Here is a 66585-nt window from a genome sequence, read left to right on the forward strand (position 1 = left end):
AGTCGTTGTGAAGTGATGAGGTAAAATGATAAGGCCTCTTGGTGGGTCCTGTCACGGATAGATCCTAAGCTTAAGAGATAAGAAAGAAGATAATGAAATGCATGAGTAGTATTAACTAAAAGACTCCATAACTAGTGTTGTTCACCTTGAATTCCTTCAAGGTGAACTCAACTATTTATACTACACGGCATGCATACTTGTTGCATGCATGTGAATCTATAATAGAGCATGTAGGTACGCATGCATGTGCCAAGTGTAAATACTACAGGGGAGCAACTATGCACATGATGCTAGCCAAAAACTACAAGGATATACATAATTGTATACTAGATATGTTGGTTAACTCATGACACTTGATTATAACATGGTCATGTTGAGAGTTTGAATCTTGACATTATTCCCCCTCCAACGTCGTCTTCCCAAATTGGCCGCCGTTTTGTGGGGATATCGGTGTTGAGAATCAAGCTCAACATAGAGCAACGTGTGAACACACCTTTTGAGTGATCATAGATTCTCAAAGGTCAAAAGTCACACCAGTGCTCTCTACACATTAACTATGTGTCATAGAATCATATTCTATGACACATAACTAATGAGTTCCATACCCTAAGCTCATCAACGATATTGAGGATGATCAACTACAACACTAGAGTTAGAAGGTTATGACAAAGAGCGACGGTGGAAGGAAGCGGAGAAAAACGTAGAGCAAATAAAGATTGGTGATGAAGAGTAGTAGTCGAAGCCAGGGGCATCCACATAATAGAAGTCGGATTAACAATCAGTGAATGAGACAGAGATAGCGCCGAAGACACAAAGGACGAAGCAAACAGAAACAGAGGTAACGGAACTTGAGCCGGAGCCACATAGGAGTAGTTGAATCCACAAGAAACGCAATCAGAGCCAGAAAACAGCAGCAAACACAACCGGAAGAGGAGCCACTCGAACCCCTAGGCCAAAGCATCTTGAACGAACTTGATTAAGATTGAAGGAGCTAGATTGTGGGTTCGACGTGCAAGGCATTGTCCCACGGGCATGTCATGCGTTGGCCTATGAGTATGATCCAGAAGAGGAAGTGTGAACAGGGAAGAGTTAAGGTTGGAGGAATATTATTAATATAGTTAAGGAAATGACGGATCCGGATAGTTGTATCGATCTAGATCCGCACTGTTTAGTAGCCGGTAGCGGGTAAGGCACCGTTTTGTAACTCTTACCATATTCCTATAAAAGGATCTAGATTCTATCTGTGCCATCATTCATAATCTGAAGTGGATATGTTATAAGTATTCGGAATGCAATCCGGAAAGTAACCGGATAGTGTTAAGGGAATAAGATCCGAATTATCATCCATATCTCCCACCACCCCTTAAATGGAGATGTGTTCTGGAAGGACACTCTGTGTTGTGGGTAGTCCGGCCCAAGATAATGACTTAAGGACACTACAAACCAACCATCTAACAAATGATACGTTAAATTGAGTTGTTATATATTTTCTTAGAGAACATATCGAGAATCGGTCTCCATATTGTAAAAAGAATGATTGAACATAGAAAACTACGATAGGGTGCGATTAACATAATTAGCACTTTATAATTGTAATGAGATGTAGATAAATAAAAATTGTTAGGTTGCACACAATGATATATATATATATATATATATATATATATATATATATATATATATATATATATATCATCTTGTCTGCATTTCATTGCAATAAAAAGTATTGTTTCTACTATATATATTTTCACTGCAATAAGAAGTATTGTTTCTTCTATATATATAATATAGTAGCAACAATACTTTTTATTGCAATGAAATGCAGACAAGATGAAAAATATTTATAGATTGCAATGTAGTGCAAATCATCAAAACTTTTGTCACAAACGGTGCACTACATGTTTTGAGACAAGTGTCGAGGCTCTATTTCTAGGTAGTGACGACAAGGGCTTCAAAGAGAGAACAAGAATATTAGAAAGAATTTGTTTATTAAGTCATACACACACACAAATGAGCCCAACCTTGCCATTGTATGAATCAAATTGTAAATACAATTCATGAGGTCTTTTTCTTCTTCACTCTCTTGACCCCCTTCGGTCGACATAAATGAGTCAACCCATCTTTTTTATTATATGATGGAAGAGTTACTATTTTTAGTTTGAGGCATATCGAATAAAAGTTATTATTACAAAAAATATTTCTACCCTATGTATGACTTAACTACCATACACTTTAGCCCACAAAGCATGGCATATTTTGTTTATATTTTCTTCACGTGTTCCTTACGAGCAAGCCACTACTTACAAATGAGGTGCCCTTTCTAGACAACCTTATACGACATTAGAGGCTATATGTATGTTTTCCTTTATCTCAAAAATAATAATAAACCAATTACAACAACAACCTTATTTGTGTGAGGTTTTAAACATGTTCTTCACTTTTATTTATATATAATGATTCGTATATAAAAAAATAGTAATGATATATAAGGGGATAATGTATTTGGTTTGGATATGGTTTCACACCTTGTGTCAAGAAACGTGACAATATTGTTAAAACTGCAATGACGTGTAAAATGATGTAAACAAAGTTTTATTAGTACACAAATAGGTAGAAATAAAAAGATAACATTGTAGAGATAATAGTTGAGAAGCTTATATTGATGAGAAAAAAGGTTATATAACTTGATGAAATGCATAGCAATATCTTCGTACGCTCTTCGAAATATGTTTAGCTAGTGTTTTATGGTCATTTTCAAATATATAAAAGGGAAAAGTACCAGGATTCTGGTAAATAGGGCTTGTAGATTTGAGTGTATAATTACTTTATAAAGTGTATTTTTTTGGACATAGGGGTAGTTTGGTAAATTTGGAACTTCCAAGGGCTTTCTGGTAAATAGATGAACATTCAGGGGTATCCTGGTACTTTTCCCTATATAAAACACCTCCTTATATAAGCACATACATGAATAAAAGACAAAATTAAATCTTCACAAACATTCTTCCTCCAATTCCTAATCCTTAACGGCTTTTACATATGAAAAGTGTCGAGGAATCTTTCGATCTAATCACAACAAGGAACTGTGTTGAAATACGAATCACACTAGTATGCCAAAGAGAGATAAGATAAACAATAGTGCATAGAGATTTACGTGGAAACCCTAAAACGAGAGAAAACCACGAAGAACAGAACTTCACTATACATTGGATATACAACAGAAGGTATGTTACAGAACTCTTTCAAGTGTATCAACCACGTAGGGCTCTTCACATATGTTGTTACGCACACAGCTATGGCGCCGCACTCTCTCTGTTACGGACATGACCATTTAATATCCCGTGGTGAGAATTTACCGTAGTATTCTATACACGTGGATAAGTGTGAGGGTTAAACGAGAGTGTAAAGAAGGGGAGGATTACTTTAGGACGCATCTTAGGCCAATAAAATTGAGTGGAGATGAGAACGAGTGTATCAAATTATTGAGGACATGCTTCGAGCATACGTTGGTGCAAAACCAACAAAATGGGAACGTTATCTCCCAATTTTGGAGTTTGCTTATAACAGCTCCAAGCATACGTCGATGGGATATAGTCCTTTTATGTTGATGTATGGTTTTCAGCCACGAGCCCCGATTGATGTTAATATACATCATGATGAGTTGCGAAGTACGCAAAACTTTCTTCGGGATATGCAAGATATGTTGCATATTGCACGAGATAATATAAAAACAGCTCAAGATAGAGCGTGTTTTTATGCCGATCATCATAGGCAACCTCGTGTATTCAACCCTGGACAGAAGGTATTTTTACGTGTACCTCACAATTCTAAGACATTGTCTACGGGTAAGTGCGCTAAGTTAGCCCCACGGTTTTGTGGACCTTTTACAGTCCTCAAACGCATTGGGTCATCAGCCTATCGTCTCGCTCTTCCCGATGGTGTCGGAATTCATCCAGTCTTTCATGTGAGTCGTCTAAAAGAACTTCTAGGTTCTGGCGACAATACAGTTATGACTGAAACTCTGGTTACTTCTGAAGAATTATCTTCTAAACCACATGTACCAGAAAGAATTCTCGATGTTAAAACAAAAAAACTACGTACTAAAGAAATCCGAGAATTTAAAATAAAATGGATGGATAAATCAATAAAAGATGCCACATAGGAATGCGAAAATACTCTCAGAACTAATTTCCCTAACTTTCCATTGCAAGAGTGCAATGTTTTAAAGAGGGGGAGTATGTTACGGGCATGACCATTTAATATCCCGTGGTGAGAATTTACCGTAGTATTCTATACACGTGAATAAGTATGAGGGTTAAACGAGAGTGTAAAGAAGGGGAGGATTACTTTTAATCCTCGGGATTGAGACAACCCATTAGGTCAAGTGTGAACTTGCCTGGGGGCCTTGGGTATCGCTATAAATAAGAGGCCTAGCTACCCTTCTTTGATCATCTTTTGACTACATCGAGACTCTGCTCGTGTGGTGGGTCAACTCTTGTAGCGAGCGCGCCAGCACCAGGTACGACTCGACGCCACGGCGGTGGTATGGGACGCTGATCGAGGCTCGAGTCCGTCTCGATCCCTTCGCTCGGGGGTGGTCGGGTGGATCGGCACCCTTCTTTCTCTTTCTCCTTTCTATCTATCATTACTTTATCCTTATCTTAAGCTTACTTTAGTACTTAGATCTCTAATACTCTCTCTCTATCTCTCTACTCACTCTTCACGCTCTTCTTCTAGCGCTACCTCACTCAGTCTCTTCTATTCTAACTCTCACGTTTTGCCCTAAGTGTATTTATGCTTATACACTGTATGTTGGGATTTCGGTCCCTTCGGATGGGATGGTCAGATGTCGGAAATGAATCCCGGTTTCGGTTTCGGATCCGGATGACGAAGACCCCAGCTTCGGTGCCGGATGACGAATGTACCCGGAGAGCGATCCGGATGCAGAGACATATCCGTGAATATGTTCGCTATGGGCCCCTGAGGCTATAGTTGTAAATAGCCCAAAGTCATATAAGTATAAATATGACTTAGGGCAAACTGTTTTGTGGTTGCTACTCATTTTTCTGTTTTTCCACTCAAGAGGAGTGAAGAGAGAGCAGCCGTGAGAGAGAGAGAGAGATAGAGCGCGAGAGACGAAGAGGTAGACGCCTCTGTGTATTTCCGCCGCCTGTGGCGAGGACAGCGAGCTCAAGGTCGTCGCCTTGCAGCTCGCCATTGTATACTTCTCTGTATAGTGTTGGTTTGGAGTCTTGTACTCCCGTGGTTTTTCCCGTCTAGGGTTTTCCACGTTAATCCCTGTGTGCTCGCGTTTTTTATTGTTTCTCCGTGTGGTTCCTATTTTCTGCTACATTGATCCGCGATTAATCGGTTGTGGCCGAGTGGTGAAGGTGAATCCAGAAGCGTCGATTCCCAACAATCTGGTATCAGAGCGAGCTGTTGCAGAAAATGGAAGGCGGCGACAGCGGGCAGCCGGGGATGATGGTGCTGAATGCGCAGAATTACGCCGACTGGAAGATCAAGATGGAGGATCTTCTGATTGTTCGGGACCTGTACGAACCGATTGACAGGTCGGAAATACCGAAGGGGGTACTTGAGTCGGAGTGGAAGCTCCTGAACCGGAAAGCCGTAGCGACGATCCGACAATATGTCGATGTAAGCGTCCTACAACATGTGGCGAACGACACCAACGCATATGAGATGTGGAAGAAGCTGTCGGGCCTCTACGAGAGGAAGAATGCGTTGAACCGGACCTCCCTGATGAGGAAGATAGTGAACCTCAAGTACCGGGACGGCGAGAGTATGGTTGAACACGTAAGCACGTTCATGGGATTCGTGAACCAGCTTGCGGCGATTAAGTTCCCGTTGGAGGATGCAATGCAAGCCATCATTCTGATGTGCACATTACCGGAAAGCTGGGAGAACTTGGTGGTGACTCTCAGCACCTCCTGCACCGAAGATAACCTGTCCTTACAAACGGTAAAGACAAGTATTTTGAACGAAGAAGCGTGTCGGAGAGATAAAGAACCGGCCTCCGACTCGAAGGCGCTGCTTACCGAATCGGATCGGGGAAGACAATGGAACCGGAGTCCGCAAAGACGGGAGAAGTCGGGGACCCGGTCGCAGTCAAGAGGAAGGCCTACATGCTTCCACTGTGGGAAGCCGAGGCACTTCCGAAAGAATTGTCGGCATTATCGAAAAGACAACGGAGCCGACGACACCGATTCGAAGAAGTCACCGGAGAGAAACGGTGCATACCGGGGAGCCACGGACCGGAGAGGTTCGGATCGGCGAGGGCAGAACCGGAAAGGAACAACGGCACTCGCGGCAAGTGAGGAAGAAATCATGCTCATCACCGAAGAAGGTGAACTAAACATTGCCGGTGATGAGACGACCTGGGTGGTCGATTCCGGAGCATCGTTCCACCTGACCCCGGAGAGAAGATACTTCTCATCCTACACAGCCGGTGAGCATGGCTGTGTTCGGATGGGAAATGAAGGTACGTGCCGGATTGCCGGCATCGGAGACGTGTGGCTGACAACCCCGACCGGATGCAAAATGCTGTTGAAGGATGTCCGACACGTTCCGGAGGTTCGATTGAACCTGATTTCAGCCGGGAGGCTAGACGATGAAGGCTACACAGGTAGCATCCGGAACGGCGTAATGAAGTTCAGCAAGGGGAGCCTGATAGTGGCTCGGGCCCGGAAAGACAACACACTGTACCTGATGAATGCCCGGTTATGTCCGGAAGAGCTGAATGTGGCAGCCGACACTGCCGGTGAGCTGTGGCACAAAAGACTGTGCCACATGAGCGAGAAGGGGATGAAGAGGCTTGCAGAAGACAACCTTATTCCAGTGAAGCATGTGCACCTGGAGAAGTGCACCGATTGCCTGGCCGGTAAGCAGAACCGAACCTCCTTCCACTCAAGGCCACCGACGAGATGTAGCGCACCATTGGAGTTGGTGCACACTGATGTGTGTCAGGTAGAAACGAAGTCACATGGCGGAGCCCAGTACTTCGTAACTTTCATAGATAATCATAGCCGAAAACTGTGGACGGCACCGATGAAGACAAAGGACCAAGTGTTGTCAGTCTTCAAAGAACTCCACGCGAGAGTGGAAAGAGAATCCGGCAAGAAACTGAAAGCGATACGAGCGGATAACGGAGGGGAATACCGGGGGCAGTTCCAGGAGTACTGTCGCTCGAAGGGAATCCGGCTCGAGTTTACTGTGCCGAAGACGCCGGAACTCAACGGGCTGGCCGAGAGGATGAACCGGACCATAATGGAGAGGGTCCGGAGTATGCTGGCGCATGCGAAATTACCCAAGGGATTTTGGGCTGAGGCAATGTCGACGGCGACATATGTGATAAATAGATCACCCTCAGTACCTTTGGACGGAGACACGCCGCAAAGAGTGTGGACCGGTAGGGAAGTATCCTACCGGCATCTGAAGGTGTTCGGGTGTCTCGCATACGTGCATGTGGCAAAGGACCGGAGAGGAAAGCTAGATCCAAAGACCCGGCCATGCATATTCCTCGGTTATGGCGACGACGAGTTCGGCTACCGAGTATGGGACCCGGTCGACAAGAAGATATTCAGGAGTCGAGACATCATCTTCATGGAGGACAAGACACTCGCCGACTGGGAGTCGGAGAAGAAGATGAAGAGCTCCAAGTCGACCGGTGAGGATCAACTCTACGAGGAGCAGTCCCGACCGGAAAGGGACCGGTTAGCACTCGAGGATTCGGCCGAAGACGGTGAAGAAACAGAACCGGCTGAAGAAGATGAAAATGATACCGGAACCGGCCCCGATCCCGAAATGGATTTGGATGAAGAAGAATCGGAAGAACCGGCTACCGAAGCTCCGGAACGGAGATACCCTCTAAGAGAGAGAAGGGCCCCCCGGAGATTTCCGGAACCAGAGCACGTGTTGCTAACCGACGAGGGGGAGCCGGAGAGCGTTGAAGAAGCAAAGCATGACACCCAGAGCCGCAGGTGGCTGAGTGCCATGCAGGACGAGATGGATTCCCTGCATGAGAACCACACATATGAACTTGTGGAGTTGCCGAAAGGAAAGCGGGCACTTCGAAACAAGTGGGTGTACAAGCTGAAACCGGGAGATGCCGAAAACCCCCCGAGATACAAAGCCAGGATCGTGGTGAAGGGGTTTCAGCAGAAGAAGGGCGTCGACTTCGACGAGATATTTGCCCCGGTAGTGAAGATGACCTCCATCCGGACGGTGCTGAGCATAGCGGCAAGCATGGACCTCGAGGTAGAACAGATGGACGTGAAGACGGCATTCCTTCACGGTGACCTCGATGAAGAGATCTACATGCAGCAACCGGAAGGATTCGAGAAGAAAGGGAAGGAGCACCTGGTATGCCGATTGAAGAAGAGCCTTTACGGACTGAAGCAGGCTCCCCGGCAATGGTACCGGAAGTTCGACTCCTTCATGACCGATGAAGGGTACCTCAAAACGCAGTCCGACCACTGCGTATTTGTGAAGAAGTTCGAAGGAGGAGACTTTCTAATACTCCTCCTGTACGTGGACGACATGTTGATCGTCGGACGGGACCAGGTCAAGATACGGATGCTGAAGAAGGCTCTTCACCGAACCTTCTCAATGAAGGACCTGGGTCCGGCGAGACAAATACTAGGGATGCACATCATCCAGGACCGGAAGAAGAAGCAGTTGTGGCTGTCACAGGAGAAGTACGTGACGAAGGTGCTTCACCGGTTCAACATGTCGGAAGCAAGACCAGTCGGATCGACCCTCCCGGCAAACTGCAAGCTGTCCAGCAAGCAAAGTCCCAAGACAAAGGCTGAAAAGGAGGATATGATGAAAGTGTCGTATGCCTCAGCCGTCGGGAGCTTGATGTACGCCATGGTGTGTACGAGACCGGACATAGGATATGCAGTCGGAGTGGTGAGCCGGTACATGAGCAATCCCGGCAAAGAGCATTGGAACGCGGCCAAGTGGATACTCCGATACCTGAAGGGCACAGGAAACGTGTGCCTCCGATTCGGCTCCGGTAAGCCCGAACTCGACGGCTTCACCGATTCGGATATGTCGGCTGATGCAGATACCAGCCGGTCCACATCAGGGTATGTGATGACGTATGCAGGGGGAGCTGTTTCGTGGCAGTCGAGGCTGCAGAAGACGGTTGCGTTGTCAACCACGGAGGCGGAGTACATGGCAGCTGTTGAAGCCGGTAAGGAAATAATATGGATGAAGGACTTCATTAGAGAGCTCGGTATCCGGCAGGAGGAGTACCGACTCTACTGCGACAGTCAGAGTGCAATCCACCTTGCGAAGAACGCGGCCTATCACTCCCGGACGAAGCACATCCAGCGAAGATATCACTGGATCCGGGAAAGGATAGAAGACAAGGAGTTCGTGCTGACAAAGATCCACACGGACGAGAATGGGTCGGATATGCTGACCAAGGTGCTCACACCCGACAAGCTGGAAGCATGCCGGAAGAGGATCGGATTGGAAAGACATCCCATGCCGAAGTGAAGGGGGAGTTTGTTGGGATTTCGGTCCCTTCGGATGGGATGGTCGGATGTCGGAAATGAATCCCGGTTTTGGTTTCGGATCCGGATGACGAATGTACCCGGAGAGCGATCCGGATGCAGGGACATATCCGTGAATATGTTCGCTATGGGCCCCTGAGGCTATAGTTGTAAATAGCCCAAAGTCATATAAGTATAAATATGACTTAGGGCAAACTGTTTTGTGGTTGCTACTCATTTTTCTGTTTTTCCACTCAAGAGGAGTGAAGAGAGAGCAGCCGTGAGAGAGAGAGAGAGATAGAGCGCGAGAGACGAAGAGGTAGACGCCTCTGTGTATTTCCGCCGCCTGTGGCGAGGACAGCGAGCTCAAGGTCGTCGCCTTGCAGCTCGCCATTGTATACTTCTCTGTATAGTGTTGGTTTGGAGTCTTGTACTCCCGTGGTTTTTCCCGTCTAGGGTTTTCCACGTTAATCCCTGTGTGCTCGCGTTTTTTATTGTTTCTCCGTGTGGTTCCTATTTTCTGCTGCATTGATCCGCGATTAATCGGTTGTGGCCGAGTGGTGAAGGTGAATCCAGAAGCGTCGATTCCCAACACTGTATGGGCTATTTACAAATGTAGCCTCTGTTATGTATCATTATTATTATTGCTATAATAATAATAATCAAACTATCAAACAGTTGACTCACTGTTTTCAACTCTGCGATTGTCGGCTCTCCGAACAATCGGATCTTCCCTGTCTTCGATTGTCGGCACTCCTTGGTCTGATCAGTCGACTCCTCGTAGTCATCGATTGTCAGCAACTTCTGGACAATCGGTTCCTCCTCCCACTGAAGGGACATATTCCCAACAAAAAGTGCACCCAACCCAATTGGTAAGCCTACATCATTCAATGTTATTCATGTAAGTTCGAAGATAAATCAAGCACCTACATCATCACGTTATTTATTTGTCTCGGCATTACAATGTGATTGTCCATTCGTTAAAACCCTTTTCATCTCTATGACCTTTTTCAAATCTTGCGTAACGCTTGTAATCTCCTGACACTCTCGATAACCCTTTTATATATAGAGAGTCACTCACCCCTTTCTTTTCCTCTCAAACTCTCGCTCTCTTAAAATCTCCATTCATTTTTACTTTCCCCATTTTTGGTGACAATAATTCCCATTATCTCTTTTCCTTCTTATTTAATCTCTTTTTAATTTCAAAATGAAGCTACTTTCCCATTAGCTAGGAAGGATTATCACAAAGAGACTGTACAAGGACGCTTATACACAAATCGAGGAATCTCCCTCCGATCAAGTTCAAGAAAAAGAGACCACTTACATAGACTTTCAGACAGACTACTTAATGTAAGTAGATACCTATAGCTAAAAACGGTGTCTTTCAATGTTGGCTAGTACGAGCCAACTCTTAGGGCCTAGTACCTACAATGAAGGGAGGTTGGCAGGTGAGTCAGAAACAGCCAGCGTGGGGGCTAGTAGTTCCACCTCGGGCCACTTCCTCCTTGTGTCACCATAGGCGTGTTCCGCCATTTCTGTCAAAAGTGCAAACAGGCATTGACCATGTCGTTGGAATTCCCCTTCATATCAATGTGTACATGGAATTATATTAATCTCCTTCATTCCTCCCTTTTTCCATTATGTTCCACATTTTTAAATGTATTTTGTTTGACGGTTGCGAATGTCTTCGTAGCTATTGTTTGATGATTCATGCATGATCTTGGTTGGTGTTGCTAAACATATGGTTCGAGCTAGTATGTTGGTTGCATGCACGATACGACTTGGATTCAAGGGGACTTAGATGAAGTTGAAAGGGCTCGATCAAAGTTTCAGCTAAAATGGGGTGCTTCTCCTATGATGGTCAAATCATCGTCGAGGCCTAAATGGAACTACTGAGAACCCAGATGGTTGTTTCCGCCAATGGTTTCCATTAGTGGGCATGAGATGTATATATGTATAGCTGCGGTACAAGCAAGTTACCATGTAAAAAGAGTCGGTGGGAAACTTTTGTTGTAAATGAGGGGGTGGGGTTTATGATTAATTTTATGGGGAGAAGTGTTAGTTTTGCTGAATATGGTTGAACTTTGATGTACTTTGTTCGCTAACTAATGTGAAGTAGTGTTTTTTTGGTGAAAAAATAAAAATTCATGCATGATCTTTTTAACGTAATATTTATGTTAGGATATCTTAACTAAAGGTTTAGGTCCTTTTTAAGCCCTTCTTTATAAAAAGGGGGGGAAAGTTAAATAGTTTAAGAACCCTTAAGGGATATGTGTACAATTGTGTTTAAAAGTACATTATTGTAGATAAACAAACTATGTACATATCATAGAACTAATCTTATGTGTTGATACGTCGGTTTCTTTGTTACTTCTAATCTCTAACACATGTTTGAAAATAATAATTGAAATACCCTTAAGCTTTCATTATTTCCCCAAAATAACATGGTTGAACCCATTTTTGAGCTACATCTTTGCTATACATATGGTAAATTCATCTCTACTATGTGAGCAAATATAATAAGTTCATCCCCATCTCTTTTTTTGAGATGTTGAGCAATAATATATGTTGGTACCTAATACAATGACATCTCAAGGTCATTGAGGAAATAAATATAAACTTAGGGATATTTTAGACGTTGTAATTTCCGTAAAATTTTCAAAGCACAAGGTAGGAAATTTCAACCAAAAAGTTGGCATTTTCCCTTGTGCGGGAGTCCCAAACCTTGGGTTACAAACTTCCTGTAGGTGACGGACAGAACGGGGGATGCATCTAACTAATGGCACAGAATCAAATACATGACAAAGTGGCCAATGTCCATGTGAGCTCCACACACTTGAAAATGGATGGAATGTGGGCTTAACGTTTAACGGGCGGTGATTCTATTTGCTTTACCCCATCCATTATCAATCAATGCCACAAACATAAGTTGAAAGTCTATTAATGTCACATGGGTGTGTTTGTCGGACAAGTAATGAATGAGAAACGACGTGTTTTCTCATTTTTCAACAAACATGTACGGGACCGCTTTATTGGCAATTCGACCAAAAAAATAATATCGCAACCGAAGAGAAGATATGTTATGTTGTGTGTGACAAGCTGTGAGATCCATGATGATGTTGTGCCCGGCCCGACCAAAGAGATACATACATACATACATACATACGTTTCTAGAGCTCTTTGTCGGGTTACAAGGAAGACAAAAAAAACAAGTGAATGGAAATATTTTGAAGAAAACGATTGAGGGGTAGTACAAATAATAAAGCAAAACGTATTATATTTATCAAAATTTATTTATTTACTTATTTTTATTAACGCTTTGATAATAAAAAAAATCCGATCTCTTCTTAAATTTGATTTGGCAGGACGAGATTGCTGACGTGGCAGGGCCGTACTTCTCTCGAGGGGCGTGCGATCTCGCTGACGTCACCCGGGGGTGCCAGCGGTGATGTCAGGCCGTCACGTGGGATCCACGTGGGCGGCACCCCGCGCCACGTGATAGGCCTCGCTGACGTGGCGCCAGAGATGACGTGGCACTCAGCCCCCGCCCGCATATTTTTACATATAATATGTATGCATGCACATATCTATGTACATACATACATATATGAAGGAAAAGAATAAAGGAAAAAAAAAACATTTATTAACGAAGCGCTCTCTCTTTGTAAATTGTGGATGTGGATGTTTTATTTTGGGAGGATGTTATGTAATATGGATGTATGTATGCATGCATTGCTTTGGAATTGAATATGTATTCTTCTCTTCTTAAATGGAAGAGTGAGTAAAAGGAAGAGGGAGGGGCCCACACATCATCCCATGGTGATAGTCATGACTCATGAGTGCCCCCCCCCATACATAGTACAAACCTCTCGGCTCTCGCTATGGCCTCTCCATTAGACCCACAACACGAGGCCCATGCCCGATTTCCGGACTACCCTCCTGTTCAGACTCGTAAATGCACCGCTCGGACAATGCCTCCTAATACTTGGCACACATCCTAGTTTCAAAGCGGGTTCTAAAGGAAAATTTGCGCCGATTTGAATTTGGTGTGCTATCTCTGTTTGTTGCGTCCCCACGCATGCTTGCACACAAAAAATGTTGTTGCAACTTTATCGACATATGTTTATGGTACTAATGCACATGGACATTTCCAACATTCCAATGTAATCTTACATAATCTCCTGTTGTCTATGTCACCCATCAGTGTGACACCATGATCCGGAATTTATACGAAACACGTGACAATGACGCGCACTAGTAGGTACAAACATCTTAGGGGCCCTTCAAAATCCTAGATGAAGAGTTCGCACTAAAATCACATTGACAAACTACTGCATGATAAGACAAAATTATTGTATATGGATGGGGATACCAAATCACAATAGAACAATATATCATGTTAAAGTCCTGGGGTCTTTTCATTAATCATTAATCTTGGAAATCTCGTCAATGTCCCCATGTTAGCTCCTTGTAATGCATCCAAGAGAAAAGTAGCAACTTTGTTTTTTTCATTGGATATGTTATGCAACTTTCCTAAAATTTGTTACAAGTTTTGACAAACACTCACTAGGTGCATACGATATGTTTTTATGTGTGTATGCGAGTGTGCAACCTATGCACGTTTATGTTGACTAATCCTTTGATATATGTGCGAGTTACCACTAGGCACTAGCACACTTTCTTATCGTCTTGGATACAAACGAAACATGTTAATATATTAAATATCATGTGGGATGATTGAAATAGATTTAACAAGCATTGGTAAACCAAAGGACACTATTTGCCAGCTAGCGAGCACAATGTGTGTGCCACGAATATTAGGGGGTGACCATTGATTTCAAGGTTACATTCTTAGCCGGCAATATTGAAATCAATGGTTCATAGCGAGTAGGATGTAATGTTCTCCATGTTATTGTTGCCCACGAGGAGTGCTACTAACTTTGTGGACACGAAACACTAAAAATCGAAAATGGCTCGAGACGATGTGAATCAATTTATTGACCCGAGACTATGTGATCATCGATAGATTCAACCTAACATATGATCAAGTTAATGCGTTCAAAGTGTCAAAGTGTATATCTGTTGAAATTATTGTGGTACTATTTATTGTTTTATTATGTTGTCATGATTTGTGAATAGTAAGTATATGTGCTTGGATGTGAATGCCTAGGCTTCTTAGTTGCATTCATATGCTCTAATTGCATGATTGCATATATAGGGCATTGAGTGGTGGATGACATCATTGAAGCGTGATAGAAAGTTTACTTATCAGTTGTACCATAATTGCTAAGAAGTTCAATAATGCATCTAAAATAATACAACAAAACAAGTGATCCTTTGATTTTTAGATGTGTTGCTTTTTAGGAGACTATGGATTTATTATTAGCCTCCTATCCATCCTAACTAATGGTTTTTAACAGCTCTTGAAATTTTCACTTGAATCTTGCATAGAAGAAAAAGAAATCACGTAAGCTTTCAAATAAACAAGTTAAATCTATTGGAATTGGTCATTTTGACATATGACACTATACTTTCCTCGAGAGTTGTTGGTGACTCTCCAAGGTATTGTCATTATGGTTACTCAACAAGCCTTAAGTCGTGAATCCAATTCCAAGTAGTAGCCACCAAACAAATATGATAAGTCTCACTAGAAAAGAGTGTGCTCATGTATTCACATATTAGAAGAAAATGGATATTTTTGTCATGGAGTATGGATGCTACGACGAGGCACTATTGGTGGTTTTCAAATATCCGTAATCATGCTTTTTGCATCATCCATGAACGCATCAAGAGTATGGTATTATTGGGGCATGTAGGTCATGCGAGGATTGTAATGGAGTGCAACTGTTTTCTAATAGGAATCATGTTGCGAATATCGATAACATTATGATCCACACTATAAAATATGTTGAAATTCTTATTATTATCATGGTCCATGACCCAATGCCATCTGGTGCAATATGCTAACACACGTTGATGAGGATTCAGAACACAAAGATGTACGCGCATTCCAACCTCCACATGTCAGTATTTGGATGGCACTTATCAACTAGAAGTTTATATCACTTTGTTGGGGCAACTATTAAATATTAAAGAATGAGAGTGCTATTCAAAAGATTCAAAGCAAAAAGGAAAGATGGACAAGCTGATTTGTGGTTTGGATTTATCGTGTAGGTGGTATCCGAGCATCATATACAATGCAAGGAGGAAAGCCTTCAACGAGGCATGCTCAACGATTCGAGCTACCATGGAACATGTGGGATGGATGATCATGCACACATAGTTCACCTACAAAGTTGGGACGGGGGTGGGGATTTGTTACATTTTCCTTGAAACATGATATAGTTTATCTAGACCTAGACCAGGTGATTGGTTTTAAGTTTTTATTGTGGATAAAATTGGGGGGGGGGGGGGGGGGACCTTTTCGTTCATGGAGTAAAACATAAACATCCTCAATATGTACGAGATAGAACAAGAGGAATATGTATTAATGAGAAAAATACACTAGAGAAAGATTACAAAAGACAAAAGAGCGCAAATTGCATTTGAGCAGATAAGTCGTCGAGTGTGTCTGCGTATGCGTGCACAAACGACAACAATAACAATACGGCCCACAAATGACAACAATAAGAGTAAGGTCCACAAACGACAACAATAACAATAAGGCAGAAGAGGAAGAAGAAATGAATCTCGAATCTCGAATAAACTTAGGTAGGAGTGTAGGATTCGGTGAAACCATTAAGATAGTAAATATAAGATACTAGAAATGGTGTAATGGGATGGATCGTGCCAACAATAACAGTAAGGCCGAAGAGGAAGACGAAGAAGAAGAAATGAATCTTGAATCTCGAATCTCGAATCTTGAATAAACTTAGGTAGGAGTGAAGGCTTCGGTTTCGAGCGAAGGGCTTCGGCGAAACCATTAAGATAGTCAATATAAGTAAGATACTAGAAATGGTGTAATGGGATGGATCGTGCGAGAATCATGCACATTGGTAATACAACCAACGAGACTCTACACACACACACACACACACACACATATATGCGTGCGTGTATGTGTGTATGTTTATATGTATACAGTATACATATATATCGTCGGAGTAGTAATAAACCATAATCGAAAACAAAAAAAATAAAATAACTGAAAGAAACTAGAACAGCGGGAACAAACAAACACAAACGCAAAACGATCAAAAACCAACCAACCAACAAAAAATCCAAACCAAAACCAAAATGAAAGACACAAGACAGAGAGTGAAAGGAAGCAAAAAAAACAGTACATAAATATGTAGGGATATATATATAATAAATAAACAGCGCCAAAAAGACATACATACATACATACATACATATATTTGCATAACATACATACATATACACATACACATACATATATGCATAACATACATACATATACACATACACATACATATACACATACATATACATATACACATACATATACATATACATATACATATACATATACATATACATATACATATACATATACATATACATATACATATACATATACATATACATATACATATACATATACATATACATATACATATACATATACATATACATATACATATATGATATACATATATGATATACATATATGATATACATATACACATACACATACACATACATATACATATACATATACACATACACATACATATACATATACATATACATATACATATACATATACATATACATATACATATACATATACATATACATATACATATACATATACATATGCATATTTTTTATATATTAAGCTTCTGCGTCTTCTGTGCTTCTGCTGTTTCTTCTTGCTTCCTTTCCTTCCATCAAAAAAGATTTATGGTCAGAGCCGCCATAGCCTACCGTCTTCAAAGCCTGCACTTATTTATTATTCCCCCTTCCCAATCTCTCTCCTCCTCTCCTATCTTTTGAAGCTTCACCTTCGCCATCGCCACGATTGTCTTTCCTTTACTTCGCCTTCTTCTTCTTCTTCTTCTCTCTGTCTCTCTCTCTCTGTATCCCCCCTTCCACACACACACGCACTTCTTATAAGCTTCAACATCGCCATAGCCAAGCTTCTCATTCCTTCAATTTCCTCTTCTCGGCCATTCATTCTCCTTTCCTTCTTTCTTTTAATCTCTCTATCCTACTTTTATTATTATTATTATCATTATACTGCTGTTTGCCTTGTCCCGCCCTCCCTTTTAATCTTCGCCACCATAGCCAATCACACATTCGTATACATACATACATACATATATATCTTTATCTATCTGAAACTTCCATCTCCCATCCCTGCATTTCTCCTGTGTTTGTATGCACAAGAGCTTCAACTCTCGCTATCAAACATAGGAGTGATCCTTCTTCTGAGTTTGAAATCCATCAGCCAGTGATGGAGAAGAAGATTTGATTGTGTCATGAGGAAAGGGATACGTATGGTTTGATCCGTTCACGTATTGTAGAAACAGAGAAGGAAAGAAGAAAGAGACGGTGACTGAGAAAGGCACAGAAAAAATGAAAGAATAATCGACTTTCTTCTTCTTCTTCTTCTAAAGGTGCAAAACTACTTCTTTTCTTCTTCTGAAGATTCTGCTGCTGCTGCTGCAGATGCCATGGAAAATTAGGATAATAATAGCAAGCGTAAATGCTAATTGTTTCTTGGTGTATTTGTATTGAAGAAATGAGAGCAAGAGATAGAAAGGAACTGAATGCAAATAGAAATGCGATAGATCCTTCTTCTTTTTCCATTCCAGTGAATGAATGCTAACAATGAATGGCCTAATTTCCTGATAGTGCTGCTTTTTCTGTAACTTGCCATAGAAATAATATATTATGATTCTCGCAGACTAGTTCAGCAGAATCGATGTCCTTTAGTTTGAGTGAAGGAGCAGAAATTTTAATCGATTCAAGAAGTATCGAAGATGAAGAGGAAAGAATAAGAAGAACGAGAAACGAATCTGATAGAATAAGAAGAAAGCTGGCGCTCATTATGCCTAAATATTGATGATTTATTTGATTTGCAACGAATTTCTATCTTCTGATATCAAACAATTCTGCTTCGTCTTTAGTTAATTCCTTCCTCCTCCTTTTTCTCCTGCTTCTTCACTTGGATATCTCCTTTTTGTATTTCCTTTTAGAAATCCTTCTAATTTGATATCGTCTTCGCAACATCCTTTTCGTCGCTGTTTCTTCTTCTTCCTTTACCTTGATAATTATCGTCTCCGTTAATTCGTATTCACTACAATATAAGAACAAACAGGTTGTTATATAGTCTTGAATCATATACTGCTCTCCCCATCTTACTCAGTAGATCGCAGTGCTCAGTAACTGTCGTTTCGTAGAATATGGAAAATGAAGAACATTCAAATGATCGCTTAAAGAATTGGCATTTCTATCAAGTTTACTCCTGAAATGAATGTTTTGTAACCTATTCACCGTGGTTATACCTAGAAACCGTTAACGGAATTTCCTCTTTCCTGTAGACGCAACTTCCTTGTCTGTCTCTATTTAACAATACTCCTCATTATAGATCCTAACTTTATTACTCTGACGTTCCCCGCAAAAACTTCAAATTGGTTTGCATTCGTATAATCTAAAAGGAAATCTTGGTTTGCTTCCTTAGATAATCTGCGGTGTGGAAGCATCCAATTGATTATTGAGCATCTGTTCGAATTCAATCATTTGATATATGATTTATTAATCATCAGCACATTTAACAGCATGAATTTTTTAATTTTTATCCACTGAACTCGTATTGAATAGTCGACACATCTGTTTTTATTCTATTGTGATATGCATATCAATGACATTACTGCGTCTGTTCTTTCAGGGACCTAATTCTAAGCCTTCACTCAATAACCACATTCTTTAAAGAAAAAGAGACATTCGATATATAGAGACACCTTTAATCACGCAAAATCTTACCAAAATGGCAATTCGATCGAAGCACATCAATGGTGGGAATATGAAAGACATCTCATCTGTTACTCCTTCTATGTACAATCAAAATAATATGCCTTCTAGTCTATCGCCCGTATCAAACTATTCATCGAGAAGAAGGTTATCTTCTAGGAAAGTGGAGAAAAATGATTTCGTTTTTGGATTACTTGAAGCAATGAAAGATTCGTCACCACCTCGTGTTAGATGTAATGTAGAGTCGGAATCGGTATTTGATTATAACACCCTGTGCACTAATACCACAGTTGATCAGATGGAATATTGCAGATCATGGAAGGTAATCATGCTCTTACTCTCTCTCTCTCTATCTCATATGCTAACAGTGATTCGATAATGAGTAGTTGATTCTAATCTTACAGCGATTTTGATAATCTATGCAATGCTTGAAACAACCTCATCAATTACTTTTTGTCTTGCTTAATATTTAAGAATCTGCATGACTAAGGTACTTGTTTTCTTATTTCTGTCTTTTCTTCTGTATGTACCAGGCAAACCATCCTTCAGCGTTAGAAAATTTTGATAAAATCTTCGAACTTGCGAAAGGGAAACACATTTTTGTCTTTCTAGATTATGATGGAACGCTTTCACCGATTGTAGAAGACCCTGATTGCGCATTCATGTCCGAAGAGGTAATCTATGTTTTATTTGACAACATTTTCTTGTTTCTTCTTAATTAATTTGGTTACGTGGCAGAAATGCGTTTCTAAGTCTCTCCTTGCGTGACAACCGATGATGTTATGATATGGTTATGTGACAACTTATCTTTGCTATGACGGAATTTGTTTACAGATGCGTTCTACTGTAAAAGAGATTTCATCTCTGTTCCCAACGGCGATCATTACAGGACGAAGTAGAGAAAAGGTACCAGATAGGTTTGCTTTACTTTCTCAAATTTCTTTTAGCTAGATGAATCAATACTGTCATTTTCCTTAGTTTTGGGACATAGATGGTTTTTTCGTAATTCCTTCTCGTGCTAGGTAAATTATCTCTGTGCATCTTTCAAACGATTAAGGGCATGCCATGTTTGGCTTTCTTTAATTTCGTCAATAGCTTTTCTTCCTTGAACGAGTTGGGCTCTGCTACCATCTCCCAAAAGATGATTTTTGTGGTTAAGAGTGGTCAGATTAGCCCGATTCCTTGACTACCAATATTCTCTTATTTTGGAGGAATTTGTGCTGTTTCTCTACCAAATGGTTCTTTGAGTTAAGTGCAGTCCATGTCAATGCACTTTCTTTTCTCTCAGTAGCTTCTTATGTTTGAAGAATATTCAAAGGATGATGATTAGGGTTAACTCTGGTGAAGATAGATACACCAAATGGTTCTTTGAGTTAAGTGCAGTCCATGTCAATGCACTTTCTTTTCTCTCAGTAGCTTCTTATGTTTGAAGAATATTCAAAGGATGATGATTAGGGTTAACTCTGGTGAAGATAGATACTTGCCTTTTTCAATCTACATATTAATTTTTGTATCAGAAGAATTATGTTTTTTTATCTTCCATTGAAGCATAAATATTATTTAGGTTGATGGTTATGAAGATCATTTACACTATTTGTTCTTTACTATCAGGTCTATGAATTTGTTCAAGTACGCGAATTATACTATGCAGGAAGTCATGGTATGGACATTATGGGTCCTGCTGTGTGCCGTAATGGATCTAAAGCTAAAAGCAACAATGTATTAGATCAAGAGGTAGATAAATAGTTTTCATATGCATGCATGCATACATACATACATACGTACGTACATACGTACATACATATATGTTTACACACATATAGATGTAAATGTAGACGTGTCCACACATACACAGATATGTCTTTTATATATGTCCATACATTCACAGACATGCATATATTCATGTACAGGTGTGTAGGAATCGTTCATTTTTCCTGCATATCTGCTGCTGATTCAACTTGATTGTATGAGTGACAGCCTTGTTCTTTCTTGTGCAGGACAATGATGTGGCCTTATTCCAGCCAGCTAGTGAGTTCACCATTATGATGGACGAGGTAATTACTATCTCATTTTACAAGAAGTAGTTGTAAGATGATAGCACATTGAGGTGTGCTTAAGTGATTGGTTGCACTATTTCGATGGTTGGGTTTTTGTACCTCCAAATAATGACTTTTGCTTGTGAATTAGATCTTCAAATTGTTGGATGAAAAAGCGAGTAAAGTACCCGGAGCAAAAGTTGAACACAATAAGTTCTGTGTTAGTGTTCATTTTAGGCGTGTGAAGGAGGAGGTAAGAATAGTGATGTATTTTTTTTCCCTTTACTGGCATTGTTTCTCTTATATTCTTTGGGCATTTCAAAGATGATTTGATGGATTGAAACGCTCTTTTCTAGGATTGCTAATACTAATATATTGTTTGTTTCACGATGCATTCTGATGAGGTTCATAATGTTTTATCAGAATTGGAAGGCACTAGCGGAGCAGGTGCAAAATGTGTTAAAGTCATACCCGAATGTTTGTCTCACTCAAGGCCGTAAGGTATACAATTAGTGTATTATCGATAATATATGGACAAAAGACTATTATCGATAATATCTATAAACTTCCCAAAACTTGCTGTGATACCTCTAAAATTTTTAAACTTATCTGAATAACCCTGTATATACAATATACATACAACATGTACAAATAGCCTGGTGTATTCTGGTAATTTTTAAAAAAATCTGGTAAATAACAAATACGTTTCTAGGAGTATTTTTGGATTAATGCTCCTCCTCAATGCTTCCAAACTCAATTCTCTTGTCTATGTATAATTTAGGTCTTAGAAGTTCGGCCTTGTATCTCATGGAATAAAGGAAAAGCATTAGACTACTTGCTGCGAACTCTTGGTACGTTGGTGGATTTGAAATCTATGGTGAATTATGATGCATTGTTTCAATATGTAAGTTATTTTATTCTATATATGTAGGTTATGGGAATAGAAGTGATGTTTTCCCAATATATATTGGAGATGATCAAACTGATGAGGATGCATTTAAAGTAAGATGATGTTCTTGGAATCGTATGATATGATGGAATTAGTTTTACCTGTGTTTGTTATGTTTATATTAATCTGCTTACTAATATATTTGCTCTCTCTGTCTTATTTCAGGCAGTAGTGAGAAAGAAGCACGGGCTTGCAATACTTGTATCAAATGTAGTCAAGGAGACAAATGCTATATGCTCTCTGAAAGATCCAGATGAGGTATTTCCAAATGTTGTTAATACTTCGTGATAATAAACACAATTTTAGGTCATTTGGGGCCAGATTCATAACGCCATTTCTTTGATCAACAGTTTCGTTTCTTTCGTCTATATATTTCAGAACAGAATCTCAAACTTTGTCTTAAGGAGATATATTCTGAATCTACTAATCAAGACCTTCCTAATGATATGCCATCATACAATGCTATTCTAAATAAGTTTATTTCTCAAGTGCTAATTGGGATTTTCCCCAAACGATTGAGATGGTATTTTTGTCTTTCTAACGAATCGTTGTGATGTCCCAGTCCCCAATTCTCATTTTGTGCATTAGAAACATTTCACATCCTATATCACTAAAAAACGATGTTTGGCTAGTAATTTTGATTAATATAATCGAAGTCAGATTTTGATATTTTGTGCTCATCAATCCCTTTTTCCCAAATGATAGAAAATTTATGGCTTTTGTCATTTTAGGGAACCAGTGTGTGAATTGCTTATCTAGATTCGGAAATGTGCTCGTTGTGGTAAGACTAATGATCATAAGTTGTTTATGTTTCTGTTTTTGTTTTTCTGTAGGTCCTCCAATTCCTTCAGAATCTCGCGAAATGGAAGCGCAAATGCATTTATATAAACAAGCATTTGTAGAAACAGTGAGGTTCCAGCCTTTCCTTCCTCGATGAAAAAAAAGCTTTTAAAAGAGTGTTTCATGAGTTGAAATGAAGCCTTTATTTTAATGATTAGATTATGTTAGTTAGAAAGATTAAATGGGAAATAGTCCACATCATCATATTCAATGATGGGCACCTCAACCAAATTAGCAATGTAATGGGAATCAAATAGCAACATGGAAAGAGAAACCAGAAGAAGAGGCAAGAAAAGAAATCTGTATATCTATTCTACATATAGATATATAAGTTTCCTTGATATGGTAAAAAAAGGTACCTAGCAAGATAGGCCTATGAGGGTTAGAAGGATATAAAAAGCAAGCAAAAATTCTCCATTAGCCTTTTCGGTTCCATTCTCTTTCATTCTTTTATATTTGCTCTTGTAACATTTTTCTTCAGTATAAAATCTCAGATCTCCAAGCAAAGAAAAAAGAATTTGTTCCTCCCAAGTTTGTTTCAAGTGAAGTAAAAAGAAAAAGATTGTTTGTGTCATTGTGATGATGGCCCAAATAACAACACAAAATAATGATGGGCTTTGTATGTAGCTCCCTCCCCAGCATTACAGATTTTTAATAAAACTTGGGTGAATGTCTCTAGTGCTATAGAACAGTGCAGTGTTTACAACCTTTCAAAAACCTCATATTTTGAACATTGAAGACTTTTGCATCCCTTTTTTGCTTTTTGGGATTAAAAGACTTTCCCTTGTTTTCTATTAAGGTCAAAGAATCCTACTCTTTTCTCTCTTCAATTTTGGAGTTTCACATTCTCTTCCTTCAAGACCCTTTGTTTCGAAGATTCCCCTCGCTCTTTTCCTTGGTCTCCAAGATTCACATACATTTAGTTTGATCGAAGATTGTCCCATTAGTTTTTTGCTTGTTGAAAAAGTAGAAATGTATACTTACCGTTGTAAAAATGACTCAGATCGAACTTTGGGAAAAAACTTACCATATAGCCTAATGAAAAAAGAAAGTTTATCTCTAATCTTTTGTGTAATCGAGATATTCAATGGATTTATAATATGATATGTTGCACCTCGTAACCATTAATGCAAGTTATATATGTTAAAAGGAGCAAAATATGGGAGGCAGATTTTTTAAGTTCACATGAAAGATTGAATATGTTTATTGTATGTGGGAGGGTTGCATTCAAACTCACTTTTGACAAGACTTGGCAATACCACACATCATGGAGTAGCTAATATGAATCAAGATGAAGTGTATGAATTGAAGGTGTAGCTTGTTGTAAAATGAATGGTTTATGTCATGTGCAATAGAGCATAAGTTTTATGCAAATGTGGGCTTGCCCATCTACTAGATGTAATTTTGTTGTTATGGAAGCTAGAAGTTATACTCTCCATCCTCAAATATTGCAATGACGTGTAATTGTAAAGTAGAGCAATTAGTAATATCTCAACCCAAGTGAGTGCGTTGCTCAAGTTAGAAATGAAACAATGTTGCAATTGAGCATACGATGTAGGAAATTGTGTAGGGATAGCTCTGGATTAAGATTGTAGGAAAAATAACCTTGATGTGTGACTGAAGGTCGAATTTATAGCAAAATTTGATACTTATAGACACATGAACTTGTTTGGGGGACAATGTGCATAAGAGAGGATGTGATGGTGTGGGTGGTAAAGGGATCAAGGTTGTTAATGAGACAAATTGCCTTCCAATTCTCAAAATGATTTCAAGATGCTCACTACTTAACTTAGCCATGTTAAGAAGATAGATATGTTGCTAAACTCAGAGATTCTACATGTGGTTGGAAAGCACCATGCCATGTTGGAAATGTTGTTTGGAGCTACGTATGAGGGAGAGTGAGATATTAGAAAACAACGAAGTGGGGCTTGATTTTTCAAATTCGCCTCTAAGATCCTTGAAGGATAAGTCAAAGGAACACTTGTTGTATTCAAGGAAAGTGAATATCAAGGGGAATGGCGATATGTATGGAATTTGAAGGTCTTCAGTTCAATGATTGCAAATGCCTCACGATCTAGAGAGGAGACGTGTTATGAACATATATCAAAACTCCAAATGCATGATAGAAATTTGAACCCATAACCTCTTCAAAAAGGATATGTAGGCTTAACTAATACTTTTGTAATGCTTTTCTAACTTTTAATAGATTATTTAGAATGTATATGTAATATTATGAAATGTCACTACCTTGCATAGGCTAATGCATGATCACCAAGTGGCATGCTGCATGAATGGCTATCATGCATTCTTGATAAAGTGGCGAGCATGCATGTGTCTAACTAATGCTATATAATCATGTTTCGAGTATTGATAAACCATTATGGTTCAATGCTAGTCTTCAACATATTCTTGTATCTCTTGATTCTTATTAATACATCATTTATTCTCTTCTCATTATTTTCTTCAATTTTATATTGTTCTTGGCTATGAACTTGATAAAATGCAAAATATATGAAAGAAATCTTAGAAGTACTTCATACAAGGAGGTTATCTATGAAGGCACCCAAGGAAGAGGATCGGGGCACCGTTAAGAGTGACGTGGACAAGAGAACAAAAATATATCTTATCATCGGAATTCCATGACAACCCCTAGGCAAGTCACAAAGGTAAAGGAGAGATGTTCACAAAGCTTAACGAGAGATATTGGTGGCCAAGAATGTAGAAAGATGTATCACGACTAATGGAGATGTGCGAGAACCATTAATTGCACTCAAATGTGTGACACATGGAAGAGAACTCTACCTAAACTATCAATTGTCAATGTGACAAATGGATTGTGGATATAGTGGTCATGCATATGGGAATGGGACAAATGAAGTATTTGGTGTGTCATAGTATTTGGTGTTGACACGAGCGGATAGAGGGAAGAGCTTTAAGAATTGTTTACAAATCCTTATTAGGAGATGTCATTTACCTATATGGTTTCTAGGGAAAATTATGGTAGAATGGGGGTTCATTAGATGCTAACATAGCTAAGTAACTCTTCTGTGACTAGGTGTCAAGTTTTATCTTATTACAACTTATAACCAAGAGGTAAATGACAAGGTAGAGAGGGGACATAACTTGATTGTTAAAGCCCCTGTCAAAATTTGTGTAGGGAAAGTAAGAGAATTGCCACAATTGTTGCCTTAGTTCTTTATGGGGTGAGCAAACCACCCATAGCATCGTATTTAGATTCATGCCGCTCAAGTTTATGTATGGGCAAACTCTAATCATGATCATTGAGTAAATGATTGCACACACAACTATGCCCTTAGGAGAAGAGATGAGCAAGGACCTTCTAGCCATGAGGATTAGGTAACTGTTACCTTCTCAATAAACACGAGCCGGATATTCAATTCTTGAATACCCTTCACCAAAGATAATGGTGAGAGAAATGGAAATAGATCGCAACTACAATAGCTAGCTGATAGTCTAATGGGTCAAATCGGCTACAACCGAATCGATAAGACATACATCACTTAACTTACAATGTATAAACTCAAAACACACCGACATGAATGATATACACAAACAATGCATAGCCGAAAGTTATCTCTATATTAAGTCCTCCATATACAATACACATGCCCCCTTTATATAGGAAAAGCATGGAGAAGTTATACTAGTTACTAACTGGCACACCGTTTCCAATTTATAGTTGCAATATCATAAGACATACTGTTATGGATTGCTATTTACATTTTTCTACATAATTCAACAATATATACTTCGGTATTACGTAATTTGGCTTTTCGGCCCTTTCACACTTCAGCCTTGTTTCACATTTTGGCCTTCGACTTCACTTCAATTCATACCCATATGGGTAACGGTAACATGAGAGGAAGCCTAAGGAAATAGAGATAGCATTAGAGTGGCTGAAGATCTCGCCATGAGGATTAGGTAACATGAGAGGAAGCCTAAGGACATAGTGATAACATTAGAGTGGATGAAGACAACAAGGTTTAGAAGCGAGGAATGATTTGATATAAAAAATTAACTTCAACTAAGAAAATTTGAGGAATGTTATTGGGTGTTGGTCTACTATAGTAGTCTTGGCAACAAACATAGCTAAGACTAGTGAGGACATTTGCAAAATGATGGTTTGGACTATATGTGGTAGTTCAAAGGAACTTAAATGATGGTTAGTGGCTCCTAATATAAGGAAAAGTTTGAAAAAGTGACAAGAAGAGAGATTGTGTCTTGATCATCTTCGTCAGGAAGAAGATGATGACGAAGAAGAGGGGTTTAAAGAAGATGAGATACGCAAGGGCTAAGTTTCCTTGCATGTCACATTCATTGACACATTCTAGAGGATGTGCAATTTTAGTGGAGATGGAAGTTGTGATGTGATGGACGAAAACGGGGGAAAATGTTGAACTAATGTGTTTTATAGGAGATCAAGATTTGGGTTGAAATGAGCTCCAAAAATATGAGGAGGAAATCAATAAAAACATCAAAGCCTGGTTCAAATGGTAAGAACTAAGTGTTAGAATAATTGGTTGAAGGGTTCAATACCTGTAGAAGGCAATGAAGGTAAAAGGTGATCTATAATGCATAATATTAAAGAATGAGTCATGTGGTAAAAACTAAAGGAAGATAAGTTTTCGAAAATCAAGTGCTTATCTAGGGTCTAGTGGTGTCGCATGCTACAAAAGGATGTTATCAGGTGCTATTATCAATTGGAATAAGTCCATTGGAATAAGAATAAAGAATAATGGAGTTCCAAATTAGTTGCTTTCGAATATGGGTATATAATGATCGTATTCACACTGTCCCATTGGACACACTAGGGTTAGGCTATTTATGGAAATAGTGGAAAGGGCCGTTGTCCTAGGCCACATAGATTGAAAACACAATGCGTAAAGTACAAAGTAATGCACACACAATTAGGAAACATTACCCAAAACACTAGAGGTATAACATATATAAGCCACATATAACAATCTTGAACTTGATATATATATCTCAAAGAGCAGACGTGGAACAATCCAAAATGCATATCAATAATGAAATTACTAACAAATTAACCTTATGTTTAGTTTCATGGATAGACTCATATGAGGCCATAACATTATTTTTTCTCTTCTTGTTTTCTATTCAAAATATTATTTTTTGTGTACACAAAGGAAAATGGTTCATAAAATATATCGTCCTCAATTATTTTGACTCGGATCTTTGCATATGTAAGAGTTTTTCTCACACTTACAATGCTCAAAGGTTTATCTTCATCATCCCTCTCATGTTCAAACACTTCAATAATAGATTCTTCATCCATTATCTACAAATAGAATGACCCACCTATCACTTTTCATATAACCATACACCATATATATGTGTGTGTATGTGTGCATTGTGAATGTGGTATTCATGTGTGATTTGTGTGTATGTATGTTCCATACATCATATATGTTTGTATGTGGTATGCATGTGTGTTGTTTGTTATGTTTGTGTGTGCGTATGTATGTATGTTCCATACATCATATATGTTTGTATGTGGTATGCATGTTTGTTGTGTTTTATGTTTGTGTGTGTGTATGTATGTTCCATACATCGTATATGTTTGTATGTGGTATGCATATGTGTGTGTATGTGTATATAGGTATTGTATGGATTGTATTGCATGTGTATATAGGTATGCGTGTAATATGTATGTACATATTGTATTGTATTGTATTTAATTGCATTTATTGTATGTATAACATGTGTGATGTGTGTTATGTGTGTGTGTGTGTGTATGTTCCATACAATATATATATGTGTCCATATGTGTATGTATATTCTACACACACACACACACACACATGTGTGTGTGTGTGTGTGTACATATTGTATTGTATGTATGTGTTATGTGTAAATGTGTATGATTGTATACGTTGTCGGGCCTTTCAGTGCCAGATCGTTTGCGTGAGTCGGGTGGGAACTGCTGGGGTTTTTTACTAGGAGAAAGAAGAATATGAGGTAATGTTAGTTAGGAAGAGATTGCAAGAAAAAGATATGAAACTCGTGAATCCCATGAGTATAGTATATTAATTGATACTTAGATTGTAAGAGAGAAATAAATGGCAAAATCGTGAATCCCACAATTATTTTATATTACTCAAACCTTATAAAAATCAACAACCTATACATCTTTCTCTCTTCCTTATATAGTGTTGGAAGAGTCTAAGTTTATCACATTCAAGCATCATGCTTTTCCTAACATTAGTTTCCATGCACACTACATGTGCATGATTAGCTTTCTATCCCATCTTTTCTTTTAACTCGAGTGTGTATGCATGAATAACTTTATGTACCATGCATATCTAAAATATTTACATAGGAAAAGTTTAGTATAACTTTAAAATTCATAATATGCTAGTATAGTGGTAAGGCTTAAAAATCGTTAACATGGAGGTACATGGTTCGAATCTTGCCCTATGCATGTAACAATCTTTTCTTCTATTTACAAATTTGTCTCTTCATCCGGTGAGAGACTCTCACCGACTTTCTTTATCCGGCTCTTGCCGGTTTTGCTTGATCCGGTTCTTACCGGGTCTCCCTATCGGTTCCTCCTTGCCGGTTCCATCCGGAGGGACAAAAATGCAAATTTCACTTAGTGTGCGAATTACACTACGACAACGTTATGTGTGTGTGTGTGTGTGTTTATGTATGTATGTATGTACATGAGTGTGTGTAAGTCTAAGAATTTACGTGTTGGTTTATGTATGATGTTTGTACTTATATGTACCTGTAAAATATTTGTAGAGTAGTTGTGGCAACCCAGACAGAGAATAATGGTGAGCAAAAGCGGCACGACAAGGTGAGCGACGACGGCAACAAAACGAGAACAGAGGTGGCAAAACAAGGACAGAAGCAACAAGGGGAGAAGAGGCGACAACATCAATGGAGAGAGATGAGGAGGTAGAGCAAAGGAGGATGCAACAAAAATCTAAATTTAAAAAAATATGAATGTTTGAATATTATGTTTAGTACGAATGTATGTATGTGCACGTAATGTATGCTTGCATGAATAAACATGAATGAATGTACATATGTGTATATATGTAATATGTAATATGTAATGTATGTATATTTGTATGTGTATGTGTATGCATAATACATATATGTGTGTGTGGATGTTTGTTTGTAATATGTATGTATGTGCATGTATAATATATATTGTTTGTAAGCATGAGACTACATTTAGTAGCGATGCATTCCCTTTTATATCTCTTTATCTCTCTTGTAGTTCATATGTCCGGGACTACACATGGTAGCCAGGATTTTGTATTTCATTTTTATTCATGTTGTATCTCCAACCCTACACTCTATCGCATAGCACGGTGTTATATTTGTCACCGGCTTATGTACTCACCCATTGTAAAAATCTTTATATTCTAAGCCCTACCCCTCCCCACCTTTCTCCTATTTTCAGCCCTACCCCTCCCCTACTTTCTCCTATTTCTAGCCCTACCCCTTACCCATTTTTTCCTATTCTCATTCAAACCCCTCTACCACATTATTTTTATTTTTTCTTTAGAATGTTTTCACTTTTATAACTTATCACTTTTATAGTTTAACTTAAACATTCATACCCCTCGTATATATACATTAATTTTACATACACATACATACATATTACAAACAAACATCCACACACATATATGCATACACATACACATACAAATATACATACATTACATATTACATATATACACACATGTACATTCATATATCCATTCATTCATGTTTTTTTTTAAATTTTTTAAGAAGATATCCTGTCATTAGTGTAACCATTTTTACAAGATATAAATTCTATGTGATTGGGGGGGGGGGGGGGGGGGGGGAACAACCATTCATTCATGTTTATTCATGTAAGCATACATATTTTATTCATACATTACATATATATATTCCTTCATTCATACATGCATACATTACGTGCACATACATACATACATACATACATACATACATACATACATACATACATACATACATACATTCATACTAAACAATGTGACCCCTCACAAATCCCAATTTCGGCAATATTCGGTTCGGTATTCCGACTTAGTCCGAGTCGGAAACTCACAACACTATGCCATAATTGGAATTGGCCGACGAACCAAACAATCGAGAGAGAAGTTCTTCTTAACCGTTGACAAATCAACGAAGCCGGAGCAAGTCCTGGGATAATTGAACTAGCAATTATTGCAAGAAACCCAGACATATCAAGGCTGATTGCGGCGCCCTCAAAGGCAAAAACGACAAGGCTCAAAGAGTTGATTAGAAGGGTGGCTGGCATGAAGAGGTAAACTACATCAACTCTTCAGCCGAAGTATTGTTGGATGATCCCAACATCTTGTTCATAGAACACTCGGTCGAATCGGAAGTTCTGATTACTACTAATGAATCGAGCACATGGCTCCTAGATTCGGGTGCATCCTACCATGTGACCCCTCACAAATCCCAATTTTGACAATATCCGGTCTGGTATTCTGACTTAGTCCGAGTCGGAAACTCGCAGCAGTACGCTATAATTGGAATAGGTCGACCGTCTGAACAGTCAAGGGAGAAGTTCTTCCTGAACGTCGACAAATCAGAGCTTTTACTAACAATTTTTTTGTTGTTTTGATGTTTTTTGCGTGTGAGCGAGGGGAATCTAACAAGGCTCGTCATGCTCTTCTCAGGATCAAAACAACACTCTAAACCCAGTATTCTTCTTTTTTGATCTCTTCTCTTTTTCTATTATGCGTTCTTTATGGTCGAATCAAATTGGTATTACGTTTTATTCTCTTTCTTTCTACCTCCTACTACGCTACGATTTTACTTATTATTATGCATCGGGCCGAGCGTGTTTGCACTAATCGCACACGCTCAACTCATGGCCTTTTGCATATTGCGATATATATCCCACTCTCTCCTCTCTTGAACTCTTACGATAATAATTATTCTTGTGCATTGGGTCGAGCGTGTTTGCTCTAATCGCACACGCTTATCTCATGGCCGTTTTGCATATGATGTTGAGTATACCACTCTTCCCCTCTATTGAGCCATCACTTGGCCGATTCTAAGGGATGACGTGGCCTTGACGAGGTGTATGTTGCCTACCTATGCCACTCTACTCTCTATTAAGCCATCAATTGGCCGATTCTATGGGATGTTGTGGCCTTGACAAGGTATATGTAGCTTACATATGCCACTTTCCTTTTTAATTAGCCATCAATTGGCCGATTCTAAGGGATGATGTGGCCTTGACGAGGTATATGTCACTTACCTATGCCACTTTCCTCTTTAATTAGCCATTACTTGGCCGATTCTAGGGATATGTGGTGGTCTTGAGGAGGTGCATGTCAACTACCCTAGGGTTTCGTATCTTAGGGCATGTTTGATTCCATACACCTAATTGTTGATTATTTTAATTAAATTTTAATTTCATAAGTATTGTTTCACTTATATGATTTTCTAGTAATTATTATTTACCCGCCCACAATTAACTCTCCTTTTTCCACTTCCTTTTCATGTATAAAGTATTTACATCATTTATTTTTAATGCAACCTTTACGTGTAGACTATTTTTTCGTATGGAGTGGCTTGTTGAACGATTTTTTTTTCAACGGGTCATCTAGGTTTAACTCTTATCATCAAGACTTAGAAAACGAGTAAAACCATATGAGTTCCCTTATTGATGTTTTACTCATGGATTTGAGTATTACATCTTTGCGCACAACACCGTCATCACTTGTATCAATTTGTGGCTTATGTCACAATTGTGCAAGTTATAACAATCATATTGGGATGTATATGTGCATACCTTGCACTTCCCATTTATTTGTGACATTGTTTTTTTCGTAGGTAACACATGGGTTCTTTTTTTTTTCCCCTTGTTTTCGTCACTACTTAACTCTTATGAGTAGTGCCTTATTTTATCATTTTATCATCACGTTTGCTTATTGCTCGCAAGACTAGAATATTACTTGTGAGTGCACTTGTTTTTTCACGTAATACACTTTCTCGACCATATAATACATGATGGGTTGGCATTAATATAAGGCTATCTAGGAAATTTCATTGATGTAAGAACCATGGTTGAGCCTCGGGGGAGCCGCCATGATTACTCAAGATAGAGATCCGAGAAATACATCTTAGCTATGTTTTCCCCCATGGGTTTTAAAACACCATAGTGTTACCATAGTTATCGGATCTCGAATCACATCTCATATGTCTAGAGGGGTAAAGACATGAGATACTTTCTTGGATAAAGTTCTTTCAATCAAAATTTCAAGCATTCATTTTGCTTGTGTATTTTCTGAACCTCCTTATTTTATTGCATACCCACAGCGTGCATCATGGAACAAGTTTTGAACGCAGTTGGAACGATCTCTCCAAATGAGACCTCTCAACCCCAATCCGCATCTCGCACACAAGCTGAGATCACTATTGAGCAATTGCTCACTACTACCTTGAATCAATTGGCCGAAATGAGACAGGCCAATATGGCATTGGAAAAGAAATTCCAAGAATTAACTATTGAGTCCAAGAAAGAAGGTGAACCTTCCTTCGTAGTCACGCCTTTCAAGGGAGATAAGAAAGAAAGAACCGAGGAGGCTATTAGCACTTGGCTTGGTCGTTGGGAGTCTCACTTTGAGCTTCATCCCAAGCCCGATGCAGTAAAAATTGGTTATGTCGGTCGTGAGTTAGGTGGCCGAGCTGCTGCTTGGTGGCGTGGCCTAAGGACCGCAAAAAACTTACCCACAACTTGGGAAGGTTTCGTTGATGTTTTTAAGAAACAATTCTTGCAGCCACCTTCTCAAACCGAACAAGCGCAACACTTGCTCACATTGTCTAGTAAGCCATTTACCTCTCTCGAGGATTATGTGCATCACGCTCGGACCCAGATCCAAAAATCGGGACTTACGGGTGAGAAATGGTTTGTCGCTTGTTTTTTGAATGGTATTCCCAATGGGGATTATCATTGGATTGTCCATGACAAGGACCCCACAACTTTCGAGGAAGCCGTCAACATTGTGCTGCGATACCATAGGACTTCCAAGAAAGACCACAATAAACCTGAGTTCGCCAAAACTCCGAATGTCAAGTTCATTGGGAAACGTAAGCAATCCAGTGACACTCTTGACCGCGACTCAAAGAAACCGAACCTCTTCTGTGCATATTGCAAGAAGCGGGGCCACACAAAGGTACCTAGGTCATTTAATTACAGAAAATGGCGTTGAAATTGAACCTTCTCGTATTGAAAAGGTTAAACTTTGGCCCATTCCTCGTAATATTCGTGAACTTAGATCATTCTTAGGGTTTGTTGGATTTTTACGAAAATCAATTCGTAACTATTCCAAATTGACTACGCCATTAACTGACCTTTTAAAAGGTCATCCACGTAAGTCTGTCAAACCAATTTCATGGAATGAACAACTTGACAAATCATTTGAGACACTCAAGGAGCATGTGTGTCAGGCTCCCACTCTTCTATTACCAGACCCTTCTAAGCCTTTCTCAATTGAAACCGATGCTAGTGATTATGCTATTGGTGCCGTTCTTTATCAAGGTGGTCACCCTATTGCTTTTGAAAGTAAGAAGCTTGATGCTGCTCAATCTCGGTATTCGGTTCAAGAGAAAGAGTTGTTTGCGGTAATACACGCACTTAAAACATGGAGGCACTATCTCTATGGAAATAAATTTGTGGTTACAACAGACCATCAATCATTAAAGTATTTTTGTGACCAGCCCGATCTTGTTGGTCGTAAAGGCCGTTGGGCTGACCTTATGCAAGATTTTGATTTTTCCATACGATATCGCAAGGGTTCTATGAACACCGTTGCTGATGCTCTTAGTCGCATTAAAGAAGTTAACATGCTTAGCTTCACGGAAATAAAATCTGATCTTTTAGATCACCTTTGAGGGAAATACCTTGATGACAGTTATTTCTCAAAATACTGGACGAAAGCCGAATCTGGTTTAGATGCCGATACTAGCACCCTACCCTCGAAGGCGACCTTTCACATTACAAACGGTTTGCTCTACCGTAGTGGAAAGGTCTGTGTTCCAGATTTACCAAATGTTAAACAGAAAATTTTTCATGAATGTCATGATGCACCATCTGTTGGTCATCCTGGAATACAACGCACACTCGTTCTCATCTCGTGTACTTTTTTCTGGCCTAAGATGCGCTCTGACGTGCATAAATACGTAACTCAATGCTTACAATGTCAGATTAATAAGTCGGAACGACTTAAAGCTGCTGGTCTTTTACATCCCTTAGATATTCCCAACAATAAATGGGAAAGTATCTCGATGGATTTTATTGTTAGTTTACCTCGTACACAGAGGGGTCATGATGCCATATGGGTTGTCGTTGACAGGCTAACAAAATTAGCTAGATTTATTCCTACAAAAACCACGGTAACCGCTCAACAGTTGGCTTATCAATTTGTTGATGAGTTATTTCGTTTTTATGGATTACTGATGGATATTGTTAGTGATCGAGATTCCAAGTTTATTAGTGACTTTTGGACTCAGGTCTTTAAGAAACTAGAAACTACGTTGAGCATGAGTTCCGCAGATCATCCTCAGTCTGATGGACAAACTGAACGAGTTAATCAAATTATTGAGGACATGCTTCGAGCTTATGTAGCAAAAACCCCTTCTAAGTGGGAGCAATACCTTCCTATCTTAGAATTTGCCTATAATAGCTCTAAACATACATCCACTGGATATAGTCCTTTTATGTTGATGTATGGTTTTCAGCCACGTGCCCCAGTTGATGTCACGATTCATCGTGATACATTAGACAGTACACGCAATTTTTTGCAAGACATGAACCAAATGTTGCATATTGCCAAAGAAAATGTCAAGACAGCTCAAGATCGTGCTCGATTTTATGCTGATCAGGATAGACGTCCTCGTGCATTTACTATTGGTCAAAAAGTTTTTTTGCGTGTCCCGACTGATTCTACGTCATTATCTACGGGCAAGTGCGCTAAGTTAGCCCCACGATATTGTGGCCCATTTGAAATCCTTAAGCGAGTTGGGTCATCTGCTTATCACCTTGCCTTACCTCGTAACGTTGGTATTCATCCTGTTTTTCACGTCAGTCGTCTAAAACCATTTTTAGGCTCTGGTGATAACACCATCACAATCCAAGATCTTGTAACATTAGAGGATTTTTCTTACAAACCTCATGTTCCTGAACGAATTCTTGATTCTCGTACTAAACGTTTACGTTCTAAAGAGATTCGGCTATTCAAGATCAAATGGATGGATAAACCTATTGATGATGCCACATGGGAACGCGAGCATTCGCTTAAGGCACAATTTCCTCACTTTATATTGCAAGAGTGCAATCTTTTGAAGTAGGGGAGTATGTTATGTACACATAACGTTGGTGAGGGTAGGTCACTAATATTTACATTAGTGAAGGGTATGTTCACTATTATTAAAAAGGGAACTAATGATTGGATAGAATGAATGATATGTGCATGCACTATCATGATTTAGACAACCAATGAATAGAGAGCCTTTTAGAAAGGCACATCTATTCAAGGGGCCTAGGAAAAGGTATAAATATGAGGCTTAGCTACCCTCATAAGGATCATCACGTCGGAAAGCTGCTGTCGTAGACACCGGTGGTGCGGGCTAGGCTTTCGTCTCGACGATCGTGTTTATCTCTTCCAAGGTATTAGTCATCCTAATATCCGGCGGTATGGGACGTCGGTGGTAGGTTGGCTATGTCTAGATCATAGCTCGGGGGTGGTCGGGTGGAACGGGTTCTTCTATCCAATCTATTTTCTTCCTTTTTACTTGATTTGGTCTATTGATTAGTAATAGACTCTTAACATATTCTGACTCGGTTCGCGTTGGAAACTAGCTGCATTACGCCATAATTGGAATCAACCGACTGACCGAACAATTGAGGGAGAAGTTCTTCCCGACCACTGGCAAATCAACGAAGCCAGAGCAAGTCTTGGGATAATTGAACTAACAACTATTAAAAGAAACCTGGACATATCAAGGCCGATTGTTGCGCCCTCAAAGCCAAAAACGGCAAGGCTCAGAGAGCTGATCAGAAGGGTGTTGGCATAAAGGCCGACTCCTTCCACTTTGTATCTATAAGTGTGAACACGTCCGATAGTTAGGGCTTGAGTATATATAAGCTCTAACCTAACATTGTAATTGAGAGAGAGATCGATCATCTTGTATCTTGAGTCTCATAGAGAGAGAGTTACAAAACAACAGAGAACTTCCATTGAAGCTCAAACAATGTCTATCATATGTTTCTTCTTCCTCTTCCCATTGTTGTATATTTGTGTCGTTTTCTACGCATAGATCACAGGTCCTCATACATACTTCCGCGCATTCTTTCGAACCTCCTTGCAACAACTGGTATCAGAGCGACTTACTGTTTAGCAACGATGAAAAGACAGAGAGAAGAGGAACCCCAGTTGAATGAAAAGACCAGGTCAATGAGTCTTACTTCGAAAAGAACATGGCTTCAACATTTGGAACAAGAGTTGAAATCCAAAAGTTCGACCACAAAAACTTTGCCCTATGGAAGGAGATGATGCAAGACGTGCTGATCATTCGAAGATAGGTTGAAGGCATTCAACATGGCGAAAAACCTACTTCAATGTTAGCCGAAGAGCGGAGATCAATAGATAAAATCGCACGCTCCACCATTCGAATGCACCTAGCCAAAAACGTCTACTTCAGTATGGCAAAGAAGATGACAACATTCTCTTTGTGGGAGAAGTTACAGATTGTGTATGAGAAGAAGTCCTCATCTTAAAGATTGATACTAATTTGACAATTATTCAACATGAAGATGAGAGAGACCGATCCAACAACCTCCCACATCAACACCTTCAACTGGGTGTTGTTTGAACTCTCCTCCCAAGAGATCAACTTCGAAGAAGAAGTGAAAGCCCTTGCCCTCCTATCGAGCTTGCCAGCGAGTTGGGAGGTATTCTTCACGACTTTCTCCAATAGTAGCCCTAGGCTGAACTTGGACAAAATTATCGATCAAATCCTTACAGTTGAATGAAAAGACCAGGTCAGTGAGTCTTACTTCGAAAAGAACATGGCTTCAACATTTGGAACAAGAGTTGAAATCCAAAAGTTCGACCACAAAAACTTTGCCCTATGGAAGGAGATGATGCAAGACGTGCTGATCATTCGAAGATAGGTTGAAGGCATTCAACATGGCGAAAAACCTACTTCAATGTTAGCCGAAGAGCGGAGATCAATAGATAAAATCGCACGCTCCACCATTCGAATGCACCTAGCCAAAAACGTCTACTTCAGTATGGCAAAGAAGATGACAACATTCTCTTTGTGGGAGAAGTTACAGATTGTGTATGAGAAGAAGTCCTCATCTTAAAGATTGATACTAATTTGACAATTATTCAACATGAAGATGAGAGAGACCGATCCAACAACCTCCCACATCAACACCTTCAACTGGGTGTTGTTTGAACTCTCCTCCCAAGAGATCAACTTCGAAGAAGAAGTGAAAGCCCTTGCCCTCCTATCGAGCTTGCCAGCGAGTTGGGAGGTATTCTTCACGACTTTCTCCAATAGTAGCCCTAGGCTGAACTTGGACAAAATTATCGATCAAATCCTTATAGAGGACATTCAACGAAAATCGATGGGACTCACCATCGTCGAGTCGGTAGAAGCCCACCACTCAACTGAGTCTATTAGAGTGATGATCTAATGTAAGCATATGATAAGGATATAATATATATGAAATAAGAAAGGAGAGGGAGAAAGTAGGGTGCTGATCCACCTGACCACCCCCGAGTGAAGGGATCGAGACGGTGTCACGAGGTTTCCATGCCACAATGAGAAAATAACCTCTACCAATTTATGTGTGGTTATTCAAATCTTTATAAATGGTTATATAGAGTGCGAGGACTCGATGAGTAGGAGCAAGTGGGGGTTTAGGTGTCGTGAAGGATTTGCTTCACAATAGAAAAATAAACTAAAATATTGTATTGAATAACATTTGAGAGACTTGATCTAGCAACATCACATACCAAATACAAGGCACATACAATTAGGCTAGGTCATTTGTTTTTTTAAAGTTATATTTTAATGTTTGTACTTATGCCATGTATATTTTCATGCATGAAAGCTCAAATAAGTGGGATGTCTAACATGCATCACATGTAATGCATGAACGTCAAATGGCGATCATGCATCACATGCATTTCATGCACTTCATGCATGTCTTGTACCCTCACATGCATCATATGCATGGGAGCACCTATTTAAAGAGGGGGATAACATGAGACGAGGAATCTTATTGTAATAGGAGGGACAAGCTATATTATTGTACAAGAAATATTTTGTAATCATCTTCAGATATCAATACAAGTTATTTCCGTTTCTCCTCTTTCTTTGACAAGAAGCCCAATGCTTACTTCCCGGATTCGCGATTTTCTTTTCATTTGCTCTCGTACGCCGAGATCAACGTGACAGTGGTGAACCCAACGTGAAACATGGAAGTTAAGAGAGATGGAGAACCAACAAGCAGTCTTAGAGCCACAGATCAACCAAGAAGCTGTTGTGGGGCCACAAATCAACCTGGTGTTACAAATGGTTGAAAGAATGATGCAAAGCCAAGAACATGCAACTGCTCTTCAACGAATTGATCATGCTATTGACAAGCTTGTAGAGAATTTGAAGGTAAAAATATATCTAAATTCTTACAAGTATATGTTATTGAGATGGGTAGTCTCGGAACTTGCAACAAGTTCTAATGATTGGGTTGCATTTGAGCAAGCTTTATTAAATGAGTACATGCTTGGTGATACAATCCGAGCGTCAAGGAGGAGTTTCCTAGATTGGGTGGACAAAGAGGACAAGAAGATTTCAGTGATGGAGTTGTTAAAAGACTTTGAAGCTCGGTATAACCAATTAACGAGGACCGAAAGGACTCTTTTGGAGTTGGAGAAGGTCATATTATTCTTGAAGGCATCTGACCGATCCTATTGAGAAAAATTAGTTGCATTCCTAGAAGATTGGACTACACCGACTGGTCTAGAGTCCAATTGGAATCGAGTACATGAAGCTTGTAATAGAATCAACAAAAGAGCCCAATGATGTGAAGATCTTTCGATTGCCGGGGGTATGAAAGATGAAATGAAGACAACCATCAAGGAGGATACTGGGAGTCCGTCAACTATTTCCAAGGTACCCAAAACAGTGATGGACTATCTTATCAAAGGTATAAAAGATCTTTCATTACATGTTGCAAACCTACAAGAAAAAAAATCCTCACAACCCCAAAAAGATTATGAAAGAAGATGCATATGGTGTGATTGCGTCGACCATTCAAGAGGAGGGTGTGATAACTATCAAGAAGCGATAGAAAGAGGGGTGATATTCTTCAAAGATGGTAAGATTCATTCTTCTAAAACTCGATTACCTCTCCGAACTAACTTTAGAAGAGGTGGTATGAGAAGGATCATCAAAGACGCGGAAATAACTAGGAGACAAGCTGTCTATCAACCAACAACTACAGTCATCCATGTTGGTGAAGGAGGATTTGAATCTGAATTTTGGCTGTGTATTTTGAAAGCTGCAAGAAAGGGTAAAATCAAGTTTGAAAAGTTGAAGTCTGGAGGTGATGCTGCCCGAAGCAAAATTGGTTGGGAAGACCCAGTGGATGGCCTCTCAGCTTTCACGAATGTTGCAACAACCCAAGCCCATGAAGTGATCATGGAAGAGAAGTGGAAATGGGCGGAAAATGAAGATAACAAGAAGAGGGAGCTAAGAAGCGCTAAAAAGAGGGACTCGACAGAAAGTCCAAAAATGGTAAGCCTTGACATTGAAAAAGGTAAGGATAAGAAGAGTCCCTCCTTCAAATTATTATCTGATATTGAAGCTTTAACTGATTTAAAAAAAGTATTGGAAGAAAGAATTTTAGATAGCAAAGTGGAACTTTCCTTGAGGGAACTTTTGGACATAGCTAAAAAAAGAATTTCATGATGCAATAATAGATGGAATTAAAAGAAAACGACAAAGTATTGAAGTGGCCGAAAACCCAGGAAGTGAAGTAAAGAAAGCAACGATGGAAGTTCTCAAAGGTGAACCAAGCTCTTCCATTGTTGGTACACAAGCTATTGCGACGACAACTTTTGAAGAGAAGCCGAAAGAGCTAAAAAGCTACTATGCTAAGAAACATTGGGCAAGAGCAACAACTGAGACACCCGTGATGATTGAAAACCTTGAAGATCCGGCCGTGGCCTTAATTGACCACGGCTCAGAAATTAATCTAATTTCTTATGATATTTATAGGAAAGGCGGATGGCCAATGGAAATGAATCATGGGTGGAGGGTAAAATCGGCTAATTCAATGATTGTGCAACTTCATGGAGCTTGCCCAAACATCAAAGTCACCATTGGAGATGTGCCAATAGAGCAACATTTCTTTATCCAAAAGACCTCGTCATACTTAGTGATTCTTGGTCAACCATATATAACATCTTCTAGGATGGAGATGAAGGTGCTTGAAGATGGCTCGACATATGCTAGAATTCGGAGTACTGATGGTAAAAGAAATGTTCAATTTCTTACTGTTAGGTTGGAGCATGATAGAAATAAAGAAGAATTATGAATTAACTCATGTGAGCATGATATGTCATCTTATGAGTCGAGTTTTTAAATAAGATAATTGATGGGCAAGGACACAATGGTCCCAAAGCTTTTCTTTCCTTGCAAAAATGTTTTTTCAATTAATAAAACAATCAATACTTTCTCTAATATAATGGATGGCTTTACCTGTTACTTTGATGTGGAAAGTCATGCACAAAATAAAGGGAGCAAGAAGATGTTGGATGCATTGTGCACTTCAAGGATGATCGAAAGGGAAGACATGATTTCTGGTATGTTTCTTGAATATTCACATGTGGATATAGTCAAAATATTAGAAAATTGCTTGAATGAGAAAGAATGCGACAAGAGATTTGTTCGTGTAAATTCTGTTGATATGTACCTTCATATTGTTGATTTTATTGCAAAAAATGGTTGTATAGCTAATAGTGAAATAGTTGGCAATAGCTATCATGAAATAACTAATGAAAATAAAGCAAGTAAAAATAGCTATGCAATAATAGTTAACACTAAATATAAAACAATAGACAAAAAGGTCAAGCCTGTGACTATGAATCGCCTATGGATAGTACTGAAAAGAAAAAGAATGTTGTGTTTGAGCCAACATTGCGGGATTCTAAGGATATTGGTCATAAGTTTACAAATGCTACTCTAGATCAACTAAAATTGAGTGAGAATGATTTTCTTTTGCCTATTGACAGACAATGTTTTCGAATTATGATTGCTAGTCATGGGAAAGCATTTGCATTTGAGTCCAATGAAATTGGTTGTGTAGATCCCACAGTTGTGGAACCAATGATTATATTTATAGTTCCGCATATTCCTTGGAATTTAAGGCCTATCCCTGTTCCTCAGGCCCAAATACCGCAAGTAATAGCTTTGCTTAAGGAAAAAATAGAAATGGGTATCTTGGAGCCATCAGATGCCCCCTACTCGAATAAGTGGTTTATTGTACCTAAAAAGAATGGTTCATTTAGGATTTAAAGCTTGTCAATAGGGTTACTATTCAAAATGTCGGTGTTGGACCGATCGTAGATGCCTTTGCATAAGCTTTCGCAGGAAGAGGTATATATTCTATGTGTAATTTGTATTCAGGGTATGATCAATTTCAGTTTGCTATTGATAGTCGTGATATAACTACTATAAGAACACCAATTGGATTGATGCAAATGTGCTACAAATTCAGTGGCACATATGGTGAATGTTATGAATAAAATTTTAATAGTTTTGTTGAGCAAGCAAGCTCAACTGGATCCGGATCAGCTGAATAAGCCTGAGCCAGATCGGTATTCAGATGGTATCCGGAAACAACCGGCCGGATCGGGTAGCTGGATTCAAGCAGGAACCGGAAGCCTAGTAGTAGCCTAGACTACTAGGTAATCATTGTCTCGTAGTTAGTGTCAGTCGCACTTGTGAGCATTGAAGTACTTGTCAGTCCTTTATGGACTTGTATAAATAGTGCTATTTAGCACGTTGTAGACACAGAGTGTTTTAGAGTTAATTTTTGAATATAGTTTTATGTTTTGCTCTCTCTGTCTCCTCTGTGTTTGAAGCTTTTCCATTAAACCTTCATCTCATTTTCTATTGCTATCCGACTGAACCGGTTTTGTCTGACGCTTCCGCACATTAACATTCACATGGTATCAGAGCGCGAGGGTTGAGAACCTCTACAACCGACATTTGCTTCCGTAGATGAACCCTAGAACCCGTAACAACAAATAGAGAGAAGATATGGACAGAGGAATGGCGAGTTCACTTCCAACAGAGAAGCTTTGTGGAAGGAACAAATGAAGTAGCACTGGAGCCGTCACACAAAGACTTCCCGATATGGGAGCAAGTGTTAATCCTGAGGGTCGGACAATGGCCTAACACAGGGTTTCTCCGGAAGACACTTCACCAAAGGGGTGTTACGATGAGATAACTTAAGACACAACAATTAATCCGACTTAATTGGCTACTTAGCAATAAGGCATTCACTTAATACACGGGTATGATATAACAATTAAGACAGAACGGTAATCAATATGTGAAGATAAAACAAGAAGCTTATATTAAATCTCCGTTAAAGTTTTACATTGTAACCGGGCCTTTATATAGGTCACCGGTGCTGCATACAAAACGGTGCCAACCGGCACCTGTTCGGAATCGGTCCGGATCCGGATCGGCATACCGATTCCGGTCCGTCCGTTCACTACATAATTATAATCTACTTTACTTAATTAAATATATTCCGAACAACCATCCCTTTCACATTCTGGTCTCTGCTCCTTTGCCGACCGGGTAACACATGGCACGCCCGTGGGGCAGTACCTTGTACGTCGAATCCCACTATCCGGCCCTTAGCCTTCGTCCAAGATATCCAGAATACTCTGCTCCAGGGTATCTAATGGTTGTTCGGAATTCGGTTGTTGCGGCTGTTGTTGTTGCGGTGGCTGCGGCTCCTCCGACTGTTGCGCTTGAGAGGGCGTTTGTTCGGTTCCCGGTACCGGCGGTTGTGGCAGTGATTCCTCCGTTAGCTGCTCCGCCGGATTTGACTCCGGTTCACTCGCCCCAACCTTGTCTCCGTCCGGTCCTTGCTCCGGTGATGGCTCCTCATCGCTGAGGTTGATGGTCGCCGCCTGCTTTGCTTCTTCTCTTCGTAGCCTGGTCTGTTCATAGCTCTCAAACTGGATTTGAGCATCCAGTTGATCATCATCTAGCTGGGCTACAAGTTGCCAGACCATTGTTGCTTGCTCCTTTGCCAGAGTTACAAAATCTTCGGCTAACTCATCTCTTACGGCGGTGAAGTCCTCCTTCATTAGCATGTAGCAGTCGTCGCCATCCTTCTGCCGGTTTTCTGCGTCCACCTGTAGCAACTGGAGCTTGGCTGTGTGCTTTCTGCCGTTACAAAATCTTCGGCTAACTCATCTCTTACGGCGGTGAAGTCCTCCTTCATTAGCATGTAGCAGTCGTCGCCATCCTTCTGCCGGTTTTCTGCGTCCGCCTGTAGCAACTGGAGCTTGGCTGTGTGCTTTTGCCCATTTGTCCCACCATTGTGCGGATCTTTCGTCAATCAAGCATTTGGTCTTGTTCCTCCATGCCTGGACAATGAACTGGATCTGCTCCAATCCCATCTTTGATTTGTCCTCCGCGGCTTACCGTTCATCCTTCAACTGCTTGATGAGTGCCACCATATCCACCTCTTGCTCCTGGTAATGTGACAATTGGGTTTGATAAGTGTTCTGCAGCCTTTGCAAGATCATCGTCGCTCTTTCCTTCTCTTCATAATGCTGCTTATACAGTTCCATCCGTTCTTGCGCGGCTTCCTCCAGCAGCGTGGTTCTTTCAGCCCGTTCCTCTGCCAGCGCCGTCTCTACTTGGTGTACCTCCTACCGGAGCTCTGCCATTTTCTCTTGTTGTTTCTTATGCTCCGTATCCAGGTGCTTGTAGTCTCGGTGCAGGTGCTCAAAATCATCAGTCTTTTGCTTTAGCTTTTGGTTGAGTTGCCGGCGAGCGCGGTCTTCCCGGTCCTTCTGTTGACGAAGTTCTTCTTTCAGCCTTTCGATCTCTGTTTCCGCCATCTGTCGCAACTTCTCCTTTTCTTGCAGCGCCTTCTCTTTCTCCTCCTTTAGCCGGTCGTAGGCCTGATGTCCTTTCCACAGATTCTCTTCTGCTTGGCGGAGGTTCTCAGTAGTCTTTCGTTGCTCTTCTTCTGCCGCTTTCTTCAAGTCCCACTCTCGGGTGCGTAATGCTTCCTGTGCGGCCAGTTCATCTCTTAATTCAACAAGATCTTTTGCTTGCGCCGCCACTATCTCCGGGACTGGTTCCGTCCCCGGGGTCTTATTGTTATGTATAGGTGCCGATGCTTCTTTATTCTGTACATCTATTGGAGTCACCGGTGCTTGGACTTGTGGTTCGGTTAAGGCCATTTTGGCCAATTCTTCTGTGGCGAGGTCCAAGTCTTGTTCTAGGCTCCGGATCCTTGACCGGGCCGTCTCTAGTTCTCCGGTTGTGACGAGCAACCGGTCCATGTGCGCTTTCTCTTCCACCTCTATGTAGTGTACCACTCCGGCAATCTGTTCTACAATCCATCGGAGCCATTGGCTGCCGGTGCCCTGTTGTTGCGTCTGCCCTGAGGGTTGGTTGTGGGTGTCGCTGGCCAGTGGTTGGTTTTGTCCAGTTGCGTCCAGTTGCAACTCTGGCTCTTGTTGGTGACCACTTTGCCGGTCTGGTTGCGGCTCCGTTGGCCGCTCCACCTCTGAATGCTCTTGGCCTGCCGGTGGGGTCGGCAACTGTACTTCCGGCGCTTGCATTTTGGGTCTTGCCGTATCCTGACCCGCCGGTAGAGGTTGTTGTGCAGGGAGCTCTGTGACCAGTTCTGGGTGAACCGGTTCCGGTGCCATCCTTGGTGCGGGCTGCTCAGGGCGGGGTACAAGCGTTCCATCCTTCTTTGGGTCCGAACGCCCCCCGGCATGTTCGGAGGTGCTTGCCTTCTGGCGCTGCTGGAGGTGCTCTAACGGTTCCTCCTCCACTTCCTCCTCCTGAGTCCCAATGTTGATTTTCGCTGCCAAGGGGTTCGACGCTTGTTGAACCGGTCGGCTAAGCCTGATCTTGATAGGCCGTACCGGTGGCTCCTCCTGCGTTTCTGCCTACCGCTTCCTATTGGCGCACTCCTTTGCCGCCTAGTCCGTGTCGGCCGCCTTCCCTTTGGTTGCCTTAGAAGCCAACAACTGCTGCCGTTTCAAGGCCATTTTCGGGGAGCCTTTGGTTGTCCTTCCCTGCTTCGTGGTCTTGACTGGCTCGATAGGTGGCGCCAATAGGGTGAGCCATTGCGCCACTGCCGTCCATATCTTCCGACCCTCTTTGCCTCTGATAGAGTCGATGGCCGCACAAAGGCCATCCGCAATCAGTACCGCCTAGTCCACTTTCACACCTTCATATGTGGCTATGATTAAGTCAGCCCGGTTCTGGGGCATGCACGGGGGTCGAGGGTATACATGTCCGAATTCATGGAGCACACGGGCAATCTCTTGAAAGAGAGGATCTTCGCCGCCCTGTGTCCGGTAGGCCTTGCTTGCCGGAGAGTATTCCCCAAAGTATTTTCGGAGCTGTTCCGGGGTAGGGTTGTCGATATTGAAGATTCCCCCTTCCGGAAGGCCAAGCAACGCATGGATGGCCTCCTTAGTAATAAACTCTGTGTCGATTTTTTTGACTATCTTCTACGCCTCCCGGTGTGGTGGCGCCTCCATGATGGTGAGGAAACCCTCTAAGCCGTGTTGCCTTAGCCACTTCTTGGCTGCTTCAGAGAGTGCTTGGCAGTCCATGGCTTCGTCGAGGTCGGTGAGCGCTGGTGAGGGTTGTGTGTGAGGAGTCTCTGTGTGCGTGGGCTCGCGTCTGCTAATCTCCAATCTCCTGTCTGCGTTTGTGCTCCTCTGTTCGCGAAATGTCAGGGTTTCTATGTGGCGGGGGTCTTCTTGTTGCATGTTGGCGCCTGTTTTTTTTTTCATTACCTGCACGTGTGCACGTCGTGTACTAAAATAGAATGTCGTGCCATGTGGCGGCGGTTTAATACCCTATTAATAGCCCACTACGTACCTTTTCAAAGTGCTTGTTCACTCCTTGTTTTTGCATGTGTCCGTTCATCCCTCGCCCTTGCATGATTTACTTTGATTTGATTTGATTTGATTTGATTTTTTTTTTACATGGTTTTGCTAATTAGCAACTGATTCCACTGGACCCCTATCCGGATTGTGATCCTTGCCGGACACTGGACCGCTTGCCGTCGCTTCCGACTTACCGGTGTCCGGTTCTGTGTCGCCCTTCACTTGTTTAAATGGGTTTCTTGGCATGGGTCCATTGTATAGTTTGAGTCGGAACCCATTGACCCATTTACCCAGAACCTCGCCGGCGAGTGTCCCTAATTGGTAGGAACCGTTGAACTCTTGCGTAATCTAGTATGGTCCAGTCCACCGAAACCGTAGCTTTCCCGGCATCTTACCCATCCGGGTCTGGAACACGAGTACCGGCTTACCGATGCCGAACATCTTTTTGTTCCCTTTTCAGTGACGATCCATGAACGCTTTCCTTCGCCGTTGCTCTAGTTCTAGGTGCATGATGCTGGCTAGCCGATGTTCTTCCAATTCGCACAGCGCGTTTAACCAGATAGCTTCCGATTCCTTCTCATTTAGGCGTTCCCAAATCTGTATTCGTAAACTCGGGACCTGGAACTCTATCGGCATCACTGCTTCCAATCCGAATGCTAGGCGGAACGGTGTTGTGCGGATACTTGTCTTATATGCCGTTCGGTAGGCCCAGAGTGCACTGTGCAACTTTGTATCCCAATCCGTCCGGTTCTCATTGACGATTTTCCGCAGGATATTCTGTAGTGTTTTATTTGTTGACTCTGCTAATCCGTTGGCTTGCGGATAATAGGGAGTGCTCCGTTTGTGCACCACCGCATAAAATGTCGTCAAACGTTCCACTACTTGCCCTAAGAAGTGCCCACCTTGGTCACTTATGAGCTCTATCGGACATCCATATCGGCACCAGATGCATTCATTTAAATTTTTTGCCGTGGATGCCGCGGTGTTGTCGCGTAGTGCTTTCGCTTCCACCCATTTTGTGCAGTAATCCGTAGCGACGATCACGTACCGGTTGCCGGTTCTCATTGCCGGTGGTTTGAATGGACCGACAAAATCTAGCCCCCATTTTTGAAATGGTTCTAATGGTAGCACGGGCTGGTGAGGCATTCTGGCCTGTTCGGTTGGTTGGCCCATTCGTTGACATAGGTCGCATTCTTTAGCGTACCGGACTGCATCCTTCAATGTTGTCGGCCACCATAGTCCGCTCTGCCATATTTTCCTTGCCGTAGCGTCTCCGGCATAATGTCCTCCAGCCACGCCGCAGTGTGCTTCGCGTAATATTATTTCCTTTTTGTCGCTGCGCACTGCACGCCGCCATATGCCATCGGCGCCTTTGTGGTACAGGGTGTCCTGTAATAGACAGAAGTGCCGGCTTTGAATTGCTAAGCGTTTCCTCTCGTCTCTGTTCATCTCCTCCGGAGGTAGGCCGATGCTTAGAAATTGGTGCATGTTGGTAAGCCACTTGTCTTCCTCTGCGACCGAACTATCCGTTGCCGTTTGTGCTGTGACTCTAAACAGCTCTGCATCCGGAAAGTCGTTTGGGACTCCGTCACCGGTTTCGCTGGAATCCAACCGTCTTAAATAGTCCGCTACCACATGTTGTATGCTGGGTCGGTGGAATATTTCGAACTCGAATTCTTGCAATAGTAACGTTCACCAGGCCAGCTTACCGGTGAGTGATGCTTTGGACACCAAGTAGAGTAGCGTCGAATGATCTACGTGAAAGGAAAATTTCCTTCCCAATAGATAGTGTCTAAACTTGGTGACACTGTAGATCATCCCCAAGGCCTCCCTTTACGTTGTGGAATAATTTTGTTCCGCTTGGGACATCTTCCGGCTGGCATAATAGACTGGCTAGTACCATTTCGGTTCTGTTAGTTGCATCAGAGCGCTCCCGATTGCAATGTCGAACGCGTCAACGAACACATGGAACTCTTTGGACCAATCCGGAGGTTGCACCACCGACGCTTGTGACAACAGTAATTTTAGTGCATGGTAAGCCTGGTCTTCTGTGTCCGTCCATCGGAACGGTGTCCAATGTACTATGGCATGCAGTGGTGTAGCCAGGTCTGCCAGATACCGGAGCATTCTGCTATGCCACTGAATTTGTCCTAAGAACCGGCTTAGTGCCTTTGTCGTGGTTGGTGCCGGTGCCTCCAGGATTGCTTTTACTTTGTCCGGATCCACTGCGATACCGTCTTTGTTTACTATGTGGCCCAGTAACGCTCCACTGGTTACTCCGAACACGCATTTTGCCGGGTTCAGGCTTAGTCGGTAAACCCTACATTTTTCTAGGCATAATCGGAGGTGCTGAAGGTGATCCCTTTCTTGGCTATAAATAGCGTAGTCATCCAAAAACACCTGCATGAATGCCGGAATGAATTCCTCGAAAATTTCCATGATGATCCGCTGGAAGGTTGCCGGTGCCGTTTTTAGTCCGAACATCATTACTACGGCAACGAAGACTCCCCATTCGGTGACAAAAGCAGTTTTCTCCTGGTCGGTGGGGTGCATCCGGATCTAATTATAGCCGCTGAAACCATCTAGAAAACTGTACACCTTATGACCGGTGACCGCATCCAGGACTCCATCCGTAAATGGAAGTGGGAAGGCGTCCGTTACCGTAGCCGCATTCAATTTCCGGTAGTCGACACACACTCTGATCTTACCGTTCTTTTTGGGTACTACCACTATTGGGCTGAGCCATGTGGCTTTCTTTACCAGTCGGAGGAAGCCCACTCTTAGCAACTTGTCGATTTCTTCTTTGACTTTTGCTGCGTAATTCGGGTTCATCCGGTAACCCTATCGCGCTGCCGGTTTGGCGTCTTTACTCAGATGTATCTGGGGTTGATATAACTGAGGATTGAGTCCCGACATGTCCTCGTAGGACCAGGCGAACACATTGCGAAATTCTTTTAGGAGTGTGATCATTGCCGTTTTGTTCTCCAAAGTCATTTCCTTTGCAATGTGCACCGGTCTTGTGTCCTCTGTGGTACCTAGGTTTACCTCTTCTAGTTGGGATGCTTTCATGCGCTGTGATACTGCCATTTCTTTTTCCAGTGCCTCCTGTGCTTGCTGTAATTCCCGAATTGCTTCTTTATCCAGTTCCTCGTCGGTCCCGTTCGGTTGCAGTACGTACGGTGATACTGCTTCGGCTACATCAATCTCGAACAGAGGTGCGATCTTCGGATTTTCTTGTAAGTATTGATCGACCTCTTCGTCCACCAATCCTTCCAGCATGTTGACACATTCCGCATATAGTGGCGTTGACTCCTTGCCGATACCGGGTCATGGTTGAGTCGGTACTCGTACTTTCGCTTTTCCACGCCGGAACGTAATTATATTCTTCGTCCAGTTTTGCTTTATATGTGTTGTTTTTAACCAAGGGCGTCCCAACAATAGTGGGTACGCTCCCTAAGCCTGTAGTTGGAGAACTACTGCGGAAATACGAAATGTGTGACCCTCGATGGTCACTTCTAGATCGCGTATTAATGTGGTCGGCCGTATTGAGCTAGTGTCCGCCATCCGAAGCCAAAACGGGCACGGTTCCCAGTCCTGGATTCCTAGAGTGTGACATGTTCGAGTTGGGAGACAGGTCCCTCTGGATGGGAAGACCCGGTGTGAACCGGATGAGGAGTACCCGACAATAGAAGACTCGGTGAGAACCGGATGAGGAGTACCCGGAAACGCAAGAACCGGTGAGAACCAGATAATGAGTGCCCGGCAAGCGCTGAATGATGTAGGCCCGGTGAGGAGTGCTCACCGGATGAAGGGACATATTCGTAAATATGTTTCTGAGAGCCCATCGGGGCTATATTTGTAAATAGCCGAAAAGTCATTTTAGTATAAATATGACTTAGGGCAAACTATGTGTTAGAATGAGTTGTTGTCATTCTTGTTGGCGCAAGATTAGAGCGCGCAACTGTGTACAGAGAGAGAGAGAGAGAGAGAGAGAGAGAGAGAGAGGAAGAGGTCGTTGCCTCTATTGTAACCGCTGCCTGTGGCGAAGATAGAAAGCTCGAGGTCGTTGCTTCGGTGCTTTACCATTTATACATTCTAACATAGTGATAGTTTGCAGTCTGTGGGCTGCCGTGGTTTTTTCCCTAGTTTGGGTTTTTCCACGTTAACATCCTGTGTTCTCTTCTCTCCATTGTGTCGTGCATTCATTCCCGTTTTTTCTGTGTTTTGATTCTAAGCTCGGTTGTGGCTGAGCGTTGTTCATCGGGAGCGTGTGTTCCTGTCAGTTCGGAGGCCGATCACGTTCACGCCGGATCCTCCATTGATAATCGTGCCAGGTAGCTCCTTTCCCTTCATGATGGCTGTGATTGCTGGACTACTTGTGTCCACCACTGCCGGTCCTTCCTCCGGATTTGAAAAGAATGCTAGAGCCGGTGGTGTGTCAGCTGTCGTCCTTCTGGTCTTCAGTCCTTCTGTGAAGCAGGGTACCAGTTGCAATAGCCGGCCTAACGGCAACGTTATTTGGCATTCTTGTAACGTCTGCCAGGTTGGGTTTTCGGGTTGCCCCGGGCCGGTGAGCTCTTCGGCATTCTCCTTCTGTTGTTCGAGCTCTGCCGCATTCCGCTCATTTGCCTTCTTCACCCATTCGGTTGCCTGCTTCCAGATGGCTTCTTGATTTTCCCACTCCGTGGCTTTGGCTTTTGATCTTGTAGTGACTTGTTGTATGTCCGCGACTTCCGTGTTTACCATGTTCACCGCTGGTCGGTTGTCGTAGCTCTTCGCCAAACATTGATTATTATAGTGGCCCTCTTGCCGGCAATAATAGTAGTACAGCTTTCGGGTGTTGCCGGATTCGGCGTGTGTGTTTGGTGGCGGACCGGGGGCAAGTGTTTGCTTTTGGCCTGGTTGGCTGCTTGGGGCGCCCTTTTCCGGTTCTCGTGGATGACCCCCCTTTTTGTTGAAATGACGTTTCTTATTGAAATTCTTTTTGTTGCGGTATCCTTGCCGGGGCTGGTCGTCATCCTTGTCATAGTTGTCCCGTCGGTGGTTGTAACCAGGGGAGTGATCCCGGTTATATCTTTCATACCGTCCATTATAGTCCCGATATCTATACTGTCTATCATACCGGTCATACGCGTCTCTTCGATCGCTATACTAGATATATTGTGCCAGCTGGTAGCGCTCCTCTCGCCGCTAGCATTCTTCTTCTTCCTCCCGGTTGCTCCGTGGTTCAATTTTTCGAACCGGTGCTGCTTGTCGATTTAACAAGTTATACTCACACCGTTCCATTGTGTGACTTCTGGAGTGGCAGAGCAAGCATTGGGAACGCATGGTGCATTCGAGCGCCGAATGTCCGGCATTCAGGCATATCGTACATTGCACTGCTTGCCGGAAACGGAGGTCCTCTTCTATCGGTAGCGTACGTTGAAGTGTGTTACCCGGCTGGCAAGAAGGCTTAAGGAGGTCCAAACCAGAGTGTGAAAGGAATAGTTTATTCTGGAACTGTTGTAATTAGTAGTCTTAATATATATTAATATATGAGAAGATGTGGACGGACGGACCGGAATCGGTATGCCGATCCGGATCCGGACCGATCCCGAAAAGGTGCCGGTTGGCACCGTTTTGTATTTCGCACCAGAGACCTATATAAAGGCCTGGTTACAATGTAATCGACATCGGATAATTAATAGAACTTATTGCCTTAATCTTTATTGATTACCGTTTTGTACTCATTGTTATACCTTACGCATGTTAATGATGTGTTGCTAAGTAACCGATTAAGGTCTAATTAAGCATTGTGTAGCAAGTCATTCTGCTGTAACACCCTTTGGTGAAGTGTCTTAAGTGGACACCCTGTGTTAGGCTGTTGTCCGGCCCTAGGATTAACACAGTTTTTGGCGACCACGATTCCTGCACAATCGCAGTGAACAATGGCAGGAATGAATGACTAGCCCAACAGACGACCCGGTTACGGAGAGAGCACGAAGACTTGCTGAATGGCGCAGGCGGCAGGAGGCTTTCCAGCAAGCAGTGGAAGAAATCCGATCAGATCGATCATTCTCCAAAGTGATCTAGAAAGGGGCGGAGGAGTCGCTCCATCTGCAGCAAAATGCCTACCCGGACGAAGGAAGCAGCTTAAGCAGCCTCCGGGAAGCGGAATCCCTTCTCCAGGCCTTGGCCGGAAGAGAGGGCGAATCCGAACCATTTTCAGTGCTGGAATCAGATTCAGAAGGGGGTTACAGCGCGCACACGAACTATCACAGCAGTAACGACACCCCAGGAGGACTGGAGGACGAGGAGTCGGATACATTACCAACACCGGAACCAGAGTTGTCAAACCAGGAACCCCCGACACTAGACGTGGAGTAACCTCCGGAGACGGAAGAAGACCGGCAAAGACCTCCGACGCCGACGGAACAACAGGAAAGACCACCGACACCGCCAGCCCGCGTACCGACACCGGACGACGACATGCCGTTCCAGGCTCATGTTCACGCATTTCAACAAACATGGGAGGCGAACCATGTGTCACAACGGTTAACCGCGGCCAAAGAGGAACGATCGAAGATAGCCGAATTCGGCGTGACATTGGAAGGACCGGCCGCCCGATGGCACTGGACGTAGGACCCCAGCACCATCACCACCTTTGCGGACCTGAAAGATAAATTCTTGCACTTCTTTCAGAAGGAGGTGAACAAGAGAGAAATGGTGGGCCTATTTTGTACCATCCGGCAGGACCCTAAGGAGAGCATTCCGCAGTTTGTCATCCGGTTTCAACGGATGCACAGTCAGCTTACCCGTGCACCTCCGGAGGAAGAAACACGGGCTATATTCTTAGACGCGCTCCGGGAACCTCTACGAACGGTATGCACGGTCATTGACTTTCGCAGAAGCACCGTCAAGCAGGTCATCGGCCGGGTTAGAGAAATGGAGAAAACGAGCTCTTGGCTAACAATGGGAGCCCTCCAACGAGCGTTACCAACCGATGAGGATCTCCGGTTCCGGCAAGCAATCCAATGCACGACCTGCTTGAATTCCGGACACTCGTCACTAGAGTGCACAATGCGAACGCATTGCTTACTCTGCCAAACTACGAGCCACACGATGGACCGGTGCGAATATAACTTATTGAATCGGCAAACACCACCAGTCCGGCAAATCGAGCCACGTAGCAGCCGAGACGAAGAAGACGAACGTTGGCGGCAAGAGGAGCGATATCGACCGGCACAGGATGTCCGGTACGACGATCGGCGAGACAACTATGACCGGTACAAGAGATATGACAGGTACCGAGACTACAATGGACGGTACGAGAATCACAACCGGGATCACTCCCCCGGGTATCACCAACGACGGAAAGATTACGGGAGATATGACGACCAACAAAAAGAACTTTAATAAAAAACGACATTTCAAAAAAGGGAGCCAACCACGTGAACCGGAAAAAGCGCCTCAAGTAGCCAACCGGACCAAAGCCCCGCGGTTACCATAGGTCCTCCACCGGGTACAGGAAACAATGCCGAATCCAGCAATACCCGGAAAGCATATTCTATTATTGCCGGCAAGAAGGACATTATAGTAATCAATGTCCAGCAAAGAGCTATGACAAGCGACTGGCAGTAAACATGGTAGTCGCCGAAGTCGCAGACCTGCAATAGGTTACCACAAGGTCGAAGGGCAAGAGACGGAAATCGAAAGGCTGAAGGAAGAACTCTGTCAACAGAAGGACCGGGAGGACCGCGCGCGCCGGCAGATCAACCAAAGGCTGAAGTAGAAGACCGATGATTTTGATCATCTGCATCGGGACTACAAGCAACTGGAGGCGGAGTATAAGCAACAGCAGGAAAGGCTGGCGGAGCTCCGACAAGAAGTTGATAGGGCCACAACGACACTCGCCGAAGAACGAGATGAGAGTTCCAAGCTATTGCAGGAAGCGGCGATGGACCGGATGGAGCTCCACAAGCAGAACCATGAAGAAAAGGAAAGGGTGACAATGGTGTTACTGAGGTTGCAAATAACCTATCAAAGTCAATTGTCGCATTATAGGGAGCAGGAGGCGGACACAGTCCAAATCATCAAGCAATTGAAAGAGGAGCAACAAGCCGCAGAAAATAAATCACGGATGGGAATTGAACGGATCCAGTGCATCCTCCGATCATGGCTCACCAAGACCAAAAGCTTGATTGACGAGAGCTTTGTGCGATGGTGGATGAAATGGGTGCAGAATACGGCGGAACTCCAATTGCTCAAGGCGAACGTGGAAAACCGGCGGAAGGAGGGTGACGATTGTTATACGCTGACATCGGAGGACTTCACCGCCATAAGGGATTAGTTGGCCGAATATTTCACAGCCCTTGCGGATGAACAATTGGTGCAGGTCCGGTAGCTCGTAGCTCAACTGGACGACGATCGGCTGGAAGCTCAAATCCAGTTTGAGAGCTATGAGCGGTCCCAGCTTCGGGAAGAAAAAGCGAGGAAGGCGGCAACGGTCAACCTTAGTGATGAGGAACCGTCGCCGGTACAAGGACCAGACGGGGACTAGGCCGGGGTCAATCAGCCAGAGACAACTCTGACGGAGGAACCAATGAAGGAAATGTTGGAGCCAGAGCGACAAACGGAGCCGCAACCCCAAATGGAGAAGGAACAAACGGAGCAGCCACAGCCACAAACGGAACAACAGCCACAACAACAACAACAGATTCCCGACGAGCCATTGGAAATTCTGGAGCAAAGCATTCTGGACATTTTGGATGAAGCGTAAAAGGGCCGGATAATGGGTTCGACGTACAAGGTACTGTCCCACGGGCGTGCCATGTGTTACCCGGCTGGCAAGAAGGCTTAAGGAGGTCCAAACCAGAGTGTGAAAGGAATAGTTTATTCCGGAACTGTTGTAATTAGTAGTCTTAATATATATTAATATATGAGAAGATGTGGACGGACGGACCGGAATCGTTATGCCGATCCGGATCCGGACCGATCCCGAAAAGGTGCCGGTTGGCACCGTTTTGTATTTCGCACCGAAGACCTATATAAAGGCCCGGTTACAGTGTAATCGACATTGGATAATTAATAGAACTTATTGCCTTAATCTTTATTGATTACCGTTTTGTACTCATTGTTATACCTTACACGTGTTAATGATGTGTTGCTAAGTAACCGATTAAGGTCTAATTAAGCGTTGTGTCGCAAGTCATTCTGCCGTAACACCCTTTGGTGAAGTGTCTTAAGTGGACACCCTGTGTTAGGTTGTTGTTCGTTGCTCTTCCCCGCTTCTTGGTCTGGACGGGCTCGACCGGTGGCGCCAATAGGGTGAGCCATTGCATCACCGCATGCCATATTTTCCGGCCTTCCTTGCCGTCTTTTCCTCTTACGATATCAATAGCTGTACACAACCCATCGGCGATCAACACCGGCCAATCCACCTTGACTCCTTCGTACGTCGCGATAATCAAGCCTGCTCGGTTCTGAGGCATAACGGGGGGTCGAGGGTATACGTGGTCGAACTCATGGAGTACACGGCCAATTTCGCGGAATAACATGTCTTCGCCGCCCTATGTCTTGTAGCCTTTGTTGGCGAGAGAATACTCACCGAAATATTTGATGAGCTGCTCGGAGCTAGGATTGTCGATCGTGTAGATGCCCCCCTCCGGAAGGCCTGTTAACGCACGGATCGCCTCCTCCGCGATCACCTTTGTGTCGATTTCTTTGATAATCTTTTCGGCCTCCTTGTGTGGCGCCGCCTCCATGATCGTCAAGAAACCCTCCAGCCCGTTGTCGTGAAGATTATCGTCCACAAGCGGAAACCCGAGCAATGAGGGCCAAAGAGCGATGTGCAACGTTGCACACGTACATAATGTATTTGTAATAGTAATAAAGGTATAAAGGTGATGTGGTTGAACGCACATCCATGCGAGAGAGAGAGAGAGGTACTATGCGGTACATAGGCACCAAGTTGTTTGTGAGGAGGTGGGAGTTAAGGGGCCATCAATCTCACCCTCCCCCAAATCAAGGCAAATATCCCCTTTGAATGAAAGGGGATATTTTAGTCTCACTTTTGTAAGCGGTCTTCCTCCTTGTGCTATAAAAGGAGAGAGAAGGCACCATTGTGGGGGTTGCCTATTTTGAGTGTGCGAGGTATACCACGTAGGTCGAGCGTTGGGGTTAGGGTTTCGAGTAGTCATTTGGTGCGGCCTACGCGGCCACCATTTTGTAATCGTTCATTTCATTTTAATATATCTTGTTGATCTTCTTGTCTCCATCTTCCTCTTGTTCGAGTTAATCTCTTGTTCATTCTTCTCCTTCTTGAGCAAAGCTTCCATTCCATGTCTGATTCCTTCTCCTCTACTCCCTAGTCCAAGACCCCCGTGGTCCCGCCTTTCTCCACGCACACGCGTAACAATGCGACACGGTGTTGCCGTAGCCATTTCTTAGCGGCTTCAGATAGTGTTTGGCAGTCCATCTCTGCATCGAGGTCGGAGAGCGTTGGCGAGGTTTGATGGTGGGGAGAGTGTGAGAGAGAAAGTTCTGAGTGAGGGGGTTCTCTATGCGCGAGCTCTCTTCGATTGATCTTCAGGCGTCTGTTTGTGTTTGTTCTCCTTGGTTCGCGAAAGGAGAAGGTCTCGATGCGTGGGGGTTTTTCTCTCTACATCTTAGCGCCTTTTTCGAGCCTCCGCATGTGCAAGTCGTGTACTATAATAGCATTGCGTACCATGTGGTGGTGGTTTAATGTCTTATTCATAGCCTCCTCGTACCTTTTCGACGTGCCTCTTTACTCCTCGTTTGCATGGCCGTTTCCACCACTCCTTTCCATGATTTCTTTGATTTGCTGTTTTTTTTAAAAAAAATTTTTTATCTATTATAAAATTAATTGTGTGGTAAATTTTTTCCGGTCCTATCAGACCCTTACCCGAAACGCGCACCTTGCCGGCCTCTTGACCCTAGGATTAACAAAGTGCGCGCATGGTTAGCCATGAACTCGAGTTTTCCATTTCTCGAACTCGGTCAATCACTTGATTTATGCTGTTGGTGCGGAAATCGATGACGGTGCACACCGTCCTTAAGGGTTCCCGGAGTGCTGCTAAGAATATGGCCTTTATTTCTTCCTCTGGTGGTGTTCGGCTGAGCTGACTATGGATCCGTTGGAATCGGATGACAAACTGTTGGATGTTCTCCGTTGGTTCCTGCCGGATACTGTAAAATAAGCCGACCATTTCCCGCTGGTCCATCTCCTTGTGGAAGAAATGCAAGAACTTTGTCTTTAATGTTTCAAACGTGGGGATGGTGTTGGGATCCTGTGTTCGGTGCCATTTGGTGGCCGGTCCCTCCAAGGTCATGTTGAACTCTGCCCATTTTGAGTGTTCCTCTTCAGCTGCATTTAAGCGTTGGGACACATGGTTCGCCTCCCAGGTCTGCTAAAACGCATGGATCATCCCGATATTTGGGGTATTGGAACGACATATCGTCATCTGGTGTCGGTACACGGGCTGGTGGTGTCAGTGGGTTTTCCTGGTCTTCTGTCGCCGTCAGAGGTCTTTCCTGCTCCTCTTGCGGTGTCAGAGGCTTCTCCTCCTCGACTTTCGGTGTCGGAGGTCTCTCGTCCTTGACTTCTGGTTCCGGAGTGTGGTCGACTTCCGGTATCAGATGTTCCAGCCTTGTCGATTCTGGTTCTGGTGTCGGCAAAGTATCCGACTCCTCGTCCTCTAGTCCGCCTGGGGTGTTGTTACTGCGGCGGTAGTTCGTTTGCACGCTGTATTCCCCATCCGAACCCGATTCAAATGCCAAAAATGCTTCGGATTCGCCTGCCCCCGCTGCCAATGCTTGGAGAAGGGATTTCGTTTCCCGGAGGCTGCTTAGGCTGCTTCCTTCGTCCGGGTAGGCGTTTTGTGGTAGTTGAAGTGATTCCTTGGCCACTCTCAGGATCACTTTCGAAAATGAGCGATACGCTCTAATTTCTTCAACCGCTTGCTAGAAAGCCTCTCGCTTCCTCAGCTGTTCAGCAAGTCACCTTGCTCGCTTCGTAACTGGGTCGTTCGTTGGTCGCGTCATCCATTCCCGCCGATGTTTGCTGTGATTGTGCAGGAATCGTGGTCGCCAAAAACTGTGTTAATCCTTAGGGCCGGACAATGGCCTAACATAGGGTGACTTCGGAAGACAGTTCACCAAAGGGGTGTTATGGCGAGATAACTTAAGACACAACGATTAATCCGATTTAATTGGCTACTTAGCAATAAGGCATTCACTTAATACACGCGTAAGATATAACAAGTAAGACAAAACGGTAATCAATACATGAAGATAAAACAAGAAGCTTATATTAATTCTCCGTTAAAGTTTTACATTGTAACCGGGCCTTTATATAGGTCACCAGTGTTGTGTACAAAACGGTGCCAACCGGCACCTATTCGGAATCGGTCCGGATCCGAATCGGCATACCGATTCCGGTCCGTCCGTTCACTACATAATTATAATCTACTTTACTTAATTAAATATATTCCGAATAACCATCCCTTTCACATTCTGGTCTCTGCTCCTTTGCTGGCCGGGTAACAGCAAGGAGCAAGTCGGGTATTGTATTGTCTCGTGTCCGGTGTGCATGATCAAATGCTCAGCTACATCAAGGATGCAAATACGCCCAAGGAGGCCTGGGAAAATCTACGAAAGATTTTCGCCAGAAGTACCACAGCTTGTAAGTTGCAGCTCCGGCAAGAGTTGAACAACATTCGACAAAGAGACATGTCGGTTATGGACTACACCATCAAGATAAAGGAGATTTGCGATGCACTCGGGTCCATTAACGTGATGGTGGATGAAGATGAGATGGTACAAATCTGCCTTGGTGGTCTAGCGCAAAGGTACGGGCCAATCCGGACAACGATCTGCACCTGGGAGAAACCATCGACCTTCTTTGACTTGCAATCGATGCTGATGGTCGAAGAAAACCACGTGAGTGGGTCAAGGACAACTCAATCAGATGGCCGGATGCTATACACAGAGAAGAATTAGCCCCATGGACGTGGTGGACGAGGTGGGTCAGCACGCAATGGAGGCGGCTGACATGAGCAGGACCGGAGGCATTGAGGTTGTGCCGAAAGCAGTTCCGAACCCTCCACAAGCAGGGGGAGTCAAAGCGGCGCCAGGAACCGGCAAGGAAAGGCCAACATGGAATGCTGGTACTGTGGCAAAAAGGGCCACAGGCAAAGCGAGTGCTGGAAGAAGCGTGCCGATTTGGACAAATCCAAATCTGACAAAACCGGCCGGGAGAACCGGCAAAGCTCGCACTATGCGGAAGGATCCAGAACTGGGAAAAACAGTAAAGGGTCAGCCTTCGTGATGAAGCACAAGGCTAACTCGATGAAGAAGACTACTTCTGGATCAGAGGAAGTATGGTGCATTGATTCTAGAGCGTCCAACCACGTGACGAGCCACGAAGAGTGGTTCTCTTTTTTGGAGAAACTGGAAGAACTGGGGATTGTTGAAACCGGAGACGACACCCCTCACCTGATTGTGCATGTCGGAGAAGTCCCTTTAAGCGATGTCAGACAAAAGGGGAAGCTGATGAACGTACTACACGTTCCTACTATCACAAAGAACTTGGTGTCAGTTGGACAAATCGTCGACCAGGGGATGCAGGTGCGGTTTATGCACCTAGGGTGCTTCATCAACAAAGAGGGCCGGATAATTGCGCAAGGGCGCAGAGACGGGAGGATGTTCATCCTCAACACTAATGATGTCGGCACCGCTATGTTTGCAAAAGGGTAGAAGGTCGAATCAGACATCGACTTGTGGCACAAGTGGATCGGCCATGTCAATTATCGGAGGCTTCAAGACCTGCAATCGAAACAAGTCGTTTTCAGTTTGCCGAAATTTAGCGGCCGGAAGGCCAAAATTTGTGAAGCCTGCCAACTTAGGAAGCAACACTGGCTTCCATTCCCCACCGATCGAAACCGGAGCCATAATAAGCTCGATTTAGTCCATTCGGATGTATGGGGACCGACACAAAACATTAGTCTTGGCGGGAGTCGATATTTCGTCTCCTTCATTGAGGACTACAACTGGCACATGTGGATCTACCTCATTGAGAGGAAGAGCGAAGTCTTTGAGTGTTTCCGAAACCTTCAAAGCTTGGTTGAACGGGAAACAGAGAGGAAGATCAAGTGCCTACGGTCGGATGGCGAGAGAGAATACTTTTCCGGCCAATTCAACAATTATCTGCAGTAGAACAGAATTCAGAGAGAATTCAGCTGTAGGTACACACTGGAGCAAAACGGTGTGGCCGAAAGGAAGAACCGGTCGATTGTCGATGCGGCAAGGGCAATGCTGGAGGAGAAGAGCATGCCCCATTTCTACTGGGCCGGGGCGGTCCGGATGGCTACATCCAAAACCGGATCGGTGACAAGGTGTCAGCACATGAGTTGTATTTCGGGGGAAAGCCGAATTTGAGACACCTTTGGATATTCAGTAGCATAGCATATGTGCATGTATCGGATGAGAAGCGGAGGAAGCTGGATCCGAAGTCGGAGAAGTGCATTCTAGTCGGTTACTCGTATGAGCAAAACGGGTATAAGTGTTATATCCCCCAGAATAAGCAGGTTCGATTAAGCCGAGATGTCGAGTTTGATGAGACAACATCATGGTACTCCTTACCGACTCCAACTCCCGATGAAGACCCGATTCTGGAAGATGAGGCTAGTGAGCCCGAGGAGGTCCAGGTAGAAGATGAAGACTTCAACACTCTCGAAGAGAGTCCGATATTATTCCGGTTAAGTGAATTGAATGAGCGGCAGGTCGGGATGACCAGTCGAATGAGGAACCGGCGAGTAGTGGAGACTCTGCCGTGCTCTCCCCGCGCAAGGAACTGAGGAGCTGGTTCACGCGCAAAGAGAAAGGCAAGAAGAAGATGCCGGAATACGAAACCGGCAACGTTGAGTCGGATCGGAGCGAATCCGACTCCGGAAAGGATGAAAGCAGATCTTCGGGAACGAAGTCCGACCTGGCCAAGAAGGGCCCCAAACCGGGTAACACCAAGTTACGCCGGTCTTCCTGCCTGAAGAACCCCCGTTACGCGGTACAGGTACAATGAGTACATGGTGTTAGGAAACAGGTCCCTCCGGATGGGAAGTGAGAAGAACAGTATTGATGAGCAAACTCAGCCGAGGCCGAAACCGGATGTCGAGTACCCGGCTACGGAAGACCCAGTGAGAACCGGATGACGAGTACCCGACTACGGAAGACCCGGTGAGAACCGGATGACGAGTACCCGACTACGGAAGACCCGGTGAGAACCGGATGACGAGTACCCGGCAAGAGCCGGATGGTGAAGGCCCAGTGAAAAGTGCTCACCGGATGAAGGGACATATTCATAAATATGTTTTCTGAGAGTCCATCGGGGCCATATTTGTAAATAGCCGAAAAGTCATATTAGTATAAATATGACTTAGGGCAAACTTAGTTGTTGTTTGTTGTCATTCTTGTTGGCGCAATATTAGAATGTAACAGTGTACAGAGAGAGAGAGAGAGAGAGAGAGAGAAAGAGACGAAGAGTTCGTATCTCTGTTGTAACCGCCGCCTGTGGTGAAGACAGTGAAGAAGAGGTCGTTGCCTCTGTGTACATCTATTGTACATCGTTACATAGTGATAGTTAGTAGTCAATGGACTGCCGTGGTTTTTCCCGTATTTGGGTTTTCCACGTAAACATCTTGTGTACTCTTCTCTCTATTGTGTTGTGCATTCATTCCCGTTTTCTACGTTTTTTATTCTAAGCTCGGTTGTGGCCGAGCGTTGTTCATCGGGAGCGTGTAGTTCCTGTCAAAGTGGTATCAGAGCGAAACGACACAGAAAATGGACGAATCGTTGGGCTGCATTTTCAAGCTCACCAGCTCCAACTATTCAGTGTGGAAGTCGAAGATGAGGGACATGCTCGTGGTTAAAGATCTTTGGTTGCCGGTTCAGTTCGGGGACAAGAGACCGAACAAAATCGACGCCACGATATGGGAGGTGATGCACATGAAGACAACGACGTACATACGGTGCTTCATCGACATGAGTCTATACAACAACTTCAATGAAGAGAGCAAGGCTCATGAGCTCTGGGAGAAGATTGGCATTATGTTTCAGAACAAAAATGTTGTTAATCAGGTTTCGGTATTTCGGAAGCTAGTAAGACTCTGGTACCAAGATGGCTCCAGCATGGCGGAGCACATGAATGCCTTCCAGGGGCTGATCCACCACGCAACATCATTGGAAGTGCCTCTCGTTGATGAGGTACTAGCACTACTCCTGCTTGGCTCCCTCCTAGGTAGCTGGGAGACGTTGGTTGTCACTTTGGGCAACACCGGGCCGGAAGGGAAATGGTTATCCCTAGCAAGAGTGAAGTCGAGCTTGCTAGATGAGGAGGCGTGTCGGAAAGATAAGGATACGAGCTCCGACTCCAAAGCGCTCCTTACCGAATCGGAACGCGGAAGACAAAGGAACCGTAGTCCCCAGAACCAAGAGAAGTCGGGGACACAGTCAAAGTCAAGGGGGAGCCCTACCTGCTTCTATTGCAGCAAGCCGGGACACTTCCAAAAAAACTGTCGGCACTTCCGAAAGGACAAGGAAACCGACAACACCGATTCGAAGCGGACACCGGACCGAAAGAATAAAGACCGGAGGGGGCCGGACCGAAAGGGAGCGATGGCAATCGCGGCAAGTGAAGAAGAGTTGATGCTCATCACCGAGGAGAGTGAGCTAAACCTTGTCGGCAACGAGATGACCTGGGTGGTCGACTCCGGAGCATCATTCCACCTTACCCCGGACCGGAAATACTTCTCATCCTACTCAACTGGTGATCACGGCTGTGTCCGGATGGGGAATGAAGGTACATGCCGAATTGTCCGCATAGGAGATGTGTGGTTGACAACACCAACCGGATGCAAGCTGCTGTTGAAGGATATTCGACACGTTCCGGAGGTTCGTCTGAACCTGATATCAGTCGGTCAGCTAGATGATGAAGGCTACACGGGTAGCATCCAGAACGGTGGTATGAAGTTCAGCAAAGGGAGCCTGATTGTGGCTCGGGCCCGGAAGGTAAACACGTTGTACTTGATAAATGCCCAGTTATGCCCAGAAGAAGTGAACGTGGCATCCGACACTACCGGTGAGCTGTGGCACAAGAGGCATGCCACATGAGCGAGAAGGGGATGAAGAAGCTTGCAGACGACAACCTCATTCCAGTGAAGAACGTGCACTTGGAGAAGTGCATTGATTGTCTGGCTGGTAAACAAAACCGGACCTCCTTCCGATCGAGGCCACCGATGAGACGTAATGCACCACTGGAGTTGGTGCATACTGATGTATATCAAATGGACACGAAGTCACATGTCGGATCGCAGTACTTCGTGACGTTCATTGATGACCACAGCCGGAAGCTGTGGGCCACACCGTTGAAGACGAAGGATCAGGTGTTATCCGTCTTCAAAGACCTCCACGCGAGAGTGGAAAGAGAAACCGGCCGGAAGCTGAAGGCGGTTCAAGCAGATAACGGAGGTGAATACCGGGGGCAGTTCGAGGAGTATTGTCGCTCGAAGGGAATCCGGCTCGAATTTACCGTGCTGAAGACGCCGGAACGAAACAGGCTGGCCGAGAGGATGAACCGGACCATAATGGAGAGGGTCCGGAGTATGCTGGCACATGCAAAACTACCCAAGAAGTTTTGGGCTGAGGCACTATCGACGACGACATATGTGATAAATAGATCACCCTCAGTACCTTTGGACGGAGACACGCCACAGAGAGTCTGGACCGGTAAGTGTCCTACCGGCATCTGAAGGTATTTGGGTGTCTTGCGTATGTGCATATAGCTAAGGACCGGAGAGGAAAACTAGATCCGAAGACCCGGCCATGCATATTCCTCGGTTACGGCGACGATGAGTTCGGCTACCGAGTGTGGGACCTGGTCGACAAGAAGGTATTCCGGAGTCGAGATATTATCTTCATGGAGGACAAGACGCTCGCCGACTGGGAGTCGGAGAAGAAGATAATGAACTCTAAGTCGACCGGTAAGGATCGATTCTATGATGACCAGACCCAACCGGCAAGAGACCGGTTAGCACTTGAGGAACCAACCGGTTACGGTGAGGATACCGAACTGGCAGAAGAAGAAGTATGGGAAGCTGAAACCGGAACCGGACAAGACCCCGAATCGGATTTAGATGAAGAGCAAATGGAGGGGCCGGTTACCGAAGCCCAAAGACAGAGATATCCTCTTAGAGAGAGAAGGGCCCCCCGGAGATTTCCGGATGCAGAGCATGTGCTGCTAACCGATGAGGGGGAGCCAGAAAGCTTCGAAGAAGCAAAGGATGACACCCACAACCGCTAATGGTTAAGTGCCATGCAGGATGAGATGGATTCCTTGCATGAGAACCATACGTACGAATTGGTGGAGTTGCCGAAAGGAAAGCGGGCACTCCGAAATAAGTGGGTGTACAAATTGAAACCGGGAGATGCCGGCAACCCCCCGAGATACAAAGCCAGGATCGTGGTGAAGGGGTTCCAGCAAAAGAATGGCGTGGCCTTCGACGAGATATTTGCCCCGGTAGTAAAGATGACCTCTATCCAGACGGCGCTGCGTATAGTGGCAAGCAAGGATCTTGAGGTGGAGCAGCTGGACGTGAAGATGGCATTCCTTCACGGTGACCTCGAAGAGGAGATCTACATGCAACAACCGGAAGGATTCGTGGAGAAAGGGAAGGAGCGCCTGGTTTGCCGGTTAAAGAAGAGCCTGTACGGACCGAAGCAGGCTCCCCGACAATGGTATCGGAAGTTCGACTCCTTCATGACCGATCAAGGGTACCACAAGACGCATGCCGATCACTGCGTGTTTGTGAAGAAGTTCGAAGGAGGCGACTTCTTGATACTCCTTCTGTTCGTGGACGACATGTTGATCGTCGGAAGGAACCAAGCCAGAATACGGATGCTGAAGAAGGCTCTCAACCGAACTTTCGCGATGAAAGACTTGGGTCCGGCAAGACAGATGTTGGGGATGCATATCATCCGATATGTCGCGTTGTTACGCGCGTGCGTGGAGAAAGGGGCGGGAC

General features: G+C 43.2%; 1 protein-coding gene across 1 annotated transcript; it reads left to right on the top strand.

Moving 5' to 3' along the window:
• The first annotated feature begins 17831 nt into the window (after nt 1-17831).
• On the top strand, nt 17832-24231 carry LOC147857182 (putative trehalose-phosphate phosphatase C). Its single transcript, XM_087328446.1, has 12 exons — nt 17832-18076; nt 19350-19776; nt 19988-20128; nt 20289-20360; nt 21066-21188; nt 21452-21508; nt 21642-21743; nt 21914-21991; nt 22272-22341; nt 22422-22492; nt 22605-22697; nt 23273-24231. The coding sequence occupies exons 2-12, from the start codon at nt 19471-19473 to the stop codon at nt 23339-23341; spliced, it is 1182 nt and encodes a 393-aa protein (XP_087184572.1). The 5' UTR covers nt 17832-18076; nt 19350-19470; the 3' UTR covers nt 23342-24231.
• The last annotated feature ends 42354 nt before the right edge of the window (nt 24232-66585 follow it).

This window comes from Azolla caroliniana, unplaced genomic scaffold, assembly GCF_043228905.1.
Source record: "Azolla caroliniana isolate FFs.n. ecotype wild unplaced genomic scaffold, voAzoCaro1.0.p SCAF_12, whole genome shotgun sequence".
Classification (NCBI taxonomy): Eukaryota; Viridiplantae; Streptophyta; class Polypodiopsida; order Salviniales; family Salviniaceae; genus Azolla; species Azolla caroliniana.

What these genes read in the sequence shown, in the direction of transcription:
- LOC147857182 (XM_087328446.1), top strand. Translation starts at nt 19,471, where the DNA reads ATGGCAATTCGATCGAAGCACATCAATGGTGGGAATATGAAAGACATC. An exon ending in GTCTCACTCAAGGCCGTAAG is followed by an intron (nt 21,992 to 22,271) that starts GTATACAATTAG and finishes TGTATAATTTAG; the next exon opens with GTCTTAGAAGTTCGGCCTTG. An exon ending in CTGATGAGGATGCATTTAAA is followed by an intron (nt 22,493 to 22,604) that starts GTAAGATGATGT and finishes GTCTTATTTCAG; the next exon opens with GCAGTAGTGAGAAAGAAGCA.